At 44.0% G+C, this 72,089-nt stretch overlaps 3 protein-coding genes across 3 annotated transcripts in view; 1 reads left to right on the top strand and 2 right to left on the bottom strand.

The window, feature by feature from the left end:
* Positions 1–3,298, bottom strand: part of LOC149984285 (dolichyl-diphosphooligosaccharide--protein glycosyltransferase subunit STT3B-like) — a 109,208-nt gene extending 105,910 nt beyond the window's left edge. Inside the window, exon 1 of the mRNA XM_090219754.1 lies at positions 2,406–3,298. Coding sequence (XP_090075880.1) covers positions 2,406–2,674 — 269 coding nt within the window. The 5' untranslated portion in view covers positions 2,675–3,298. The remainder of the gene's footprint in view (positions 1–2,405) is intronic.
* A 13,356-nt stretch (positions 3,299–16,654) lies between these two features.
* On the top strand, positions 16,655–46,236 carry LOC149984284 (acidic amino acid decarboxylase GADL1-like). Its single transcript, XM_090219765.1, has 14 exons — positions 16,655–17,030; positions 20,221–20,405; positions 22,828–22,954; positions 24,644–24,734; positions 24,975–25,084; positions 25,230–25,345; positions 26,040–26,119; positions 28,491–28,545; positions 35,428–35,544; positions 35,993–36,057; positions 38,294–38,375; positions 39,247–39,446; positions 42,419–42,560; positions 43,126–46,236. The coding sequence occupies exons 1-14, from the start codon at positions 17,000–17,002 to the stop codon at positions 43,297–43,299; spliced, it is 1,575 nt and encodes a 524-aa protein (XP_090075891.1). The 5' UTR covers positions 16,655–16,999; the 3' UTR covers positions 43,300–46,236.
* A 25,259-nt stretch (positions 46,237–71,495) lies between these two features.
* LOC110518401 (TGF-beta receptor type-2) overlaps positions 71,496–72,089 on the bottom strand; it is a 60,905-nt gene continuing 60,311 nt past the window's right edge. Inside the window, exon 10 of the mRNA XM_090219761.1 lies at positions 71,496–72,089. This exon is cut by the window's right edge and continues 1,252 nt beyond it. The gene's annotated coding sequence lies outside the window, so the exon portion shown is untranslated.

The following is a 72,089-nucleotide window of genomic DNA, read 5'->3' as shown; positions in this document are numbered from 1 at the left end:
CCAACTCCAACCTAACTAAAAGATAACCTCACATGCATATTGTACTCTGTGTAGTGTAGGTTGGTTCCCATAGTAATGCAGGTATAATACAGGTGTAATACAGGTGTAATGCAGGTGAAATATAGGTATAATACAGGTGTAATGCAGGTGTAATACAGGTATAATACAGGTGTAATACAGGTGTGATACAGGTGTAATACAGGTGTGATAGTTGTAATACAGGTGTAATGCAGGTGTAATGCAGGTGTGATAGGTGTAATACAGGTGTAATGCAGGTGTAATACAGGTATAATACAGGTGTAATACAGGTGTAATACAGGTGTGATAGGTGTAATACAGGTATAATACAGGTGTAATACAGGTGTAATACAGGTGTAATACAGGTGTAATACAGGTGTAATACAGGTATAATACAGGTGTAATACAGGTGTAATACAGGTGTAATACAGGTGTGATAGGTGTAATACAGGTGTAATGCAGGTGTGATAGGTGTAATACAGGTGTAATGCAGGTGTAATACAGGTATAATACAGGTGTAATACAGGTGTAATACAGGTGTAATACAGGTGTGATAGGTGTAATACAGGTATAATACAGGTGTGATACAGGTATAATACAGGTGTAATACAGGTATAATAGAGGTGTGATACAGGTATAATACAGGTGTAATACAGGTGTTATACAGGTGTAATACAGGTGTGATATGAATTCCATAGTGTCATTATACAATAACACCAACACTGTCAACAGATGATGCAATACTGGCTTTAGCTGGGCAGTAGCCACTCAGACTGTCTCCTGTCAGACTGTCTCCTGTCAGACTGTCTCCTCTCAGACTGTCTCCTTTCACACTGTCTCCTCGGATACTGTCTCCTCTCAGACTTTCTCCTCTCAGACAGTCTCCTCTCAGACGGTCTCCTCTCAGACTGTCTCCTGTCATACTGTCTCCTCTGACTGTCTCCTCTCAGACTGTCTCCTGTCATACTGTCTCCTCTCAGACTGTCTCCTGTCATACTGTCTCCTCTCAGAGTGTCTCTTGTCAGACTGTCTCCTGTCATACTGTCTCCTCTCAGACTGTCTCCTCAGATACTGTCTCCTCTCAGACTGTCTCCTCGGATACTGTCTCCTCTCAGACTGTCTCCTTTAACACTGTCTCCTCGGATACTGTCTCCTCTCAGACTGTCTCCTCTCAGACTGTCTCCTCTCACACTGTCTCCTTTCACACTGTCTCCTCAGATACTGTCTCCTCTCAGACTGTCTCCTTTCTCACTGTCTCCTCGGATACTGTCTCCTCTCAGACTGTCTCCTCTCACACTGTCTCCTCTCACACTGTCTCCTTTCACACTGTCTCCTCAGATACTGTCTCCTCTCAGACTGTCTCCTTTCTCACTGTCTCCTCGGATACTGTCTCCTCTCAGACTGTCTCCTCTCACACTGTCTCCTCTCACACTGTCTCCTTTCACACTGCCTCCTCAGATACTGTCTCCTCTCAGACTGCCTCCTTTCTCACTGTCTCCTCGGATACTGTCTCCTCTCAGACTTTCTCCTTTCTCACTGTCTCCTTGGATACTGTCTCCTCTCACACTGTCTCCTCTCACACTGTCTCCTCTCAGAGGAGAAGGAGGCATTGGCCTGACTGACGATTTCCTAGTTCTCCACGACAGGTTCTACAGTTAGACAATCCATTCAGTCTCATCAAATAGGCACAATTCCTATCGTAATGCCAATAGTCATAGACTAAATTCCTTATTCTCCTCTCACTAACAGGCTGTTTCCCCACTCGTCTTGAAGCAAAAGTCAGAGCTGTCAAACTCCGTGTAACACAGAGTCCTACAGACTTCAGTGACTCCCAAATGGCACCCTAATTCTCCATGTAGTCCACTACGGTAGGTGTCAGTTATTTGATTTATAGCCTATAGACATCGTCATGTTATACAAGTCAAAAATGCATATTTCTGCCTATGGCCGAATAGTCTTATTATTAGTCTCTCCTGGAAGAAACCGCTAACTGTAAACGTCTAGTTGTTATGTAAGATCCGGCCAAACAGTTGGATAATAAATGAGGAAATGCATATAGATAGGCTAGGTAGGCTATAGGCTACTCTTCAGTCTGCTGCTTCTCGTTTCCGGGTTCAATCCGCTGTGTCACTCACACCGCACCATTGTCCTCTTTATGAAGACGCGCGCTCTGCTCCGGATCCGACATGCACACAATTATTGTTACAATGTATCGTCACTCTGGAACTGCTACAAAGGATACGTGGCTGAGTTTATACCAATGTTGCGCTGCTCTGTCTGCTGTGTTGCCAAACATGAAATCAGAGCTAGATCAGTTAGAGCAGTATATTTCCAGTAGCGCGGTAGTTATCTAATGATGTTGAATGATCGTGTTACTGTTTACTCACCAAGGGTCAAACTCGTGGATGATGCTCTCAAATCGGATGACAGCGAAGAGCCTGGCACTGAAACCAGCAAGCCAGGCCAGAAACAGGATGGTAAACGAAAGTAAGGACTGCCACCCTGCCGGCTGAGCTATCCCGGTGGAGAGAGCCCCCGTAGGACTACTACCGACGGTCCCCGCTGGACTGCTCCGTCCATTCCCAGAGAGAGAAGCTCCGATATTCACAGCAGAAGCTTTATGCCTGCTATCGGAAACAGAGTGATGTTCCGCCATATTCTACGCCAGACCCCGGTTGTAGGCAGATCTGATCGGAACGAGAGAAATCCCCCTCCTGCTGCCACGCTCCACTGTCGAAGACCCTCGCACCCTATCTGCACCTCTCGTTTCACTTCCAATCACCAGAACCCTATCCTGGGTATAACCGGACCGCTAATTCAAACCAAGTTCCCCCGATGGAGTCACATAGCAGCCGGGGTTGCAGTACCGCAGTAGCGCACGCGAACCGACGAGCTGCTCCTCCTTGGAAGTTGATGTCAGGGCGGGCGCACCGTGGACAGCAGGACCAGGAAGAGAGCTCAGCCTCTCACAACCAGACGGGTCCGACTGGGCAGGTCCACGGCGCTGTCATAACACCAATCACAAGAGAGCGTGTACAGACTGACAGGGACAGTAACCAATGGGATGGGATTCACACCGGATTGTCGTAGCGTCGTTGTGGAGGATAGCGCACTAGCAAGTCCACCAATCATATGTCTAGGATATAATATCAGACTGAAAAGATAGCCAATCCGCTATCAACAGCGCGGGGTCGGTTTCACGGAAGAAGCCAATAAAATAAATGAAATCCGCGAGACATGCCTGCCACGAGAGCGTATACCACAGCAGCGTCAACCGTGTGAATAAGTACAGTAGGATCAGTAGGATACAGTAGGACCTGGCTACAAACAGCTGCCTCCCAGGGCGCACATACCAGCGGTATAATGCTCAGGCTGTCCAATGTCCTCCTTCCATTCAAAACCATCCTCCTGCTGAGAATGACACAAACAGGAAGTCACCACAGCATGTCGGGAATAGATTTATCACAATAATAACAGACACACAGGGTGAATTAGACCTGTTATTGTCACGTGGCTTTATTCTGTTGTATTATTTGATGTTGCGTTTTCATCTATTCTCACGGTGACGTCAGTCAGCAGCCATGGGACTAGTTTATCAGGACTAGGTTATTACCCATACAGGACTAGTTTATCAGGACTAGGTTATTACCCATACAGGACTAGTTTATCAGGATTAGACTATTACCCATACAGGACTAGTTTATCAGGATTAGGTTATTACCCATACAGGACTAGTTTATCAGGACTAGGTTATTACCTATACAGGACTAGTTTATCAGGACTAGGTTATTACCTATACAGGACTAGTTTATCTGGACTAGGTTATTACCCATACAGGACTAGTTTATCAGGACTAGGTTATTACCTATACAGGACTAGTTTATCAGAACTAGATTATCAGGATCAGGTTATTACCCATACAGGACTAGTTTATCAGGACTAGGTTATTACCTATACAGGACTAGTTTATCTGGACTAGGTTATTACCCATACAGGACTAGTTTATCAGGTTTAGGTTATTACCCATACAGGACTAGTTTATCAGGACTAGGTTATTACCCATACAGGACTAGGTTATTACCTATACAGGACTAGTTTATCAGGATTAGGTTATTACCCATACAGGACTAGTTTATCAGGTTTAGGTTATTACCCATACAGGACTAGTTTATCGGGACTAGGTTATTACCCATACAGGACTAGGTTATTACCTATACAGGACTAGTTTATCAGGATTAGACTATTACCCATACAGGACTAGTTTATCAGGATTAGGTTATTACCCATACTGGACTAGTTTATCAGGATTAGACTATTACCCATACAGGACTAGTTTATCAGGATTAGACTATTACCCATACAGGACTAGTTTATTACCCATATAGGACTAGTTTATCTGGACTAGTGTATCAGACTAGTTTATCAGGATTAGACTATTACCCATATAGGACTAGTTTATCTGGACTAGTGTATCAGACTAGTTTATCAGGATTAGACTATTACTCATACAGGACTAATTTAAGGTTGAGGATGAACCGGAGGTTCTACTGCGGTTTAGGCATAACACCAAACCTGTTTCAGCTCCTCTAAAAACATGATATTGTCTAAGCTCAGTAGTAAAAACTGCTGCCGTTGATTCAAGTGGGTGAGCAGCATTCCTACAGAGGAGAGCTGCATACACAAGAGAGAGAGAGGGGAGGGAGGAGAGAGAGGGGAGGGAGGAGAGAGAGAGTGGGGAGGGAGGAGGGAGAGGGGAGGGAGGAGAGAGAGAGGGGAGGGGGGAGAGAGATGAGGAGAGGAGAAAGAGAGAGGGGAGGGAGGAGAGAGAGGGGAGGGGGGAGAGAGAGATGAGGAGAGGAGGGAGGAGAGAGAGATGATGAGAGGAGAGGAGAGAGAGAGAGGGGAGGGAGGAGAGAGAGATGGGAGGGAGGAGAGAGAGAGAGAGAGGGGCGGGAGGAAAGAGAGAGGGGAGGGAGGAGAGAGAGGGGAGGGAGGAGAGAGAGAGAGGGGAGGGAGGAGAGAGAGGGGAGGGAGGAGAGAGAGAGAGGGGAGGGAGGAGAGAGAGATGATGAGAGGAGAGGAGAGAGAGAGAGGGGAGGGAGGAGAGAGAGGGGAGGGAGGAGAGAGAGAGAGGGGAGGGAGGAGAGAGAGATGAGGAGAGGAGAGAGAGAGGGGAGTGGAGGAGAGAGAGAGAGGGGAGGAGAGAGAGAGGGGAGGGAGGAGAGAGAAGGGAGGGAGAGAGAGAGAGAGGGATGAGAGAGAGGGGAGGGAGGAGAGAGAGATGAGGAGAGGAGAGAGAGAGGGGAGGGAGGAGAGAGGGAGGGAGGAGAGAGAGATGAGGAGAGGAGAGAGAGAGGGGAGGGAGGAGAGAGAGAGAGGGGAGGGAGGAGAGAGAGGGGAGGGGAGGAGAGAGAGATGAGGAGAGGAGAGAGAGAGGGGAGGGAGGAGAGAGAGATGGGAGGGAGGAGAGAGAGAGAGAGAGAGGGGAGGGAGGAAAGAGAGAGGGGAGGGAGGAGAGAGAGGGGAGGGAGGAGGAGAGAGAGGGGAGGGAGGAGTGAGAGATGAGAGGAGAGGAGAGAGAGAGAGGAGGGAGGAGAGAGAAGGGAGGGAGGAGAGAGAGAGAAGGGAGGGAGGAGAGAGAGAGGAGTGAAGGAGAGAGAGAGATGAGGAGAGGAGAGAGAGAGGAGGGAGGGAGGAGAGAGAGATGAGAGAGAGAGAGAGATGAGGAGAGAGAGGAGAGAGATGAGGAGAGGAGAGCTGCACAAGAGAGAGAGAGGGGAGGGAGAGAGAGAGAGGAGGGAGGAGAGAGAAGGGAGGGAGGAGAGAGAGAGAGGAGGGGAGGAGAGAGAGGGGAGGGAGGAGAGAGAGAGAGAGGGAGGAGAGAGAAGGGAGGGAGGAGAGAGAGAGAAGGAGGGAGGAGAGAGAGAGGAGTGAGGAGAGAGAGAGATGAGGAGAGGAGAGAGAGAGGGGAGGGAGGAGAGAGAGAGATGAGAGAGAGAGAGAGATGAGGAGAGGAGAGGAGAGGAGAGAGATGAGGAGAGAGAGCTGCAAACACAAGAGAGAGAGAGGGGAGGGAGGAGAGAGAGATGAGGAGAGAGAAAGGGAGGGAGGAGAGAGAGATGAGGAGAGGAGAGAGAGAGGGGGGGAGGAGAGAGAGATGAGGAGAGGAGAGAGAGGGGGGGGAGGGAGGAGAGAGAGATGAGGAGAGGAGAGAGAGAGGGAGGGAGGAGAGAGGGAGGGGTGAGAGAGAAGAAGAGAGAGAGAGGATGGGAGGGAGAGAGAGAGAGAGGGGAGAGAGGAGAGAGAGAGAAGGGAGGGAGAGAGAGAGAGGGAGAGAGAGAGAGAAGGGAGAAGAGAGAGAGGGGAGAGAGGAGAGAGAGAGAGATGGAAGGGAGGAGAGAGAGAGATGAGAGAGAGATGAGGAGAGGAGAGCAGAGCACATCCACTCTCACACGGTCTGCTTTCTATTCAAACACAAATACTGCTCACTACCTGGAACATTAATACAGGTCACACTGACACAATACCAATGTGTGGCTTTTCTGCAACGATACCTCTCTCTCTCATTGTCTCTGTCTCTCTCTCTCTCGCTCTCCCTCTCTCTGTCTCTCCATCATTATCTCTCTCTCTTTGTCTGTCTCTCTCACTCTCCCTCTCTCTGTCTCTCCATCATTATCTCTCTCTCTCTCTCTCTCCATTGTTATCTCTCTCTCTCTCTCTCCATTGTTATCTCTCTCCATCTCTCTCTCCATCGTTATCTCTCTCTCCATCTCATCTCACTCCCTCCATCATTCTCTCTCATCTCTCTCTTTCTCCATCAATATATATCTCTCTTCTCTCTCTCTCTCTCTCTCTCTCCATTGTTCTCTCTCCCCCTCTCTCTCTCTATCGCTCTCTCTCTCCTTCTCTCTCGCCATCATTTTTTTCTCTCTCTCTCTGACCAGGAAAACCTCTCCCTATACACTGATTTGAAAAGAAAAGCAAGAGGGAGAGATTGAGGGGAGTCTACAGAGTATACATGAAAAAAAGAGAAGCATTTTTCTTCCCGGGGACTCTATTGTATAATTACAATCAGTCGTGTTCAGTAACTGTCTCCATTGTATAATTATAGTCAGTAGTGTTCAGAAACTGTCAAACAAACCCTCACTTAGATTACCTTCCTTCCATACACTGCTCTAGAACAAAAAAAGGGGTAGAGGGCGTTTTTGAGGCAAGCTGCAAAATTGTTATTTTTGTCCAAAAACGTTCCCAAAAGATGAGAGTTTGAGTTGTGTGTACATGTGTGTGCTATAGATTGTCAGAGCTTACCGAGGCAGGGGCGTAATCATTTCAAGTCAAATTGATAAAGGAAATCCTATTACTCTCCGCACCCAGTCTAGAATGGCTCCAAGCAGGAAAAGAACATAGGGAATGCGTCCCAAATTGCACCCTATTTCCCGATAATAAAGTGCCCTACTTTCAACCAGGGCCCATTAAAAGTAGTGCACTAATAAAGGGAATAAGCTGCCCTTTGTGACACATTCATAGATCTCCTCCTGAAAAGACTACTGGATAGAATCTTGTTTAAAAACACAGTGAAACCCACACAGTGAAACCCACACAGTGAAACCCACACAGTGAAACCCACACGGTGAAACCCACACAGTGAAACCCACACAGTGAAACCCACACAGTGAAATCCACACAGTGAAACCCACACAGTGAAACCCACACAGTGAAATCCACACAGTGAAACCCACACAGTGAAATCCACACGGTGAAACCCACACAGTGAAACCCACACAGTGAAACCCACACAGTGAAACCCACACAGTGAAATCCACACAGTGAAACCCACTATGTGAAACCCACACAGTGAAACCCACACAGTGAAATCCACACGGTGAAACCCACTATGTGAAACCCACACAGTGAAACCCACACAGTGAAACCCACACAGTGAAGCCCACACAGTGAAATCCACACAGTGAAACCCACACAGTGAAACCCACACAGTGAAATCCACACAGTGAAACCCACACAGTGAAACCCACACAGTGAAACCCATAAAACCCATACTGTCCATTATAACATAATAACATAGCAGGGTCTATGTTCCTCAGGCCTCCCCTAACACTAACCTTAACCCTAACCCTAACCCTAACCCCCCCCCCCCCCCCCCCAGCAGTACTGTCCATAATAACATAGCAGGGTCTATGTTCCTCAGGCACCCCCCTAACCCTAACCCCCCCCCCCCCCCAGCAGTGCTGTCCATAACAACATAGCAGGGTCTATGTTCCTCAATCAACAACTATTCAGCATTGAGTCAAGGCCAAGGCCACACATCTCACCACTTTACACAGACAGAACTCAATAGCAGCTCTTTTAAAAAATCTTCAGTTGAGATGATGAAATACATTGAGTCCAGTGGTTTTCAAACTGCTCCTAGGGGGAACTCCCCCCGCCCCCCTTCATCATTCTGTTTTATATTGTAATTATTTATTACATTTTTTATTTAACCAGGAAGGGCTCATTGAGATTGACATGCATCTATAAATATATACAGGTCTCTCTTGTAAAATAGATGTTTTTTTAATCTCAGTGTGACTCCCTGTTTAAATAAAGGTTAAATATATATATATATATAATACGACACTGTTTTTGACCAGAGCCCTAAACAGCCCTATACAGTGGACCCGTCTGAATCCCAGAGCTGATGGGGTTTTAATCTGACAGCAGGAAGCTGGACTCAGAATCACCAACATACAGTAGAGTTTAGCTGGACTCAGAATCACCAACATGCAGTAGAGTTTAGCTGGACTCAGAATCACCAACATGCAGTAGAGTTTAGCTGGACTCAGAATCACCAATGCAGTACAGTTTATTAACAGCAGGTGGCAGTATAATAATGTGGTCTAATGATCAGAGTTGAACCTCAGTTGAGTTGGTGTGTTTGTCGGTGGCAGCCAGAGTGTGAATTATACCGTGACATTCAGGGGGAGCCTCTATTGGATGCAGGTACTTGCCTCAATACATTTTAATTTATGGGCCTATTAGTAAAGACAAGTCATTTAACAGTAAAAATATATGGACATTTTTAATGTGGCATGAACACTTCAAAATCTAGGCTACCTGCGACCGCTCATTCATCCCCTCCCAAAAATTAATTCCAGCATCCAAACAGTGCATTGTGTATAAGGCAGCGGCTGTCACACTCTTATTTTGGACCAGACAGCATCAGATACAATGGCTACAAATATTTAGACCGAGAGGAGCTGTTTCGCTCGCTCGGATCCTCTCTCTGGTGAGATTGATGCAGTCTCTGTCAAATTATTTAGACACCTCTCCCGAAGTTTGACTTTTGTTGCGAGTTGTACATGAGTCTCAATAGGCTCCTAATATGATTATAAATGATAAGTACAGGATGTTATCTACAGCTCTCTATTGGAGATGAAGAGTAGGAAGGAGGGGAGATGAGGAGAGAAGGGTTTACCTGTGAGGCTGTACCTGGGTAAACGTGAAAGGCTGTACATTTCTATTCGGTAAAGAATGTTGTATATATTTGTCTGTACGTACCTGTGTGTATATATATATATATATATATATATATATATAGTAAGAGCAAATGGGTAGTTGTACTATCTCATTTCAACAGCAACGTTTTTGTTTATTAAACAGTGTTGGTTGTTAAATATAGTCTAATACGTAATCCGACCAAATTCACACAGAAATGTGAGTTATAGATCCGTGATTCTCATTGAAAACAGGTGTAAGCAGCAGTGGATCTGTTCTATGTGCGCTATTTCTATGCTTCACAGTGTTTAAGTTTTTTTTTTTTTTTTTTTTGCTTCTTTTACTTCCTGTTTTGTACACCAGCTTCAAACAGCTGAACATGTAATATTTGGGGTTTATGGAGAAGATATATTTAACATCGGTTTAGACGGCACGATGATTCTCTACGCAATGACTGCTTGTTTTGTCACATGAACTGACATTAGGCGAACTGTTCGAATTTTAACAACCAAGGAAATGGTCGGAGTTATTTCTGCATATTGCATGTTTAACTTGAAAGAAGAAGCCTATTGGATGGTAGCGGGGTGAACAGGCAGTGGCTCTGCTGGTTGATGTCCTTGATTGATCTTTCTGGCCTTCCTGTGACATCGGGTACATACAGTATTATCTGTTCTCCTGGTCTCACTCCTGGGACCTGCAACAAACACGTCATAAACCATGAAAATGATTTGGGAAAAAATGGATACAGGAAATTAGCTATAAAAACAGCAACATTTTATTTCAAGCCTCATGGCAAGATGTGTAAAATAGCGCGAGTTTAGCTATAAAACTGCAAAAAAAATTCTCTCTGCCCCATAACTTGTTGTTGTTATGTTATCTGGGTTAGGACTGGCTAACTCTACCACACATTCAGGGACGTTACCCTGGACATAGTGTTATGTTATCTGGGTTAGGACTGGCTAACTCTACCACACATTCAGGACATAGTGTTATGTTATCTGGGTTAGGACTGGCTAACTCTACCACACATTCAGGACATAGTGTTATGTTATCTGGGTTAGGACTGGCTAACTCTACCACACATTCAGGACATAGTGTTATGTTATCTGGGTTAGGACTGGCTAACTCTACCACACATTCAGGGACGTTACCCTGCACATAGTGTTATGTTATCTGGGTTAGGACTGGCTAACTCTACCACACATTCAGGGACGTTACCCTGCACATAGTGTTATGTTATCTGGGTTAGGACTGGCTAACTCTACTACACATTCAGGTACGTTACCCTGTACATAGTGTTATGTTATCTGGGTTAGGACTGGCTAACTCTACTACACATTCAGGTACGTTACCCTGCACATATTGTTATGTTATCTGGGTTAGGACTGGCTAACTCTACCACACATTCAGGACATAGTGTTATGTTATCTGGGTTAGGACTGGCTAACTCTACTACACATTCAGGACATAGTGTTATGTTATCTGGGTTAGGACTGGCTAACTCTACCACACATTCAGGGACGTTACCCTGCACATAGTGTTATGTTATCTGGGTTAGGACTGGCTAACTCTACCACACATTCAGGGACGTTACCCTGCACATAGTGTTATGTTATCTGGGTTAGGACTGGCTAACTCTACCACACATTCAGGGACGTTACCCTGCACATAGTGTTATGTTATCTGGGTTAGGACTGGTTAACTCTACCACACATTCAGGGACGTTACCCTGCACATAGTGTTATGTTATCTGGGTTAGGACTGGCTAACTCTACCACACATTCAGGGACGTTACCCTGCACATAGTGTTATGTTATCTGGGTTAGGACTGGCTAACTCTACCACACATTCAGGGACGTTACCCTGCACATAGTGTTATGTTATCTGGGTTAGGACTGGCTAACTCTACCACACATTCAGGGACGTTACCCTGCACATAGTGTTATGTTATCTGGGTTAGGACTGGCTAACTCTACCACACATTCAGGACATAGTGTTATGTTATCTGGGTTAGGACTGGCTAACTCTACCACACATTCAGGGACGTTACCCTGCACATAGTGTTATGTTATCTGGGTTAGGACTGGCTAACTCTATCACACATTCAGGGACGTTACCCTGCACATAGTGTTATGTTATCTGGGTTAGGACTGGCTAACTCTACCACACATTCAGGGACGTTACCCTGCACATAGTGTTATGTTATCTGGGTTAGGACTGGTTAACTCTACCACACATTCAGGGACGTTACCCTGCACATAGTGTTATGTTATCTGGGTTAGGACTGGCTAACTCTACCACACATTCAGGGACGTTACCCTGCACATAGTGTTATGTTATCTGGGTTAGGACTGGTTAACTCTACCACACATTCAGGGACGTTACCCTGCACATATTGTGTAGACCTGAGCTGGATTTATGGCATTTTCAGAGCTTTTTGAATCAATAACGAATGATTTTGAACCCCCATGCTCTGATAAAAACCTCTCTCCGGGATGACAACTGATCAGTCAGGTGGTATATTATATTACATTACATTACATTACATTATATTTTAATATATTATATCCATGAAGCCTACGACATTGTCAGTCAACATGGACCTTTTCTGGGGGCCTTTTTCACAGAAGGCGAGGTCCGTAACAGGTGCATCAAAGCTGGGACCGAGAGACTGAAAAACAGCTTCTATTTCAAGACCATCAGACTGTTAAACAGCCATCACTAGCACATTAGAGGCTGCTGCCAACACAGAGACTCAAATCACTGGCCATTTTAATACATGGATCACTAGTCACTTTAATAATGTTTACATATCTTGCATTACTCGTCCTCATATGTGTACACTGTAGTCTATACTATTCTACTGTATCTTGGTCGCTCTGACATATATTTATATATTCTTAATTCTAATCCTTAGATGTGTGTGTACTGGGTGTATGTTGTGTAATTTGTTCAATATTTTACTTGTTAGATGTTACTGTCGGAGCTAGAAGCACAAACATTACACTACATCCGGAATAGAATCTGCCGAACACGTGTCTGTGACCAATAACATTACATTAGATTTGATGTTTCCTGTAAAACAGGAGAAATGATGAGGCAAGAGGAAGTTTGGTTGGTTTCAGGAAATGTTTTCTCAATAGAATTTAATAAACATGTTTTTTTTTTCTTTCTCTACAAAACAAAGTGTCAAGGGTCAATTATCTGGTTCATTAGAATTTCTTTGGTAGAAAAAAATATATAAATTCACAGTTGTCATTATCATTAAAAAACACATCTACAGTCAAAAATATCCTATGTTCAGTCTCTTTAACAGTACATATAATTATTGCTATTCAATGAATTGGTATCTGTACCAAAAATAAAGGCTATTCACTTACACATAGTGCAGAAGGTATCTAACATGTTAAAAGCATCTAATTGTACAGTGGGGCAAAAAAAGTATTTAGTCAGCCACCAATTGTGCAAGTTCTCCCACTTAAAAAGATGAGAGAGGCCTGTAATTTTCATCGTAGGTACACTTCAACTGTGACAGACAAAATGAGGAGAAAAAAAACATCTAATTGTATGTATGTTCGTCCAACACATGTCCACAGATTATCCGCTTTAGTAGTGAAAGAATAAATGTTACCCAATGTTTTATTTTTTATTGAACCTTTATTTAACTAGGCAAGTCAGTTAAGAACAAATTCTTATTTTCAATGACGGCCTAGGAACAGTGGGTTAACTGCCTGTTCAGGGGCAGAACGACAGATTTGTACCTTGTCAGCTCGGGGGTTTGAACTTGCAACCTTCCCGTTACTAGTCCAACACCAAAAGGCAAAAGGCCTCCTGCGGGGACGGGGGCCTGGGATTTAAATAAATAAAATAAATACAATATAAATATAGGACAAAACACACATCACAACAAGAGAGACAACACAACACTACATAAAGAGAGACGACACAACACTACATAAAGAGAGACAACACAACACTATATAAAGAGAGACAACACAACACTACATAAAGAGACCTAAGACAACACAACACTACATAAAGAGAGACAACACAACACTACATAAAGAGAGACAACACAACACTACATAAAGAGAGACCTAAGACAACAACACAGTATGGCAGCAACACAATAAGACAACACCATGGTAGCAACACAACATAACAACAACAACATGGTAGCAACACAACATGGTAGCAGCACAACATAACAACAACATGGTAGCAACACAACATGGTAGCAGCACAACATAACAACAACATGGTAGCAACACAACATGGTAGCAGCACAACATAACAACAACATGGTAGCAGCACAACATGGTAGCAGTACAAAACAGGGTACAAACATTATTGGGCACAGACAACAGCACAAAGGGCAAGAAGGTAGAGACAACAATACATCACACAAAGCAGCCACAACTGTCAGTAAGAGTCTTTGAATGAGATAAAGTTTGATAAGTTTGAGTTAAAACTGTCCAGTATGAGTGTTTGTTGCAGCTCATCCAAGTTGCTAGCTGCAGCGAACTGAAAAGAGGAGCAACCCAGGAATGTGTGTGCTTTGGGGACCTTTAACAGAATGTGACTGGCAGAACAGGTGTTGTATGTGGAGGATGAGGGCTGCAGTAGATATCTCAGATAGGGGGGAGTGAACAGGTGTTGTATATGGAGGATGAGGGCTGCAGTAGATATCTCAGATAGGGGGGAGTGAACAGGTGTTGTATGTGGAGGATGAGGGCTGCAGTAGATATCTCAGATAGGGGGGAGTGAACGGGTGTTGTATGTGGAGGATGAGGGCTGCAGTATATATCTCAGATAGGGGGGAGTGAACAGGTGTTGTATATGGAGGATGAGGGCTGCAGTAGATATCTCAGATAGGGGGGAGTGAACAGGTGTTGTATATGGAGGATGAGGGCTGCAGTAGATATCTCAGATAGGGGGGAGTGAACAGGTGTTGTATGTGGAGGATGAGGGCTGCAGTAGATATCTCAGATAGGGGGGAGTGAACGGGTGTTGTATGTGGAGGATGAGGGCTGCAGTAGATATCTCAGATAGGGGGGAGTGAACAGGTGTTGTATATGGAGGATGAGGGCTGCAGTAGATATCTCAGATAGGGGGGAGTGAACAGGTGTTGTATGTGGAGGATGAGGGCTGCAGTAGGTATCTCAGATAGGGGGGAGTGAACAGGTGTTGTATGTGGAGGATGAGGGCTGCAGTAGATATCTCAGATAGGGGGGAGTGAACAGGTGTTGTATGTGGAGGATGAGGGCTGCAGTAGATATCTCAGATAGGGGGGAGTGAACAGGTGTTGTATGTGGAGGATGAAGGCTGCAGTAGATATCTCAGATAGGGGGGAGTGAACAGGTGTTGTATATGGAGGATGAGGGCTGCAGTAGATATCTCAGATAGGGGGAGTGAGGCCTAAGAGGGTTTTATAAATAAGCATCAACCAGTGGGTCGTGCAACGGGTATACAGAGATGACCAGTTTACAGAGGAGTATAGAGTGCAGTGATGTGTCCTATAAGGAGCATTGGTGGCAAATCTGATGGCCGAATGGTAAAGAACATCTAGCCGCTCGAGAGCACCCTTACCTGCCGATCTATAAATTACGTCTCCGTAATCTAGCATGGGTAGGATGGTCATCTGAATCAGGGTTAGTTGGGCAGCTGGAGTGAAAGATGAGCGATTACGACAGAGGAAACCAAGATTTAACTTTAGCCTGCAGCTTTGATATGTGCTGAGAGAAGGACAGTGTACTGTCTAGCCAAGTACTTGTATGAGGTGACTACCTCAAGCTCTAAACCCTCAGAGATAGTAATCACACCTGTGGGGAGAGGGGCATTCTTCTTACCAAACCACATGACCTTTGTTTTGGAGGTGTTCAGAACAAGGTTAAGGGCAGAGAAAGCTTATTGGACACTAAGAAAGCTTTGTCGTAGAGCATTTAACACAACATCCCCGGGGAAGGGCCAGCAGAGTATAAGACTGTATCATCTGCATATAAATGGATGAGAGAGCTTCCTAGTGCCTGAGCTGTGTTGTTGATGTACGTTGAGATTTATGGTTTAATTGATTGGTCTCAAACAGCTCTATTCTTCCAGCTAAAAAAAAAATCTACAATGTTTGGAGATAAACTAGATCGTCTCCTTTATAGACCAAGAATGTCTTCAACATGGTGACGTCGCTCCCCGTGGGCAAGGTTAGGCCATCCTTGTTCCTGGCGGGTTGCCTGGGCGTCATGGAAGAACACTGGCTGATTACAGTAAAGAGTCTAGAAGAATCAAGTTGCCCAATTATTTGTTATTATTGTCTCTCTGCACTGTTGCCGCGAGGCCACGGTTTCACTGCGTCAGAGCGTTTTTGTTTGTGTCGTTTTGAAATGCTTACACCAATCGCTGCTCAAAATGTTGTCTGGCTAATACTGGGGGCCCTGGAAGAAACACAATGGGCCAGGGTTTTAGAAATGCCAAGGTGGATTTCTGATCCCAGACTGCCCCTGGTTACAATCATAAAGGTAAACAGGAAGCCATTTTCAATGAGTCTGTAGTCCCTTTTTTTTTTATCAGCCACTAGAGGTCCCCCTAGATCTGATTCTTAGCATGACACTGTACTACTAGTTGCACTTATGAACAGATCTAGTATCAGCTTACTTAGCTCGGGGGTTAAATGCCACTGACCTTTATTGATGTCTACAAGATGCGCAATGAGCGTGGGAAATGCGCTCTACAAATTAAATATAATAATACCTATTATTATTATTGCATCATAGCTAACTGTATCCGGTCACGGATTTTTTTTTATTACAACAACAAAAAAACAGCAAACGGATATTACTAATGGCAGGCCTACCTACAAAATACGCGATGATACCTAGAAAGTTGATGTCAAACATCTTACTCATGGAGAAATACAAGCCACCAACAAATGCCAACACTTGCTATATGCAAGATGATGAGTCACTTCTCTACGTTTATGTCTTTGGGGAAAAATACAGAATTCTCAAATTCTAAATTGGAAATATTCCACATAGGAAATATATTGCCCTAATAAAATAGCATAAATGTTTCAACTCTTCTAAAGTGTAACATATATGTATGAATGTCAAGAAGAGAACACGTATCCTCCCTCCCTCCCTCCCCAGTCATCAGAGCTCTCCACTTGCTCCGCTCTCCATTTCAAAACGACACAAACAAAAACGCTCTGACGCAGTGAAACCGTGGCCCCGCGGCAACAGTGCAGAGAGAAAATAATTGGTCAACTTGATTCTTCTAGACTCTTTACTGTAATCAGCCAGTGTTCTTCCATGACGCCCAGGCAACCCGCCAGTAACAAGGATGGCCTAACCTTGCCCACGGGGCGCGACGTCACCATGTTAAAGACATTCTTGGTCTATAAAGGAGACATTCTAGTTTATCTCCAAACATTATTTTTAAAAATTTAGCTGGAAGAACAGAGCTGTTTGAGACCAATCAATTCAACCATAAATGAACAATGGCGCCGACGAATGAAAGACATATGAACGGTATGTTGGACTGCTATTTCTCTTATTCCTTCGTTATTACATGTTTGTTAGGCAAATGCAGGAGCATTTCACGTTATTTGCAAATATATATATATATATATATATATATATATATATATATTGATTATCATTAGCTATATCCTGAATTGAAATGTTTACTGTTCTCTCAAAATAAAAAATAAAAATACGGGCACATTTTAGTGCGTTTTGCCTGGAGAATAGAAGTTGTCACAATGCCTTTAGAATGGACTTACGTCAGTGTTCTATAATGTCACCCAGCGCCCTCTATCTGATCGGGTCAGGCGTTACCTGTTCACTCGCTGCTCCGCGCACAGTTCTCCCGAAGATGGGCAGTGGGGAAAGTCGCCCTGGCAAGGTGTCTCTCTGCGGAGGTATTGAATAGAGTACACCTTTGCGTAATAAGTAGATACAATTAACACTTAATTGTTTAAAAAAAAAAAACGTTATTTTTTTTGATCAGTAGCCTAACTTGTTATGTCGGGGAAAGAAAGAAAGAAAGAAAGAGCCGGTCTGTGACAGAACGCACAGTAAGACTTGTCTGTCCTTCTGCGGTAGCGTGAACCAACTGTGGCCAGGCGCTGCGAGGATGCGCCAGGCGCTGCGAGGTGGCCAGGCGCTGCGAGGTGGCCAGGCGCTGCGAGGACGCGCCAGGCGCTGCGAGGGTGCGCCAGCAGTGCAGTAGCAGCGCGTTTCACGCATGCAGCGTTCCGTGTTGCGGGTTATGGGACGGCGTATGCTAGGCTATAGGCTACAAAGAGTATAACGCGGATGACAGTTATATCACGTCTGTCATTATCGTCCGTGTGTGGCCTGATTGGCACCGTATTCACCATATAGTGCACTACTTTAGACCAGGGGTCATTTGAGTTGCAGCACCAGTCAGTGTGGTCGGTCAGGAATGAGCGGTGCACATTCTTGTAACACCCTTAGCCAACCGGAGACGTCAATAAATAAGGGTGAGCTTACAGAATGCATCACAGCTGAAATAAGGCTCGAGTGACAGGCTTTGCGTCCTAAATGGCCTCCATATTCACTACGTAGTGTACTTATGACCAGGGCCCGTGCTCATAAGTAGTGCACGAGAATAGGATGCCTTTTGGGATATATCTACAGTAGCAGTGTTAAAGCTGTACTAGAGGGCCATCTACAGTAGCAGTGTTTCTCTGACTCAGAGACCCCATAGTCAGCTGTATTAGAGGGCCATCTACAGTAGCAGTGTTTCTCTGACCCAGAGACCCCTAGTCAGCTGTATTAGAGGGCCATCTACAGTAGCAGTGTTTCTCTGACCCAGAGACCCCTAGTCAGCTGTACTAGAGGGCCATCTACAGTAGCAGTGTTTCTCTGACCCAGAGACCCCTAGTCAGCTGTATTAGAGGGCCATCTACAGTAGCAGTGTTTATCTGACCCAGCGACCCCTAGTCAGCTGTATTAGAGGGCCATCTACAGTAGCAGTGTTTATCTGACCCAGAGACCCCTAGTCAGCTGTATTAGAGGGCCATCTACAGTAGCAGTGTTTCTCTGACCCAGAGACCCCTAGTCAGCTGTATTAGAGGGCCATCTACAGTAGCAGTGTTTATCTGACCCAGAGACCCCTAGTCAGCTGTATTAGAGGGTCATCTACAGTAGCAGTGTTTCTCTGACCCAGAGACCCCTAGTCAGCTGTATTAGAGGGCCATCTACAGTAGCAGTGTTTATCTGACCCAGAGACCCATAGTCAGCTGTAGTCTGGCTGTGATTGGACTGGATGTACCTGTTCAAGTGTGTCGTCCAAGAAGTGCTGTTGTGCTGACAAAGTATTGACACCACTCTCTGTTAAATAAAGGTTAAATAAAATAAATAAATAAATAAATATGAACTGTTGAACCACTAGAGACCCCTAGTAAGACCCCAGCAGGAGACCCCTAGTAAGACCCCAGCAGGAGAGACCCCTAGTAAGACCCCAGCAGGAGAGACCCCCAGAGAACCCTAGTAAGACCCCAGCAGGAGAGACCCCCAGAGACCCCTAGTAAGACCCAAGCAGGAGAGACCACCAGAGACCCCTAGTAAGACCCCAGCAGGAGAGACCTCCAGAGAACCCTAGTAAGACCCCAACAGGAGAGACCCCCAGAGAACCCTAGTAAGACCCCAGCAAGAGACCCCCAGAGAACCCTAGTAAGACCCCAGCAAGAGAGACACCCAGAGACCCCTAGTAAGACCCCAGCAGGAGAGACCCCTAGTAAGACCCCAGCAAGAGAGACCCCCAGAGACCCCTAGTAAGACCCCAGCAAGAGAGACCCCCAGAGACCCCTAGTAAGACCCCAGCAGGAGAGACCCCTAGTAAGACCCCAGCAAGAGAGCCCACCAGAGACCCCTAGTAAGACCCCAGCAAGAGAGACCACCAGAGACCCCTAGTAAGACCCCAGCAAGAGAGCCCACCAGAGACCCCTAGTAAGACCCCAGCAGGAGAGCCCACCAGAGACCCCTAGTAAGACCCCAGCAAGAGAGACCCCCAGAGAACCCTAGTAAGACCCCAGCAAGAGAGACCACCAGAGAACCCTAGTAAGACCCCAGCAAGAGAGACCCCCAGAGACCCCTAGTAAGACCCCAGCAAGAGAGACCCCCAGAGAACCCTAGTAAGACCCCAGCAGGAGAGACCCCCAGAGAACCCTAGTAAGACCCCAGCAAGAGAGACCACCAGAACCGTGAACTGACCTGTTATCTCCATCTGACCCTCTTATCAATACCTCTAGTACTGACATTACTGTCTGTTATCTCCTACCCCCAGATACCTCTAGTATTGACATTACTGTCTGTTATCTCCTACCCCCAGATACCTCTAGTACTGACATTACTGTCTGTTGTCTCCTACCCCCAGATACCTCTAGTACTGACATTACTGTCTGTTATCTCCTACCCCCAGATACCTCTAGTACTGACATTACTGTCTGTTATCTCCTACCCCCAGATACCTCTAGTACTGACATTACTGTCTGTTATCTCCTACCCCCAGATACCTCTAGTACTGACATTACTGTCTGTTATCTCCTACCCCCAGATACCTCTAGTATTGACATTACTGTCTGTTATCTCCTACCCCCAGATACCTCTAGTACTGACATTACTGTCTGTTATCTCCTACCCCCAGAGACCTCTAGTACTGACATTACTGTCTGTTATCTCCTACCCCCAGATACCTCTAGTAAGGCCTCAGCGAGCCCCGCGGAGCCCAAGGGGAAGCGGCCCCCAGTGCTTGTGGACGGGGTGACTCTGAACGGCCCCACGCTGGACATCAGGGAAGCAGAGAGCTTCCTCAGAGACGCCATGCCCATCATCATGGAGGAGGCCGTCTGGAAGGCTACTGACGTCAAGGAGAAGGTAAACATCTCTTTTTACAATTTTTTCTCTCACACACTTTGCACTTTCCAGTCCCAGGATGCATAAAGGATCATGAGATCTGTTGTGAAGTATACCAGAATGCTGCAGTTTATTTTTCAAACAATAGGACATGGACCTGTATGAGAATGTATCAGGTAAATGGCTCCCCGGACTATTTCCATTGACCCCCCCTTTATTATTTTTTTTTACATTGACTGCTACTCGCTGTTTATTATCGATCCATAATCACTTTAACCCCTACCTACATGTACATATGATCTCATTTACCTCAACTAACCTGTATCCCCGCACATTGGCTCAGTACCATCTGTAAATAGCCTCGCTATTCTTATTTTATTGTGTTATTTTATTTTTTTTATTTTTTTTAACTTTAGTTTACTTCGTAAATATTTTCTTAACTCTTATTTTTCTTAAAGCTGCATTGTTGGTTAAAGGATCTGACCCTTTTTTTTTTCAATTTTCTCCTAAAATCCCTAAATCTAACTGCCTGTAGCTCAGGCCTTGAAGCAAGGATATGTATATTCTTGGTACCATTTGAAAGGAAACACTTTGAGGTTTGTGGAAATGTGAAATTAATGTAGGATAATATAACACATTAGATTTGGTAAAAGATAATAGAAATAATTTTTTTAAATATATATTTTTCCCCCCCATCATCTTTGAATTGCAAGAGAAAGGCCATTATCTGACTTAGGACTCAATTTATATTTTGTTCACTAGATGACAGCAGTGTATGTGCAAAGTTTTAGACTGATCCATTGAACCATTGCATTTCTGTTCAAAATGTTGTATCAAGTCTTCCCAAATGTGCCTAATTGGTCAATATATACATTTTCAAGTTCCTAACTGTGCAATCTCCTCAAACAATAGCATGGTATGTTTTCACTGTAATAGTTACTGTAAAATTTGATTTGATTTGATTGATATACAGTACATGTTCTTTATGAATGGTGAATAGGCCCCCAGGTAGTTTGTCTGACGTCAAGGATGAGGTAAACAAACATCTAGTGGAGGGAACAGTCTGAAATGGCACCATTTTCACTATGTAGCTCGAGGGGGGTTTATCAATATGCATACTACCTACCGCGCTCCATACGCTCACGCCCTGAGTGCATTTTCCGACCACGTTCTCTTGAGTACGTTCTTGTGAGGATGAGAGTGTGGAGAACACATTGAGTATTACATTTGAGATGCACTCCCCCCCTACTGTATTACCTCACGCTGCTCCTCCCCTACTGTATTACCTCACGCTGCACCTCCCCCTACTGTATTACCTCACGCTGCACCTCCCCTACTATATTACCTCACACTGCACCTCCCCTACTGTATTACCTCACGCTGCACCTCCCCTACTATATTACCTCACGCTGCACCTCCCCTACTATATTACCTAACGCTGCTCCTCCCCCTACTGTATTACCTAACGCTGCTCCTCCCCCTACTGTATTACCTCACGCTGCTCCTCCCCCTACTGTATTACCTCACGCTGCTCCTCCCCCTACTGTAATACCTCACACTGCTCCTCCCCCTACTGTATTACCTCACGCTGCACCTCCCCTACTGTATTACCTCACACTGCTCCTCCCCCTACTGTATTACCTCACACTGCACCTCCCCCTACTGTAATACCTCACGCTGCTCCTCCCCCTACTGTATTACCTCACACTGCTCCTCCCCCTACTGTATTACCTCACACTGCTCCTCCCCCTACTGTATTACCTCACGCTGCACCTCCCCTACTGTATTACCTCACGCTGCACCTCCCCATTCACAGACCCTTCTTCCAACCAGGACAATGGCAACAATAGAGACCAAACAGGATATACACAAAGCAAAACGTTTCAGATGTCAAGTCTTTGTGGGTGGCTAGCTAGCTAACAATTCTCTGTGGCTAGCTAACAGTAGTAGCAAGACAGTTAGCCCTATTGATTTACTATGGGCTTGCGATTTACACACACTACAGTGGGTATTGTAGCCAGGTAAACACAGCAAAAAATGAACACAGCATGCATTCATTAACGTATCTAGATAAAATAAAAATAAATATTGTAGTCAGCCGACATATGAGATGTGAAGAGGCAACATTTCATTCCGAAGTCGGAGTGTACTTTCTCTGACTTCAGCTCAGTTAATAATGTCCGCCCTTGATTTCAAGAAATGTTGCATCATTTTTAACCCGGTTGCGTCATATTTCTGTGCCTACTTTCCGTTGCGGCGTCGATCTACGCTTCAGAAATATGTACAAACTGGAGTACGGATTCGAGAAGTGCCCTCCGTTTTTGCCAACTTTGATATGGACTCATACTCCCAGCATCCCGTGCTCTAATTTCCGCGCTCGGAGCACGGTAGTATTCATTTTGAGCAACCGCCAAAGTCTATTTCCTTCTCTCCCATGTAACAGGTGTGCGAGTGGCGCTCTCCGGAGCAGCTGAAGGACCTATTAGACCTAGAGTTGCGGGAAGGAGGCGAGGCACATCCCCAGATACTGCAGCGCTGTCGGGATGCCATCCGATACAGTGTCAAGACCGGTAAGGACCCAGCTCAACCCTGATTTAAAATCTAACCCCCCAGACCTCAGCCAAACCCTGACCCAACCCCCCCCCCCCCTCCCCCGCCCGCATCCAAACCCAGACTTTCAAAACCCGGACTCTTTAAAAGACACCAATGAACTTCATCCCAAACCGGTCCTAAACCCTAACCTTCTAACTCTCCAGCCCAGAGTATCTCCTTCGCCATACGATAGTGTCAAGACTGATAGGAAACAGCTCAATCCTAAACCCTTCCCCCAACGCTATCCTATCCAACCCAGGCTGTTAATCATCAAGATAGCGACAGTAGCCCATCCTTAATACCCCTCCAAGCCTCTTAACCGTCCTAGGCCCTTAACTCTCCCGGCCCCTTAAACCTCCCAGCCCCTGACATCTGAGATCCCTTGACCCCCACCTAGCCCGGTCCAGCCAGACCCCAAATGTAAAACCCCTGTCAACCAGGTCTATCAACCAGCTGACCTTCAAACTCTAAAGTTAGCTAACATTAAGGAAGGGTTAAAGTTAGCTAACATTAGGGAAGGGTTAAAGTTAGCTAACATTAGGGAAAGGTTAAAGTTAGCTAACATTAGGGAAGGGTTAAAGTTAGCTAACATTAGGGAAGGGTTAAAGTTAGCTCTTAGGGAAGGGTTAAAGTTAGCTAACATTAGGGAAGGGTCAAAGTTAGCTACCATTAGGTTAGGGTTAAAGTTAGCTAACATTAGGTTAGGGTTAAAGTCAGCTACCATTAGGGAAGGGTTAAAGTTAGCTAACATTAGGGAAGGGTTAAAGTTAGCTAACATTAGGGAAGGGTTAAAGTTAGCTAACATTAGGGAAGGGTTAAAGTTAGCTAACATTAGGGAAGGGTTAAAGTCAGCTACCATTAGGGAAGGGTTAAAGTTAGCTAACATTAGGGAAGGGTTAAAGTTAGCTAACATTAGGGAAGGGTTGAAGTTAGCTAACATTAGGGAAGGGTTAAAGTTAGCTAACATTAGGGAAGGGTTAAAGTTAGCTAACATTAGGGAAGGGTTAAAGTTAGCTCTTAGGGAAGGGTTAAAGTTAGCTACCATTAGGTTAGGGTTAAAGTTAGCTAACATTAGGTTAGGGTTGAAGTCAGCTACCAGTAGGGAAGGGTTAAAGTTAGCTAACATTAGGGAAGGGTTAAAGTTAGCTAACATTAGGGAAGGGTTAAAGTTAGCTAACATTAGGGAAGGGTTAAAGTTAGCTAACATTAGGGTAGGGTTAAAGTTAGCTAACATTAGGGAAGGGTTAAAGTTAGCTAACATTAGGGAAGGGTTAAAGTTAGCTAACATTAGGGAAGGGTTAAAGTTAGCTAACATTAGGGAAGGGTTAAAGTTAGCTAACATTAGGGTAAGGTTAAAGTTAGCTAACATTAGGGTAGGGTTAAAGTTAGCTAACATTAGGGTAAGGTTAAAGTTAGCTAACATTAGGGGAGGGTTAAAGTTAGCTAACATTAGGGAAGGGTTAAAGTTAGCTAACATTAGGGAAGGGTTAAAGTTAGCTAACATTAGGGAAGGGTTAAAGTTAGCTAACATTAGGGAATGGTTAAAGTTAGTATCTGGATTTTCTTGCTTATTCTATCCTGATCCCGGGATTTTTCCGACCAGGATTTCTGGAAAGCCTGGAAACTTAGTTGTGATTGAATCAAACCTTGTCTGTTTGTATGTGCAGGACATCCTCTCTTCTTCAACCAGCTCTATGCAGGCATGGACCCTTATTCACTAGTGGGCCGATTCATCACAGAAGCTATCAACCCCAGTCTGTGAGTATTACATCTTACCATCTCATATGATCCGAGTGTCTGTCAACATGTACCCATACTCACTGTAATAACTGTGCCTGACAAGGGATGTTTACGATCACTGAAATGATATCAATGACAACTATTCTGCTATTCATCTCAGAAGTGTCTGTAGCTCGTTCTTGATGATTGATTGGATAGTATTGTAGCTCAGGTGAGAGCAGGTGAGTCATTGACTGGACATGTTGTTTGTCTTGGCAGGTACACGTACGAGGTGGCTCCAGTGTTCCTGCTGACAGAGGAGGCGGTTCTGCAGAAGATGATTGAGATCATTGGATGGCAGGAGGGAGGGGACGGCATCTTCAGCCCAGGTATGGAAACCACACAGACTGACATCTTCATCTTCATTGTCTTCATCATCTTCTTCTTCATCTTCTTCTTCATCATCTTCTTCTTTATCCTTCTTTATCCTTCATCTTCTTCCTGTGATTGAGAGATTGTCTCTGTGTTCTCCAGGTGGCTCTGTGTCCAACATGTATGCTGTGAACGTGGCCAGGTACCACCACTGTCCTGATGTGAAGGTGCTGGGCCTGTCTGCCTTGCCTAGACTGGTCATGTTTACATCTCAGGAGGTAAACACACGCGCACACACACACACACACACACACACACACACACAAACAAACACACCCAGGGTAGGCCAACACCTGTTATTGTTTTAACACCACACACACACACACAAACACACAACTATCAGGGAGTTTCTCAGTTCCAGCTGTTGCCCTGAAAGATATTGACTAAGTGGTTTTATAATCCCTGTCTGTATAGCACCTTATTTTGGATCCTGTCTAGACTGGTCATTAATATAACACCTTATTGTGGATCCTGTCTAGACTGGTCATTAATATAGCACCTATTGTGGATCCTGCCCAGACTATTCATTAATATAGCACCTTATTGTGGATCCTGTCCAGACTGGTCATTAATATAGCACCTTATTGTGGATCCTGTCTAGACTGGTCATTAATATAGCACCTTATTATGGATCCTGTCTAGACTATTCATTAATATAGCACCTTATTATGGATCCTGTCTAGACTGGTCATTGATATAGCACCTTATTGTGGATCCTGTCTAGACTGGTCATTAATATAGCACCTGATTGTGGATCCTGTCTAGACTGGTCATTAATATAGCACCTTATTGTGGATCCTGCCCAGACTGGTCATTAATATAGCACCGTATTGTGGATCCTGCCCAGACTAGTCATTTGTTTGATTAACCAGTTCTCCCTCAGTGACATGTTTCTCTCATTGTTCTTTTCAGTGTCATTACTCGGTTGCCAAAGCAGCGGCTTTCCTGGGAATTGGCACCAACAATGTTTATGTGATCCCATCAGATAAGAGGTATGCTGCCTACTGCTGGTTACTGCTGGTTACTGCTGGTTACTGCTGGTTACTGCTGCCTACTGCTGCTTACTGCTGGTTCATGCTGGTTACTGCTGGTTACTGCTGCATACTGCTGGTTACTGCTGCTTACTGCTGGTTACTGCTGCTTACTGCTGGTTACTGCTGGTTACTGCTGCATACTGCTGGTTACTGCTGCTTACTGCTGGTTACTGCTGGTTACTGCTGCATACTGCTGGTTACTGCTGCTTACTGCTGGTTACTGCTGGTTACTGCTGGTTACTGCTGCTTACTGCTGCTTACTGCTGGTTACTGCTGGTTACTGCTGCTTACTGCTGCTTACTGCTGGTTACTGCTGGTTACTGCTGCTTACTGCTGGTTACTGCTGGTTACTGCTGCTTACTGCTGGTTACTGCTGCTTACTGCTACAGTTACATGGTTACTGCTGGTTACTGCTGGTTACTGCTGCTTACTGCTGGTTACTGCTGGTTACTGCTGGTCACTGCTGGTTACTGCTGGTTACTGCTGCTTACTGCTGGTTACTGCTGGTTACTGCTACAGTTACATGGTTACTGCTGGTTACTGCTGGTTACTGCTGGTTATTGCTGCTTACTGCTGGTTACTGCTGCTTACTGCTGGTTACTGCTGCTTACTGCTGGTTACTACTGCTTACTGCTGGTTACTGCTGCTTACTGCTGCTTAATGCTGGTTACTGCTGGTTACTGCTGGTTACTGCTGCTTACTGCTGGTTACTGCTGGTTACTGCTGCTTACTGCTGGTTACTGCTGGTTACTGCTGGTTACTGCTGGTTACTGCTACAGTTACACGGTTACTGCTGGTTACTGCTGGTTACTGCTGCAGTTACACGGTTACTGCTGGTTACTGCTACAGTTACACGGTTACTGCTGGTTACTACTGGTTACTGCTACAGTTACATGGTTCCTGCTGGTTACTACTGGTTACTGCTGGTTACTGCTACAGTTACATGGTTACTGCTGGTTACTACTGGTTACTGCTGGTTACTGCTACAGTTACATGGTTACTGCTGGTTCCTGCTGGTTCCTGCTACAGTTACACGGTTACTGCTGGTTACTGCTGGTTACTGCTGGTTACTGCTGGTTACTGCTACAGTTACACGGTTACTGCTGGTTACTGCTAGTTACTGCTGGTTACTGCTAGTTACTGCTGCAGTTACTGCTGGTTACTGCTGGTTACTGCTAGTTACTGCTACAATTACTGCTGGTTACTGCTAGTTACTGCTACAGTTACTGTTGGTTCCTTCTGGTTACTGCTAGTTACTGCTGGTTACTGCTACAGTTACTGCTGGTTACTGCTACATTTCCTGCTGGTTACTGCTGGTTACTGCTAGTTACTGCAACAGTTACTGCTGGTTCCTGCTGGTTACTGCTGGTTACTGCTGGTTACTGCTACAGTTACTGCTGGTTCCTGCTGGTTACTGCTAGTTACTGCTACAGTTACTGCTGATTACTGCTAGTTACTGCTGGTTACTGCTGGTTACTGCTACAGTTACACGGATATTTCCACTGACCACACCACACGCTTCTGTTGTCACTGTCCACAATGTCTGACCTGCGTCACTATGACACCTGGGTTACTAATCCGTGTTAATCTATGACTGAGCTGCGTCACTATGACACCTGGGTTACTAATCCGTGTTAATCTATGACTGACCTGCGTCACTATGACACCTGGGTTACTAATCAGTGTTAATCTATGACTGACCTGCGTCACTATGACACCTGGGTTACTAATCCGTGTTAATCTATGACTGACCTGCGTCACTATGAAACCTGGGTTACTAATCCGTGTTAATCTATGACTGACCTGCGTCACTATGACACCTGGGTTACTAATCCGCGTTAATCTATGACTGACCTGCGTCACTATGACACCTGGGTTACTAATCCGTGTTAATCTATGACTGAGCTGCGTCACTATGACACCTGGGTTACTAATCCGTGTTAATCTATGACTGAGCTGCGTCACTATGACACCTGGGTTACTAATCCGTGTTAATCTATGACTGAGCTGCGTCACTATGACACCTGGGTTACTAATCCGTGTTAATCTATGACTGACCTGCGTCACTATGAAACCTGGGTTACTAATCCGTGTTAATCTATGACTGAGCTGCGTCACTATGACACCTGGGTTACTAATCCGTGTTAATCTATGACTGACCTGCGTCACTATGACACCTGGGCTACTAATCCGTGTTAATCTATGACTGACCTGCGTCACTATGACACCTGGGTTACTAATCCGTGTTAATCTATGACTGACCTGCGTCACTATGACACCTGGGTTACTAATCCTTGTTAATGTTTCTTTCTGTGTCTTTGTTTCTCAGAGGGAAGATGATTCCTGCGGAGTTTGAGAAGCAAGTACAGAGAGCCAAAGATGAGGTGAGAAGGAGAACTATGAATGGAGTCAGCAAGGTTGTTTGGTGTCAGATATGTTATGTAACACATTCGGGACTGGGAACTGCTGTTGATTATACCCATGGTGAGGGTTAGGAAACTGCTGTTGATTATACCCATGGTGAGGGTTAGGAAACTGCTGTTGATTATACCCATGGTGAGGGTTAGGGAACTGCTGTTGATTATACCTATGGTGAGGGTTAGGGAACTGCTGTTGATTATACCCATGGTGAGGGTTAGGAAACTGCTGTTGATTATACCCATGGTGAGGGTTAGGGAACTGCTGTTGATTATACCCATGGTGAGGGTTAGGAAACTGCTGTTGATTATACCCATGGTGAGGGTTAGGGAACTGCTGTTGATTATACCCATGGTGAGGGTTAGGAAACTGCTGTTGATTATACCCATGGTGAGGGTTAGGGAACTGCTGTTGATTATACCTATGGTGAGGGTTAGGGAACTACTGTTGATTATACCCATGGTGAGGGTTAGGGAACTGCTGTTGATTATACCCATGGTGAGGGTTAGGGAACTGCTGTTGATTATACCCATGGTGAGGGTTAGGGAACTGCTGTTGATTATACCCATGGTGAGGGTTAGGGAACTGCTGTTGATTATACCCATGGTGAGGGTTAGGGAACTGCTGTTGATTATACCCATGGTGAGGGTTAGGGAACTGCTGTTGATTATACCCATGGTGAGGGTTAGGGAACTGCTGTTGATTATACCCATGGTGAGGGTTAGGGAACTGCTGTTGATTATACCCATGGTGAGGGTTAGGGAACTGCTGTTGATTATACCCATGGTGAGGGTTAGGGAACTGCTGTTGATTATACCCATGGTGAGGGTTAGGGAACTACTGTTGATTATACCCATGGTGAGGGTTAGGGAACTGCTGTTGATTATACCCATGGTGAGGGTTAGGGAACTGCTGTTGATTATACCCATGGTGAGGGTTAGGGAACTGCTGTTGATTATACCCATGGTGAGGGTTAGGGAACTGCTGTTGATTATACCCATGGTGAGGGTTAGGGAACTGCTGTTGATTATACCCATGGTGAGGGTTAGGGAACTGCTGTTGATTATACTGTAATCTACTACTGTACTGTTATCCTGTAATGACCAGGATGTTGGAGTAACATTATATTGTTGTCTGTTGGTATATAGTATTAATGACCAGGATGTTGGAGTAACATTATATTGTTGTCTGTTGGTATATAGTATTAATGACCAGGATGATGGAGTAACATTATATTGTCCTCTGATGGTTATTAATGACCAGGATGATGGAGTAACATTATATTGTTGTCCTCTGATTGTATATAGTATTAATGACCAGGATGATGGAGTAACATTATATTGTTGTCTGTTGGTATATAGTATTAATGACCAGGATGATGGAGTAACATTATATTGTTGTCTGTTGGTATATAGTATTAATGACCAGGATGATGGAGTAACATTATATTGTTGTCCTCTGATGGTATATAGTATTAATGACCAGGAGGATGGAGTAACATTATATTGTTGTCCTCTGATTGTATGCAGTATTAATGACCAGGATGATGGAGTAACATTATATTGTTGTCCTCTGATGGTATATAGTATTAATGACCAGGATGATGGAATAACATTATATTGTTGTCTGTTGGTATATAGTATTAATGACCAGGATGATGGAGTAACATTATATTGTTGTCTGTTGGTATATAGTATTAATGACCAGGATGTTGGAGTAACATTATATTGTTGTCTGTTGGTATATAGTATTAATGACCAGGAGGATGGAGTAACATTATATTGTTGTCCTCTGATGGTATATAGTTTTAATGACCAGGATGATGGAGTAACATTATATTGTTGTCCTCTGATGGTATATAGTATTAATGACCAGGATGATGGAGTAACATTATATTGTTGTCTGTTGGTATATAGTATTAATGACCAGGATGTTGGAGTAACATTATATTGTTGTCTGTTGGTATATAGTATTAATGACCAGGAGGATGGAGTAACATTATATTGTTGTCCTCTGATGGTATATAGTATTAATGACCAGGATGATGGAGTAACATTATATTGCTGTCCTCTGATGGTTATTAATGACCAGGATGATGGAGTAACATTATATTGTTGTCTGTTGGTATATAGTATTAATGACCAGGATGATGGAGTAACATTATATTGTTGTCTGTTGGTATATAGTATTAATGACCAGGATGATGGAGTAACATTATATTGTCCTCTGATGGTATATAGTATTAATGACCAGGAGGATGGAGTAACATTATATTGTTGTCTGATGGTATATAGTATTAATGACCAGGATGATGGAGTAACATTATATTGTTGTCCTCTAAGGGTATGTAGTATTAATGACCAGGATGATGGAGTAACATTATATTGTTGTCCTCTGATGGTATATAGTATTAATGACCAGGATGATGGAGTAACATTATATTGTTGTCCTCTGATTGTATATAGTATTAATGACCAGGATGATGGAGTAACATTATATTGTTGTCTGATGGTATATAGTATTAATGACCAGGATGTTGGAGTAACATTATATTGTTGTCCTCTGATGGTATATAGTATTAATGACCAGGATGATGGAGTAACATTATATTGTTGTCCTCTGATGGTATATAGTATTAATGACCAGGATGATGGAGTAACATTATATTGTTGTCCTCTGATGGTATATAGTATTAATGACCAGGATGATGGAGTAACATTATATTGTCCTCTGATGGTATATAGTATTAATGACCAGGATGATGGAGTAACATTATATTGTCCTCTGATTGTATATAGTATTAATGACCAGGATGATGGAGTAACATTATATTGTTGTCCTCTAAGGGTATGTAGTATTAATGACCAGGAGGATGGAGTAACATTATATTGTTGTCCTCTGATGGTATATAGTATTAATGACCAGGATGATGGAGTAACATTATATTGTTGTCCTCTGATGGTATATAGTATTAATGACCAGGATGATGGAGTAACATTATATTGTTGTCCTCTGATGGTATATAGTATTAATGACCAGGAGGATGGAGTAACATTATATTGTTGTCTGTTGGTATATAGTATTAATGACCAGGATGTTGGAGTAACATTATATTGTTGTCCTCTGATGGTATGTAGTATTAATGACCAGGATGATGGAGTAACATTATATTGTTGTCCTCTGATGGTTATTAATGACCAGGATGATGGAGTAACATTATATTGTTGTCCTCTGATGGTATGTAGTATTAATGACCAGGATGTTGGAGTAACATTATATTGTTGTCTGATGGTATATAGTTTTAATGACCAGGATGATGGAGTAACATTATATTGTTGTCCTCTGATGGTTATTAATGACCAGGATGATGGAGTAACATTATATTGTTGTCCTCTGATGGTATGTAGTATTAATGACCAGGATGTTGGAGTAACATTATATTGTTGTCTGATGGTATATAGTTTTAATGACCAGGATGATGGAGTAACATTATATTGTTGTCCTCTGATGGTATATAGTATTAATGACCAGGATGATGGAGTAACATTATATTGTCCTCTGATGGTATGTAGTATTAATGACCAGGATGTTGGAGTAACATTATATTGTTGTCTGATGGTATATAGTTTTAATGACCAGGATGATGGAGTAACATTATATTGTTGTCCTCTGATGGTATATAGTATTAATGACCAGGATGATGGAATAACATTATATTGTTGTCCTCTGATTGTATGTAGTATTAATGACCAGGATGATGGAGTAACATTATATTGTTGTCCTCTGATGGGTATTAATGACCAGGATGATGGAGTAACATTATATTGTTGTCCTCTGATGGTATATAGTATTAATGACCAGGATGATGGAGTAACTTTATATTGTTGTCCTCTGATGGTATGTAGTATTAATGACCAGGATGATGGAGTAACATTATATTGTCCTCTGATGGTATGTAGTATTAATGACCAGGATGATGGAGTAACATTATATTGTTCTCCTCTGATGGTTATTAATGACCAGGAGGATGGAGTAACATTATATTGTTGTCCTCTGATGGTATATAGTATTAATGACCAGGATGATGGAGTAACATTATATTGTTGTCCTCTAAGGGTATGTAGTATTAATGACCAGGAGGATGGAGTAACATTATATTGTTGTCCTCTGATGGTATATAGTATTAATGACCAGGAGGATGGAGTAACATTATATTGTTGTCCTCTGATGGTATATAGTATTAATGACCAGGAGGATGGAGTAACATTATATTGTTGTCCTCTGATGGTATATAGTATTAATGACCAGGATGATGGAGTAACATTATATTGTTGTCCTCTGATGGTATGTAGTATTAATGACCAGGATGATGGAGTAACATTATATTGTTGTCCTCTGATGGTATATAGTATTAATGACCAGGATGATGGAGTAACATTATATTGTTGTCCTCTGATGGTATGTAGTATTAATGACCAGGAGGATGGAGTAACATTATATTGTTGTCCTCTGATGGTATATAGTATTAATGACCAGGATGATGGAGTAACATTATATTGTCCTCTGATGGTTATTAATGACCAGGATGTTGGAGTAACATTATATTGTTGTCCTCTGATGGTATGTAGTATTAATGACCAGGAGGATGGAGTAACATTATATTGTTGTCCTCTGATGGTATATAGTATTAATGACCAGGATGATGGAGTAACATTATATTGTCCTCTGATGGTTATTAATGACCAGGATGATGGAGTAACATTATATTGTTGTCCTCTGATGGTTATTAATGACCAGGAGGATGGAGTAACATTATATTGTTGTCCTCTGATGGTATATAGTATTAATGACCAGGAGGATGGAGTAACATTATATTGTTGTCCTCTGATTGTATATAGTATTAATGACCAGGATGATGGAGTAACTTTATATTGTTGTCCTCTGATTGTATATAGTATTAATGACCAGGATGATGGAGTAACATTATATTGTTGTCCTCTGATTGTATATAGTATTAATGACCAGGATGATGGAGTAACTTTATATTGTTGTCCTCTGATTGTATATAGTATTAATGACCAGGATGATGGAGTAACATTATATTGTTGTCCTCTGATGGTATGTAGTATTAATGACCAGGATGATGGAGTAACATTATATTGTTGTCCTCTGATGGTTATTAATGACCAGGATGAATGGGTAACATTATATTGTTGTCCTCTGATTGTATGTAGTATTAATGACCAGGATGATGGAGTAACTTTATATTGTTGTCCTCTGATTGTATATAGTATTAATGACCAGGATGATGGAGTAACATTATATTGTTGTCCTCTAAGGGTATGTAGTATTAATGACCAGGAGGATGGAGTAACATTATATTGTTGTCCTCTGATGGTATATAGTATTAATGACCAGGATGATGGAGTAACATTATATTGTTGTCCTCTGATGGTTATTAATGACCAGGATGATGGAGTAACATTATATTGTTGTCCTCTGATGGTATATAGTATTAATGACCAGGATGATGGAGTAACATTATATTGTCCTCTGATGGTATATAGTATTAATGACCAGGATGATGGAGTAACATTATATTGTTGTCTGTTGGTATATAGTATTAATGACCAGGATGATGGAGTAACATTATATTGTTGTCTGATGGTATATAGTATTAATGACCAGGATGTTGGAGTAACATTATATTGTTGTCTGTTGGTATATAGTATTAATGACCAGGATGTTGGAGTAACATTATATTGTTGTCCTCTGATGGTATGTAGTATTAATGACCAGGATGATGGAGTAACATTATATTGTTGTCTGATGGTATATAGTATTAATGACCAGGATGATGGAGTAACATTATATTGTTGTCTGATGGTATATAGTATTAATGACCAGGATGATGGAGTAACATTATATTGTTGTCCTCTGATGGTATGTAGTATTAATGACCAGGATGATGGAGTAACATTATATTGTTGTCCTCTGATGGTATGTAGTATTAATGACCAGGATGATGGAGTAACATTATATTGTTGTCCTCTGATGGTATATAGTATTAATGACCAGGATGATGGAGTAACATTATATTGTTGTCCTCTAAGGGTATGTAGTATTAATGACCAGGATGATGGAGTAACTTTATATTGTTGTCCTCTGATTGTATATAGTATTAATGACCAGGATGATGGAGTAACATTATATTGTCCTCTGATGGTATGTAGTATTAATGACCAGGATGATGGAGTAACTTTATATTGTTGTCCTCTGATTGTATATAGTATTAATGACCAGGATGTTGGAGTAACATTATATTGTCCTCTGATGGTATGTAGTATTAATGACCAGGATGTTGGAGTAACATTATATTGTTGTCCTCTGATTGTATATAGTATTAATGACCTGGATGATGGAGTAACATTATATTGTTGTCCTCTGATGGTATGTAGTATTAATGACCAGGATGATGGAGTAACTTTATATTGTTGTCCTCTGATTGTATGTAGTATTAATGACCAGGAGGATGGAGTAACATTATATTGTTGTCCTCTGATGGTATGTAGTATTAATGACCAGGATGATGGAGTAACATTATATTGCTGTCCTCTGATGGTTATTAATGACCAGGATGTTGGAGTAACATTATATTGCTGTCTGTTGGTATATAGTATTAATGACCAGGATGTTGGAGTAACGTTCCCATTGGGCACAGACATAATTTCCCCATCTGTTCCACATTGGTTTAATGTAATTTCATTGAGATGACTTGGAAACAACGTTGATTCAACCAGTGTGTGTTCCCAGTGGGATGATATTGCTGTTGTTGTTGTTGTTGACAGGGAGCGTTGCCCTTCATGGTGAACGCCACAGCAGGGACCACCGTTCTAGGGGCCTTCGACCCGCTGGAGGAGATAGCTGACATCTGTGAACGACACAATCTATGGATGCATGTAGATGTAAGTGGATCTTAATTAAAGATCATTCTTTCATTCATTTATCGATTTATCGATCCCATCAATCCGTTTGGGTATTGTTCAGTAGTTTGTTTGTTCCGTTAATCATTCACTCAATCACCCTCTTCTCTGTCTGTTCTCTGTCTGTTCTCTGTCTGTTCTCTCTCTTCTCTGTCTGTTCTCCATCTGTTCTCTGTCTGTTCTGTCTGTTCTGTCTCTTCTCTCTCTCTTTGTCTGTTCTCCGTCTGTTCTCTCTCTTCTCTGTCTGTTCTCTGTCTGTTCTCTCTCTTCTCTGTCTGTTCTCTGTCTGTTTTCTCTCTTCTCTGTCTGTTCTCTCTCTTCTCTGTCTGTTCTCTCTCTTCTCTGTCTGTTCTCTCTCTTCTCTGTCTGTTCTCTCTCTTCTCTGTCTGTTCTCTGTCTCTTCTTTGTCTCTTGTCTGTCCTTCCTGTAGGCATGTTGGGGAGGAGGAGCCCTGATGTCTAAGAAACACAGATACCTGCTGCAGGGCATTCACAGGTAAGACAACAGGTTTATCTGGAGGTGGTAGTAAGACAACAGGTTTATCTGGAGGAGGAAGTAAGACAACAGGTTTATCTGGAGGCGGTAGTAAGACAACAGGTATATCTGGAGGAGGAAGTAAGACAACAGGTTTATCTGGAGGAGGAAGTAAGACAACAGGTTTATCTGGAGGTGGTAGTAAGACAACAGGTATATCTGGAGGTGGTAGTAAGACAACAGGTATATCTGGAGGAGGAAGTAAGACAACAGGTATATCTGGAGGTGGTAGTAAGACAACAGGTTTATCTGGAGGTGGTAGTAAGACAACAGGTTTATCTGGAGGAGGAAGTAAGACAACAGGTTTATCTGGAGGAGGTAGTAAGACAACAGGTATATCTGGAGGAGGAAGTAAGACAACAGGTATATCTGGAGGTGGTAGTAAGACAACAGGTTTATCTGGAGGTGGTAGTAAGACAACAGGTTTATCTGGAGGAGGAAGTAAGACAACAGGTTTATCTGGAGGTGGTAGTAAGACAACAGGTTTATCTGGAGGTGGTAGTAAGACAACAGGTATATCTGGAGGCGGTAGTAAGACAACAGGTTTATCTGGAGGTGGTAGTAAGACAACAGGTATATCTGGAGGAGGTAGTAAGACAACAGGTTTATCTGGAGGTGGTAGTAAGACAACAGGTATATCTGGAGGAGGAAGTAAGACAACAGGTTTATCTGGAGGCGGTAGTAAGACAACAGGTATATCTGGAGGAGGAAGTAAGACAACAGGTATATCTGGAGGTGGTAGTAAGACAACAGGTTTATCTGGAGGCGGTAGTAAGACAACAGGTTTATCTGGAGGAGGAAGTAAGACAACAGGTTTATCTGGAGGTGGTAGTAAGACAACAGGTATATCTGGAGGCGGTAGTAAGACAACAGGTTTATCTGGAGGTGGTAGTAAGACAACAGGTATATCTGGAGGAGGAAGTAAGACAACAGGTATATCTGGAGGTGGAAGTAAGACAACAGGTTTATCTGGAGGTGGTAGTAAGACAACAGGTTTATCTGGAGGCGGTAGTAAGACAACAGGTTTATCTGGAGGCGGTAGTAAGACAACAGGTTTATCTGGAGGTGGTAGTAAGACAACAGGTTTATCTGGAGGCGGTAGTAAGACAACAGGTATATCTGGAGGAGAAAGTAAGACAACAGGTATATCTGGAAGTGGTAGTAAGACAACAGGTTTATCTGGAGGCGGTAGTAAGACAACAGGTTTATTTGGAGGCGGTAGTAAGACAACAGGTTTATCTGGAGGCGGTAGTAAGACAACAGGTTTATCTGGAGGTGGTAGTAAGACAACAGGTATATCTGGAGGAGGAAGTAAGACAACAGGTTTATCTGGAGGAGGAAGTAAGACAACAGGTTTATCTGGAGGAGGAAGTAAGACAACAGGTTTATCTGGAGGAGGAAGTAAGACAACAGGTTTATCTGGAGGCGGTAGTAAGACAACAGGTTTATCTGGAGGTGGTAGTAAGACAACAGGTTTATCTGGAGGAGGAAGTAAGACAACAGGTTTATCTGGAGGAGGAAGTAAGACAACAGGTTTATCTGGAGGAGGAAGTAAGACAACAGGTTTATCTGGAGGCGGTAGTAAGACAACAGGTTTATCTGGAGGTGGTAGTAAGACAACAGGTTTATCTGGAGGAGGAAGTAAGACAACAGGTATATCTGGAGGTGGTAGTAAGACAACAGGTATATCTGGAGGTGGTAGTAAGACAACAGGTTTATCTGAAGGCGGTAGTAAGACAACAGGTATATCTGGAGGTGGTAGTAAGACAACAGGTTTATCTGGAGGCGGTAGTAAGACAACAGGTTTATCTGGAGGAGGTAGTAAGACAACAGGTATATCTGGAGGTGGTAGTAAGACAACAGGTATATCTGGAGGAGGAAGTAAGACAACAGGTTTATCTGGAGGTGGTAGTAAGACAACAGGTTTATCTGGAGGCGGTAGTAAGACAACAGGTTTATCTGGAGGTGGTAGTAAGACAACAGGTTTATCTGGAGGCGGTAGTAAGACAACAGGTATATCTGGAGGTGGTAGTAAGACAACAGGTTTATCTGGAGGAGGTAGTAAGACAACAGGTTTATCTGGAGGTGGTAGTAAGACAACAGGTATATCTGGAGGAGGAAGTAAGACAACAGAGATAAACTGTTCATAATAACAGGTGGTTTTAAAACCCTTTCTGTTGCTTTGTTTCCCTCTTAGAGCCAACTCAGTAGCATGGAATCCTCACAAGATGCTGATGGCTGGTCTACAGTGCTGTGCATTCATGGTTCGGGACAAAACGGTACGATAAACACTGCTTCCTCTTCCTCATCATCTTCCTCTTCCCCCCTTCTTCCCCATCTTCCTCTTCCCCCCCTTCCCTTACACATGGTTAGCAGATGTTATTGCGAGTGTAGCGAAATCTTGTTCTCATTATTTTCCTCCTCTTCTTCCTCCTCAACTCAAATCGAATTTTATTGGTCACATACACATGGTTAGCAGATGTTGTTGCGAGTGTAGCGAAATCTTGTTCTCATTATTTTCCTCCTCTTCTTCCTCCTCAACTCAAATCGAATTTTATTGGTCACATACACATGGTTAGCAGATGATGTTGCGAGTGTTGCAAAATCTCTTTCTCCTCTTCCTCCTCATTATCTTCCTCTTCATTGTCTTCCTCCACTTCCTCCTCATTATCTTCCTCCTCCTCTTCCTCCTCTTCATTCTCTTCCTCCTCTTCCTCCATTTCATCCTTCTCTTCCTCATTATCTTCATCCTCTTCCTCATTCTTTTCCTCACTCTCCTCCTCCTCCTCCTCTGACCTAGATGTGTGTATGTATTGGTATTGATATGTAGGCTACGTGTGCCTTTTACAATTTGTCTTATTGTAGTTCTGTCCTTGAGCTGTTCTTGTCTATTAATTTTCTGTATTAATTAATGTTCTCCAGAGACTCAAATGTTCTCTCTGTGTTCCGTTGTTCTAGAATCTTCTCCAGAGACTCATTCGTTCTCTCTGCGTTCCGTTGTTCTAGAATCTTCTCCAGAGACTCATATGTTCTCTCTGTGTTCCGTTGTTCTAGAATCTTCTCCAGAGACTCATTCGTTCTCTCTGTGTTCCGTTGTTCTAGAATCTTCTCCAGAGACTCATTCGTTCTCTCTGTGTTCCGTTGTTCTAGAATCTTCTCCAGCGGTGTCACTCGGCCCAGGCCTCCTACCTCTTCCAGCAGGATAAGTTCTATGACGTCAGCTACGACACGGGAGACAAGTCCATTCAGTGCAGCCGCAAGCCCGACGCCTTCAAGTTCTGGCTGATGTGGAAAGCCATCGGCACCAAGGGTCTGGAAGAGAGAGTGGACAGAGCCCTCGCTATGGCCAGGTCAGTTTTGAAAACGTCTTACGACAAAACAAAACAAAACAAAAAATATATTTCTCTTTTGTTTTTCCTCCAAAGACTTGATAGCAGACTCATCTCTGTAGCCTGGTCCCAGATCTGTTTGTGCTCTGGTCCAGTGAAATGCTTACTGTGCTGGTCTAATGTATGAGCTTTAGTGTACATTGTAGTGGCAGGCCGTCTGCACCGTAGCAACAGTACAGCTCCCAGCCCTCTACTGACCCCCCTTTTTAAAAATGTCATTTAAACTTTATTTAACTTGGCAAGTCAGTTAAGAACAAATTCTTATTTACAATGACGGCCTACCGGGGAACAGTGGGGTTTAACTGCCTTGTTCAGGGGCAGAACGACAGATTTTTACCTTGTCAGCTCGGGGGATTCGATTTATCAACCTTTCGGTTACTGGCCCAGCGCTTTGACCACTAGGCTACCTGCCGTCCCAACACTGTAACCACTAGGCTACCTGCCGTCCCTACACTCTAACCACTAGGCTACCTGCCACCTCTACACTCTAACCACTAGGCTACCTGCCGTCCCTACACTCTAACCACTAGGCTACCTGCCGTCCCTACACTCTAACCACTAGGCTACCTGCCGTCCCTACACTCTAACCACTAGGCTACCTGCCGTCCCTACACTCTAACCACTAGGCTACCTGCCGTCCCTACACTCTAACCACTAGTCTACCTGCCGCCCTTGAACATGATCCTGGAGCATCCATGACTCAGACTGTCTGATCAGCTAATAGCCCAGTCCATTACCTTACACCATCCATGACTGACCCCTTCAGACTGTCTGATCCTGTCTGATCAGCTAATAGCCCAGTCCACCAGCTTACACCATCCATGACTGACCCCTTCAGACTGTCTGGTCCTGTCTGGTCCTGTCTGTTCAGCTAATAGCCCAGTCCATCACCTTACACCATCCATGACTGACCCCCTCAGACTGACTGATCCTGTCTGTTCAGCTAATAGCCCAGTCCATCAGCTTACACCATCCATGACTGACCCCTTCAGACTGTCTGGTCCTGTCTGGTCCTGTCTGTTCAGCTAATAGCCCAGTCCACCAGCTTACACCATCCATGACTGACCCCTTCAGACTGTCTGGTCCTGTCTGGTCCTGTCTGTTCAGCTAATAGCCCAGTCCATCACCTTACACCATCCATGACTGACCCCCTCAGACTGACTGATCCTGTCTGTTCAGCTAATAGCCCAGTCCATCAGCTTACACCTAGAAGCTAGACTACTTTAACGTTATAGCAAAATGATTGAAGGGATTGATGACAAATATTATATTTTAATGTCTTTAGATTCAAATGGTTTCATTGTGTATTTAAGTTGCTTGTTGCTTGGTTTTTGTGTGTGTGTGGGGGGGGGTGGGGGGGGGGGGGGGACAATACAGAGTGATGGGAAGGGCTCTGCATCGAATGTAATTAGGATCTGTCCAATGCTTCCTGCTCTCAGTGTCTCTGCCCAAAATACCAAAGCAGTAGCTAGCTACAAATAGACTGTTCAGCAAAAGGTGGCCGACCCTGAAGACCTACTAAGGTATGCAGACTTCTGCCGAATCATCTACGTCATATCTGTTATAGAGCAGGGCTTGAGCAAAAGCCTGCACAGCCACCCGGCAAGTCTCCAGGAGGACAGGAGGCCATCATCTACACTGTGGTCACCTCTGGTCTAGACACAGTCACATGGCTCATCCAAAACAGTATGTTTTCCATACACTTTAGAGTAGTAGCAGTTTAACAACGGAGTAAAACCCTACACCTGAGATACCGCTCTCTAATAGATATAACCCAGGCTGAGGATGGATAGATCTTCTACACGAGCAACCACAGCATCTCCACAGCTTTCTAACAAGGTGTACAGTGGAGAATACAGAGGTAGACTGGGCTTGGCAGACTGGGCTCGGCAGACTGGGTTCGGCAGACTGGGCTTGGCAGACTGGGCTCGGCAGACTGGGCTCGGCAGACTGGGCTCGGCAGACTGGGCTTGGCAGACTGGGCTCGGCAGACTGGGCTCGGCAGACTGGGCTTGGCAGACTGGGCTCGGCAGACTGCATGTAATTCAAGCAGCCCTAGAAAATCGAGCTGTATATTTGGGAGGTCAGCCGGTTCTATTTCTGGGTTGTTGGCAGTAAAATTACAGTCGGGTCAGGGGGTTCCTTAACTATTCTGTGTGGCATTTAGTTGTCCTCCCATCTATTCCGATCCAGATGACCTGTGGTCACCTTTACAGTTCAGGACCTACTGACTGTGGGACCAAGAGAGGGGGGGGGGGGGGTCATACGACACGAGGCCAGACAACGGCCAGGCTATTTCCAGACTGTTACTGATAGCCCTGCTCACTCCACTCCATTCATGTGTCTAATGCTGTATAGGATTCAGTGGGTCGGTCGGTGCCATTTAACATGAAGGAGGACCGTTCCTTATTATTTCCCCATGAACACGCCCTTATTTCTAATACATCCTATTGGACGACTGGCGTTCATATTCATATTCACGCAGTTCAGTGACAGGTTTAGGCTTCTGTCATTCATATTCACCCAGTTCAATGTAACAGTGATAGATTTAGGTTACTGTCATTCATATTCACCCAGTTCAATGCAACAGTGATAGATTTAGGTTACTGTCATTCATATTCACCCAGCTCAATGACAGGGCCCTCTAGTGGCGGTCTAGAGGATAGCAGGAGGACCACTGGAGCAGGATTGCTGTGTTGGACAGACTAAAAGACACATTTCAGTGTCTGGCTGGAGGACAGGGCCCTCTAGTGGTGGTCTAGAGGATAGCAGGAGGACCACTGGAGCAGGATTGCTGTGTTGGACAGACTAGAAGACACATTTCAGTGTCTTCAAAAAGGCTCAGTAAAACTCTTGTAGCCTGAAAAAAGGGGTTTCGTACGGTTGTGTCATGTAATTATTTGTGACACTCTCGACTTCCTTCTCTTTGGTAGATATCTGGCAGAGGAGATCAAGAAGAGAGATGGATTCCGTCTTGTGATGGAGCCGGAGTACACCAACGTCTGTTTCTGGTACATTCCTCCCAGTCTGAGGGACATGGCTGACGGACCTGAGTTCTGGAGAAATGTCCATGCGGTAAGTCAGAGGAGGACATCCCCCTCGTTATACAGAACACGATCCTCTCCTTTCCTGTGGTGTTCTCCAACATTAACAGAAGCCCTGTCATCAATAACACAACAACAAAAAATACAATTGAATTCAGGAATTAATTAATGTTGAAAAACAAACAACAACAAAAAACATTCATTTCACAGGATATGAATGAGACAAATGTTAGCTAACCGTGAGGATTTAGGCTCCAGTCTCTTTTCGGAGGCGTGGGTTCAGATCCCACCACTGGTACCAGATGTCAAGCGGGACCATAAATCCTCCAATCCAATCCATACGGAAATGGACCTTAGATCTGTGTGTGGAGACTCTAAATACAACTTGACTTTGGTTATGTCCCAATAATCTCTCCTTTCTGCCGTGAATTCATGGATTTGAAAGGTAATGACTGGTTCATGGAAACACCAATTCAGTGTTCTCACACGTGAATGAGAGCTTACTTCACAAGGAAGGAGAGATTATTGGAAATACTGACGCCTTAACCTCCCAGTTCCACCATCTCACAAGCGTATTTACTACTCCCTACCCCCAGGTGGCGCCAGTGGTTAAGGAGCGCATGATGAAGAAGGGCTCTATGATGGTAGGCTACCAGCCCCATGGAGACAAGGCTAACTTCTTCAGACAGATCATCATTAGCCCTCAGGTCAGCAGAGAAGACATGGACTTTCTGCTGGACCAAATACACAGCCTGGGGATGGACTTATGATCCCACGGGGGAATACCTACAAAATGGCACCCTAATTCCCTCAATGAGTCCTGGTCAAAAGTAGTGCAATATATACAGGGAATTTGGGTATCATTTTGAACAAAACCCAAATGGCCATGTTCAGTAGGCAAGAAACAGGAGATCCTGTTTTGAAACTGAGTGAAACGGAAGAGGTGGTACCCCAAACATCCTATAAGACGTTTCCAAAACATCCTATAAGAAGTTTCCAAATGTCCTATAAGAAGTTTCCAAACGTCCTATAAGAAGTTTCCAAACGTCCTATAAGAAGTTTCCAAAACATCCTATAAGAAGTTTCCAAAACATCCTATAAGAAGTTTCCAAAACATCCTATAAGAAGTTTCCAAAACATCCTATAAGAAGTTTCCAAAACATCCTATAAGAAGTTTCCAAAACATCCTATAAGAAGTTTCCAAACGTCCTATAAGAAGTTTCCAAACGTCCTATAAGAAGTTTCCAAACGTCCTATAAGACATTTCCAAAACATCCTATAAGAAGTTTCCAAAACATCCTATAAGAAGTTTCCAAAACATCCTATAAGAAGTTTCCAAACATCCTATAAGAAGTTTCCAAACATCCTATAAGAAGTTTCCAAAACATCCTATAAGAAGTTTCCAAAACATCCTATAAGAAGTTTCCAAACATCCTATAAGAAGTTTCCAAACGTCCTATAAGAAGTGTGTTAACTTGTTCTCTTATTTGGTGCCCCAGGGCTGTGCAGAAGCCTCAGCATGTCATCCTTCCATTGCCCATCTGCATAAAGTGATCTAACGATTACCTGTTTCTGTTATTCACTATCGATTCCATTTGTAATTCTGAGGACAGGCAGTGTGTCCGTCCATGAGACTGTAGACACAGTAGCTTGTTGACGTCCATGAGACTGTAGACACAGTAGCTTGTTGACGGTTTTGAGGGCTCAACCTCTTTATAGGAACCAATTTCAGATAAATAAAAAACTCAAAAGTCATTATCCTTTATGTCGATGTGATTTCAGGGTAATATAATAAAATACTGTTGTAATATAACTGCTGTTAGAAAACGAGGCGTGCAACTTTTAGTAAAAGCTGAAATGTTTTGAAGAGATTTTAGGAGATGCGATTTTAAGCGATACCGATTGATTGTAAGAGATTTATATAAATATGAATATGTGTTTATTACTTGATGAGATGAATATATAAAATCTTTAGAGAATACTGATGTGTAATGTGATGCAAGAGATTTAAAATGTATTTTAGTTCTTTGATTTTCATTTTGCATTTTCTCTTTTGAATGAATTTTCTTCCACACGCATTAACTTTTACGATTTTAAAATCATATTAAAAAAACAATTTAAAAAACGTAGCACACCTAGTGCCTGAATACTGTGAGTCCACCTACATAAATCAGACAGATCTTAAAATGGCTACCGTTGTTGTTTAATAAACAGTTGTTTTTTTTTGCAATACTTTACTTAAAGCCAACAGATGAAATGCTTTCTTTCTTGTTTTAAACGGATTCAAAATGTTATTTAGTCATTACTACGAGACACCTCCTCCGTTCCAACAGTCTGATGATAGTTAGAGATCAGGAGACACCTCCTCCGTTCCAACAGTCTGATGATAGTTAGAGATCAGGAGACACCTCCTCCGTTCCAACAGTCTGATGATAGTTAGAGATCAGGAGACGCCTCCTCTGTTCCAACAGTCTGATGATAGTTAGAGATCAGGAGACACCTCCTCCGTTCCAACAGTCTGATGATAGTTAGAGATCAGGAGACACCTCCTCCGTTCCAACAGTCTGATGATAGAGACCAGGAGACACCTCCTCTGTTCCAACAGTCTGATGATAGTTAGAGATCAGGAGACACCTCCTCCGTTCCAACAGTCTGATGATAGTTAGAGATCAGGAGACACCTCCTCTGTTCCAACAGTCTGATGATAGTTAGAGATCAGGAGACACCTCCTCCGTTCCAACAGTCTGATGATAGTTAGAGATCAGGAGACACCTCCTCCGTTCCAACAGTCTGATGATAGTTAGAGATCAGGAGACACCTCCTCTGTTCCAACAGTCTGATGATAGTTAGAGATCAGGAGACACCTCCTCTGTTCCAACAGTCTGATGATAGTTAGAGATCAGGAGACACCTCCTCTGTTCCAACAGTCTGATGATAGTTAGAGATCAGGAGACACCTCCTCTGTTCCAACAGTCTGATGATAGTTAGAGATCAGGAGACACCTCCTCTGTTCCAACAGTCTGATGATAGTTAGAGATCAGGAGACACCTCCTCTGTTCCAACAGTCTGATGATAGTTAGAGATCAGGAGACACCTCCTCTGTTCCAACAGTCTGATGATAGTTAGAGATCAGGAGACACCTCCTCTGTTCCAACAGTCTGATGATAGTTAGAGATCAGGAGACACCTCCTCCGTTCCAACAGTCTGATGATAGTTAGAGATCAGGAGACACCTCCTCTGTTCCAACAGTCTGATGATAGTTAGAGACGTGGAGACACCTTTCTTGTTTTAAACGGACTCAAAATGCCTGTTATTTAGTCAGTACTACGAGACGATAATGAGACGATAGAAGTGGTCACACCTTAATGCATTACAGCTGCTTTATAATACATTATTACCCGTTGGCTTTAAAAGGAAGGTGTTTTGTTTTTGTAGCTTGCCGTCAAAGAGAATGGTGTTTACTTTAAACTTGTACGAAGTTCTGTGTACGATACTAGGATACGTGCATTCTGTAGTATACCTCATATCGTATTCTGGCAAGACATTCTGTTTTCTCTTGTTGTTTTTGTTTTGTTCCAATAGCATTTAGTTCGCGATTTGTTGTCTGAAAAAAGGCCTGTATGTGTTGTTTTTGTTTGTAGATGGAGGTTTCACTGAGAATTATTTATTTTATTTTTCAGTGAAAATAAAAGCATTTGTTTACTGAATCAGGTTGTTGTCGAGTATCTTTTGACTTCCTCTTCATAGCCTGGTATAGATCTCTGTGTGTTGTAGCCCACTCCTCTGATTACAGACTTCCTCTTCACAGCCTGGTATAGATCTCTATGGGCTTTTTTAGCCCACTCCTCTGAATACAGACTTCCTCTTCATAGCCTGGTATAGATCCTTGTGTGTTTTAGCCCACTCCTCTGAATACAGACTTCCTCTTCATAGCCTGGTATAGATCCTTGTGTGTTTTAGCCCACTCCTCTGATTACAGACTTCCTCTTCATAGCCTGGTATAGATCTCTGTGCGTTTTAGCCCACTCCTCTGATTATTACCGTGCCAGACAGTACATGTTTATGCTTTAGTCATCTTCTCTGAAGCAGGTCCAGGTCTGGACCAGGGTAATCATTAGTCAGAGAAGATGGACCAGGGTAATCATTAGTCAGAGAAGATGGACCAGGGTAATCATTAGTCAGAGAAGATGGACCAGGGTAATCATTAGTCAGAGAAGATGGACCAGGGTAATCATTAGTCAGAGAAGATGGACCAGGGTAATCATTAGTCAGAGAAGATGGACCAGGGTAATCATTAGCCAGAGAAGATGGACCAGGGTAATCATTAGTCAGAGAAGATGTCTGAACTGAAGCAGGTCCAGGTCTGGACCAGGGTAATCATTAGTTAGAGAAGATGGACCAGGGTAATCATTAGTCAGAGAAGATGGACCAGGGTAATCATTAGTCAGAGAAGATGGACCAGGGTAATCATTAGTCAGAGAAGATGGACCAGGGTAATCATTAGTCAGAGAAGATGGACCAGGGTAATCATTAGCCAGAGAAGATGGACCAGGGTAATCATTAGTCAGAGAAGATGTCTGAACTGAAGCAGGTCCAGGTCTGGACCAGGGTAATCATTAGTCAGAGAAGATGGACCAGGGTAATCATTAGTCAGAGAAGACGGACTAGGGTAATCATTAGTCAGAGAAGATGGACCAGGGTAATCATTAGTCAGAGAAGATGGACCAGGGTAATCATTAGCCAGAGAAGATGGACCAGGGTAAATCATTAGTCAGAGAAGATGGACCAGGGTAATCATTAGTCAGAGAAGATGGACCAGGGTAATCATTAGTCAGAGAAGATGGACCAGGGTAATCATTAGTCAGAGAAGATGGACCAGGGTAATCATTAGTCAGAGAAGATGGACCAGGGTAATCATTAGCCAGAGAAGATGGACCAGGGTAATCATTAGTCAGAGAAGATGGACCAGGGTAATCATTAGTCAGAGAAGATGGACCAGGGTAATCATTAGTCAGAGAAGATGGACCAGGGTAATCATTAGTCAGAGAAGATGTCTGAACTGAAGCAAGTCCAGGTCTGGACCAAGGTAATCATTAGTCAGAGAAGATGGACCAGGGTAATCATTAGTCAGAGAAGATGGACCAGGGTAATCATTAGCCAGAGAAGATGGACCGGGGTAATCATTAGTTAGAGAAGATGGACCAGGGTAATCATTAGTCATAGAAGATGGACCAGGGCAATCATTAGTTAGAGAAGATGGACCAGGGTAATCATTAGTCAGAGAAGATGGACCAGGGTAATCATTAGTCAGAGAAGATGGACCAGGGTAATCATTAGAGAAGATGGACCAGGGTAATCATTAGTCAGAGAAGATGGACCAGGGTAATCATTAGCCAGAGAAGATGGACCAGGGTAATCATTAGTCAGAGAAGATGGACCAGGGTAATCATTAGTCAGAGAAGATGGACCAGGGTAATCATTAGCCAGAGAAGATGGACCAGGGTAATCATTAGTCAGAGAAGATGGACCAGGGTAATCATTAGTCAGAGAAGATGGACCAGGGTAATCATTAGTCAGAGAAGATGGACCAGGGTAATCATTAGCCAGAGAAGATGGACCAGGGTAATCATTAGCCAGAGAAGATGGACCAGGGTAATCATTAGCCAGAGAAGATGGACCAGGGTAATCATTAGTCAGAGAAGATGGACCAGGGTAATCATTAGCCAGAGAAGATGGACCAGGGTAATCATTAGCCAGAGAAGATGGACCAGGGTAATCATTAGCCAGAGAAGATGGACCAGGGTAATCATTAGTCAGAGAAGATGGACCAGGGTAATCATTAGCCAGAGAAGATGGACCAGGGTAATCATTAGTCAGAGAAGATGGACCAGGGTAATCATTAGCCAGAGAAGATGGACCAGGGTAATCATTAGCCAGAGAAGATGGACCAGGGTAATCATTAGCCAGAGAAGATGTCTGAACTGAAGCAGGTCCAGGTCTGGACCAGGGTAATCATTAGTCAGAGAAGATGGACCAGGGTAATCATTAGCCAGAGAAGATGGACCAGGGTAATCATTAGTCAGAGAAGATGGACCAGGGTAATCATTAGTCAGAGAAGATGGACCAGGGTAATCATTAGTCAGAGAAGATGGACCAGGGTATTCATTAGTCAGAGAAGATGGACCAGGGTAATCATTAGTCAGAGAAGATGGACCAGGGTAATCATTAGTCAGAGAAGATGGACCAGGGTAATCATTAGCCAGAGAAGATGGACCAGGGTAATCATTAGCCAGAGAAGATGGACCAGGGTAATCATTAGTCAGAGAAGATGGACCAGGGTAATCATTAGCCAGAGAAGATGGACCAGGGTAATCATTAGTCAGAGAAGATGGACCAGGGTAATCATTAGTCAGAGAAGATGGACCAGGGTAATCATTAGTCAGAGAAGATGGACCAGGGTAATCATTAGTCAGAGAAGATGGACCAGGGTAATCATTAGTCAGAGAAGATGGACCAGGGTAATCATTAGCCAGAGAAGATGGACCAGGGTAATCATTAGCCAGAGAAGATGGACCAGGGTAATCATTAGTCAGAGAAGATGTCTGAACTGAAGCAGGTCCAGGTCTGGACCAGGGTAATCATTAGTCAGAGAAGACGGACCAGGGTAATCATTAGTCAGAGAAGACGGACTAGGGTAATCATTAGTCAGAGAAGATGGACCAGGGTAATCATTAGTCAGAGAAGATGGACCAGGGTAATCATTAGCCAGAGAAGATGGACCAGGGTAAATCATTAGTCAGAGAAGATGGACCAGGGTAATCATTAGTCAGAGAAGATGGACCAGGGTAATCATTAGTCAGAGAAGATGGACCAGGGTAATCATTAGTCAGAGAAGATGGACCAGGGTAATCATTAGTCAGAGAAGATGGACCAGGGTAATCATTAGCCAGAGAAGATGGACCAGGGTAATCATTAGTCAGAGAAGATGGACCAGGGTAATCATTAGTCAGAGAAGATGGACCAGGGTAATCATTAGTCAGAGAAGATGGACCAGGGTAATCATTAGTCAGAGAAGATGGACCAGGGTAATCATTAGTCAGAGAAGATGGACCAGGGTAATCATTAGTCAGAGAAGATGTCTGAACTGAAGCAAGTCCAGGTCTGGACCAAGGTAATCATTAGTCAGAGAAGATGGACCAGGGTAATCATTAGTCAGAGAAGATGGACCAGGGTAATCATTAGCCAGAGAAGATGGACCGGGGTAATCATTAGTTAGAGAAGATGGACCAGGGTAATCATTAGTCATAGAAGATGGACCAGGGCAATCATTAGTTAGAGAAGATGGACCAGGGTAATCATTAGTCAGAGAAGATGGACCAGGGTAATCATTAGTCAGAGAAGATGGACTAGGGTAATCATTAGAGAAGATGGACCAGGGTAATCATTAGTCAGAGAAGATGGACCAGGGTAATCATTAGCCAGAGAAGATGGACCAGGGTAATCATTAGTCAGAGAAGATGGACCAGGGTAATCATTAGTCAGAGAAGATGGACCAGGGTAATCATTAGCCAGAGAAGATGGACCAGGGTAATCATTAGTCAGAGAAGATGGACCAGGGTAATCATTAGTCAGAGAAGATGGACCAGGGTAATCATTAGCCAGAGAAGATGGACCAGGGTAATCATTAGCCAGAGAAGATGGACCAGGGTAATCATTAGCCAGAGAAGATGGACCAGGGTAATCATTAGCCAGAGAAGATGGACCAGGGTAATCATTAGCCAGAGAAGATGGACCAGGGTAATCATTAGCCAGAGAAGATGGACCAGGGTAATCATTAGTCAGAGAAGATGGACCAGGGTAATCATTAGCCAGAGAAGATGGACCAGGGTAATCATTCGTCAGAGAAGATGGACCAGGGTAATCATTAGCCAGAGAAGATGGACCAGGGTAATCATTAGCCAGAGAAGATGGACCAGGGTAATCATTAGCCAGAGAAGATGTCTGAACTGAAGCAGGTCCAGGTCTGGACCAGGGTAATCATTAGTCAGAGAAGATGGACAAGGGGAATCATTAGTCAGAGAAGATGGACTAGGGTAATCATTAGTCAGAGAAGATGGACCAGGGTAATCATTAGCCAGAGAAGATGGACCAGGGTAATCATTAGTCAGAGAAGATTGACCAGGGTAATCATTAGTCAGAGAAGATGGACCAGGGTAATCATTAGTCAGAGAAGATGGACCAGGGTAATCATTAGCCAGAGAAGATGGACCAGGGTAATCATTAGTCAGAGAAGATGGACCAGGGTAATCATTAGTCAGAGAAGATGGACCAGGGTAATCATTAGCCAGAGAAGATGGACCAGGGTAATCATTAGTCAGAGAAGATGGACCAGGGTAATCATTAGTCAGAGAAGATGGACCAGGGTAATCATTAGTCAGAGAAGATGGATCAGGGTAATCATTAGCCAGAGAAGATGGACCAGGGTAATCATTAGCCAGAGAAGATGGACCAGGGTAATCATTAGCCAGAGAAGATGGACCAGGGTAATCATTAGTCAGAGAAGATGGACCAGGGTAATCATTAGCCAGAGAAGATGGACCAGGGTAATCATTAGCCAGAGAAGATGGACCAGGGTAATCATTAGTCAGAGAAGATGGACCAGGGTAATCATTAGCCAGAGAAGATGGACCAGGGTAATCATTCGTCAGAGAAGATGGACCAGGGTAATCATTAGCCAGAGAAGATGGACCAGGGTAATCATTAGCCAGAGAAGATGGACCAGGGTAATCATTAGCCAGAGAAGATGTCTGAACTGAAGCAGGTCCAGGTCTGGACCAGGGTAATCATTAGTCAGAGAAGATGGACCAGGGTAATCATTAGCCAGAGAAGATGGACCAGGGTAATCATTAGTCAGAGAAGATGGACCAGGGTAATCATTAGTCAGAGAAGATGGACCAGGGTAATCATTAGTCAGAGAAGATGGACCAGGGTAATCATTAGTCAGAGAAGATGGACCAGGGTAATCATTAGTCAGAGAAGATGGACCAGGGTAATCATTAGTCAGAGAAGATGGACCAGGGTAATCATTAGTCAGAGAAGATTGACCAGGGTAATCATTAGTCAGAGAAGATGGACCAGGGTAATCATTAGTCAGAGAAGATGGACCAGGGTAATCATTAGCCAGAGAAGATGGACCAGGGTAATCATTAGTCAGAGAAGATGGACCAGGGTAATCAGTCAGAGAAGATGGACCAGGGTAATCATTAGTCAGAGAAGATGGACCAGGGTAATCATTAGTCAGAGAAGATGGACCAGGGTAAATCATTAGTCAGAGAAGATGGACCAGGGTAATCATTAGTCAGAGAAGATGGACCAGGGTAATCATTAGTCAGAGAAGATGGACCAGGGTAATCATTAGTCAGAGAAGATGGACCAGGGTAATCATTAGTCAGAGAAGATGGACCAGGGTAATCATTAGTCAGAGAAGATGGACCAGGGTAATCATTAGTCAGAGAAGATGGACCAGGGTAATCATTAGCCAGAGAAGATGGACCAGGGTAATCATTAGCCAGAGAAGATGGACCAGGGTAATCATTAGCCAGAGAAGACGGACCAGGGTAATCATTAGCCAGAGAAGATGGACCAGGGTAAATCATTAGTCAGAGAAGATGGACCAGGGTAATCATTAGCCAGAGAAGATGGACCAGGGTAATCATTAGTCAGAGAAGATGGACCAGGGTAATCATTAGCCAGAGAAGATGGACCAGGGTAATCATTAGCCAGAGAAGATGGACCAGGGTAATCATTAGCCAGAGAAGACGGACCAGGGTAATCATTAGTCAGAGAAAATGTCTGAACTGAAGCAGGTCTAGGTCTGGACCAGGGTAATCATTAGTCAGAGAAGATGGACCAGGGTAATCATTAGTCAGAGAAGATGGACCAGGGTAATCATTAGCCAGAGAAGATGGACCAGGGTAATCATTAGCCAGAGAAGATGGACCAGGGTAATCATTAGTCAGAGAAGATGGACCAGGGTAATCATTAGCCAGAGAAGATGGACCAGGGTAATCATTAGCCAGAGAAGATGGACCAGGGTAATCATTAGTCAGAGAAGATGTCTGAACTGAATCAGGTCCAGGTCTGGACCAGGGTAATCATTAGCCAGAGAAGATGGACCAGGGTAATCATTAGCCAGAGAAGATGTCTGAACTGAAGCAGGTCCAGGTCTGGACCAGGGTAATCATTAGTCAGAGAAGATGAACCAGGGTAATCGTTAGTCAGAGAAGATGGACCAGGGTAAATCATTAGTCAGAGAAGATGGACCAGGGTAATCATTAGCCAGAGAAGATGGACCAGGGTAATCATTAGTCAGAGAAGATGGACCAGGGTAATCGTTAGCCAGAGAAGATGGACCAGGGTAATCATTAGCCAGAGAAGATGGACCAGGGTAATCATTAGTCAGAGAAGATGTCTGAACTGAAGTAGGTCCAGGTCCGAACCAGGGTAATCATTAGGCAGAGAAGATGTCTGAACTGAAGCAGGTCTAGGTCTGGACCAGGTTAATCATTAGTCAGAGAAGATGGACCAGGGTAATCATTAGTCAGAGAAGATGGACCAGGGTAATCATTAGTCAGAGAAGATGGACCAGGGTAATCATTAGTCAGAGAAGATGGACCAGGGTAATCATTAGCCAGAGAAGATGTCTGAACTGAAGCAGGTCTAGGTCTGGACCAGGGTATTCATTAGTCAGAGAAGATGGACCAGGGTAATCATTAGTCAGAGAAGATGTCTGAACTGAAGCAGGTCCAGGTCTGGACCAGGGTAATCATTAGTCAGAGAAGATGGACCAGGGTAATCATTAGTCAGAGAAGATGGACCAGGGTAATCATTAGTCAGAGAAGATGGACCAGGGTAATCATTAGTCAGAGAAGATGGATCAGGGTAATCATTAGTCAGAGAAGATGGACCAGGGTAATCATTAGTCAGAGAATATGGACCAGGGTAATCATTAGCCAGAGAAGATGGACCAGGGTAATCATTAGTCAGAGAAGATGGACCAGGGTAATCATTAGTCAGAGAAGATGTCTGAACTGAAGCAGGTCCAGGTCTGGACCAGGGTAATCATTAGCCAGAGAAGATGTCTGAACTGAAGCAGGTCCAGTTCTGGACCAGGGTAATCATTAGTCAGAGAAGATGGACCAGGGTAATCATTAGTCAGAGAAGATGGACCAGGGTAATCATTAGTCAGAGAAGATGGACCAGGGTAATCATTAGCCAGAGAAGATGGACCAGGGTAATCATTAGTCAGAGAAGATGTCTGAACTGAAGCAGGTCCAGGTCTGGACCAGGGTAATCATTAGTCAGAGAAGATGGACCAGGGTAATCATTAGTCAGAGAAGATGTCTGGGGGCTATATACACGGGGGCACCAGTACTGAGTCAGTGTGGAGGCTATATACAGGGGGCACCGGTACCGAGTCAGTGTGGAGGCTATATACAGGGGGGCACCAGTACCGAGTCAGTGTGGAGGGTATATACAGGGGGCACCGGTACCGAGTCAGTGTGGAGGGTATATACAGGGGGCACCGAGTCAGTGTGGAGGGTATATACAGGGGGCACCAGTACCGAGTCAGTGTGGGGGGTATATACAGGGGGCACCGGTACCGAGTCAATGTGGAGGCTATATACAGGGGGCACCGGTACCGAGTCAATGTGGAGGCTATATACAGGGGGCACCGGTACCGAGTCAGTGTGGGGGCTATATACAGGGGGTACTGGTACCGAGTCAGTGTGGGGGGTATATACAGGGGGCACCAGTACCGAGTCAGTGTGGGGGGTATATACAGGGGGTACTGGTACCGAGTCAGTGTGGAGGGTATATACAGGGGGTACCGGTACCGAGTCAGTGTGGGGGGTATATACAGGGGGTACTGGTACCGAGTCAGTGTGGGGGGTATATACAGGGGGCACCAGTACCGAGTCAGTGTGGGGGGTATATACAGGGGGCACCAGTACCGAGTCAGTGTGGGGGGTATATAGAGGGGGCACCAGTACCGAGTCAGTGTGGGGGGTATATACAGGGGGCACCAGTACCGAGTCAGTGTGGGGGGTATATACAGGGGGCACCAGTACCGAGTCAGTGTGGGGGGTATATACAGAGGGTACCGGTACCAAGTCAGTGTGGGGGGTATATACAGGGGGTACCGGTACCGAGTCAGTGTGGGGGGTATATACAGGGGGTACCGGTACCAAGTCAGTGTGGGGGGTATATACAGGGGGTACCGGTACCAAGTCAGTGTGGGGGGTACGCGTTAGTGGAGGCAATCTGTACATGTACAGTGCTTTGCAAAAGTATTTATCACCCTTGGCGTTTTTCCTTTGTTTGTATTACAATCTGTAATTTAAATGGATTTCATGTAATGGACAGACACAAAATAGTCCAAATTGGTGAAGTGAAATAATCATTTTTAAAATAGTTTCCTGAAATAAAATAAAAAATTGAAAAGTGGTGTGTGGATTCACCCCTTTTGCTATGAAGCCCCTAAACAAGATCTGGTGCAACCAATTACCTTCAGAAGTCACATCATTAGTTAAATAAGGTCCACCTGGGTGCAATGAAAGTGGCATATGACAGTAAACATACATCCTGTTCTGAAAGAACCCAGAGTCTGTAACACCACCAAGCAAGGGGTACGACCAAGCAAGGGGCACCACCAAGCAAGGGGCAGCACCATGCAAGGGGCACCACCAAGCAAGGGGCAGCACCATGCAAGGGGCACCACCATGCAAGGGGCACCACCAAGCAAGAGAACCATGAAGACCAAGGAGCACCACCAAGCAAGGGGCACCACCAAGCAAGGGGCACCACCAAGCAAGGGGCACCACCAAGCAAGGGGCACCACCATGCAAGGGGCACCACCAAGCAAGAGAACCATGAAGACCAAGGAGCACCACCAAGCAAGGGGCACCACCAAGCAAGGGGCACCACCAAGCAAGGGGCACCACCAAGCAAGAGAACCATGAACACCAAGGAGCACCACCAAGCAAGGGGCACCACCAAACAAGAGGACCATGAAGACCAAGGAGCACCACCAAGCAAGGGGCACCACCAAACAAGAGAACCATGAAGACCAAGGGGCACCACCAAGCAAGAGAACCATGAAGACCAAGGAGCTCTCCAAATAGGTCAGGGACAAAGTTGTGGAGAAGTACAGATCAGGGTTGGGTTATAAAAAAATATCAGAAACTTTGAACATCCCACAGAGCACCATTAAATCCATTATTAAAAAATGGAAAGAATATGGCACCACAACAAACCTGCCAAGAGATGGCCGCCCACCAAAACTCACAGACCAGGCAAAGAGGGCATTAATCAGAGAGGCAACAAAGAGACCAAAGATAACCCTGAAGGAGCTGCAAAGCTCCACAGTGGAGATTGGAGTATCTGTCCATAGGACCACTTTAAGCCGTACACTCCACAGAGCTGGGCTTTACGGAAGAGTGGCCAGAAATAAATAAGCAAACATGTTTGGTGTTCGCCAAAAAGCATGTGGGAGACTCCCCAAACATTTTATTAAATTTTTATTTCACCTTTATTTAACCAGGTAGACTAGTTGAGATCAAGTTATCATTTACAATTGCGACCTGGCCAAGATAAAGCAAAGCAGTGCAACACAAACAACACAGAGTTACACTTGGAATAAACAAACATACAGTCAATAATACAATAGAAAAAGTATTTATACAGTGTGTGCAAATAAGGTAGGATAACGGAGGTAAGGCAATAAATAGGCCATAGTGGCAAAATAATTACAATGTAGCAATTAAACACTGGAGTCATAGATGTGCAGAAGATGAGTGTACAAGTAGAGATACTGGGGTTGCAACAATTTCGGCTGATCATTTTAGAAAGAGAGGGTCCAGATTGTCTAGCCCGGCTGATTTGTAGGGGCCCAGATTTTGCAGCTCTTTCAGAACATCGGCAATCTGAATTTGGGTGAAGGAGAAATGGGGGAGGCTTGGGCAAGTTGCTGTGGGGGATGCAGGGCTGTTGTCCGGGGTAGGGGTAGCCAGGTGGAAAGCATGACCAGCTGTAGAAAAATGCTTATTGAAATTCTCAAATATCGCGGCTTTATCGGTGGTGACAGTGTTTCCTATCCTCAGGGCAGTGGGCAGCTGGGGGGAGGTGCTCTTATTCTCCATGGACTTTAGTGTCCCTGGGCTTTACGGAAGAGTGGCCAGAAAAAAAGCCGTTGCTTAAGGAAGAAAAAAACAAGTTTACATGTTTGGCTTTTGCCAAAAGGCATGTGGGAGACTCCGCAAACATACAGAAGAAGGTACTCTGGTCAGATGAGACTAAAATTCAGCTTTTTGGCAGCATCATGTTGTGGGGATGTTTTTCCATCAGCAGGGTCTGGGAAACACCATCCACACAGTGAAGCATGGTGGTGGCAGCATCATGCTGTGGGGATGTTTTTCCATCGGCAGGGTCTGGGAAACACCATCCACACAGTGAAGCATGGTGGTGGCAGCATCATGCTGTGGGGATGTTTTTCCATCGGCAGGGTCTGGGAAACACCATCCACACAGTGAAGCATGGTGGTGGCAGCATCATGTTGTGGGGATGTTTTTCCATCGGCAGGGTCTGGGAAACACCATCCACACAGTGAAGCATGGTGGTGGCAGCATCATGTTGTGGGGATGTTTTTCCATTGGCAGGGTCTGGGAAACACCATCCACACAGTGAAGCATGGTGGTGGCAGCATCATGTTGTGGGGATGTTTTTCCATCGGCAGGGTCTGGGAAACTGGTCAGAATTGAAGGGATGATGGATGGCGCTAAATACAGGGAAATTCTTGAGGGAAACCCGTTTCAGTCTTCCAGAGATTTGAGACTAGGACGGAGGTTCACCTTCCAGCAGGACAATGACCCTAAGCAAACTATTAAAGCAACACTCGAGTGGTTTAAGGGGAAACATTTAAATGTCTTGGAATGGCCTAGTCAAAACCCAGACCTCAATCCAATTGAGAATCTGTGGTATGACTTAAAGATTGCTGTACACCAGCGGAACCCATCCAACTTGAAGGAGCTGGAGCAGTTTTGCCTTGAAGAATGGGCAATAATACCAGTGGCTAGATATGCCAATCTTATAGAGATATACTCCAAGATGCTTGCAGCTGTATTGACTTTGATGGGGTGAATAGTTCTGCACGGTCAAGTTTTCTGTTTTTTTTCGTCTTATTTCTGGTTTGTTTCACAATCTTGGTGTGTTTGGACCATGATAGTTTGTTGGTGATGTGGACACCAAGGAACTTGAAACTCTCGACCCGCTCCACTACAGCCCCATCAATGTTAATGGGGTCCTGTTCGGCCCTCCTTTTCCCGTATTCCACAATCAGCTCCTTTGTCTTGCTCACATTGAGGGAGAGGTTGTTGTCCTGGCACCACACTGCCAGTTCTCTGACCTCCTCCCTATAGGCCGTCTCATCGTTGAGGGAGAGGTTGTTGTCCTGGCACCACACTGCCAGGTCTCTGACCTCCTCCCTATAGGCCGTCTCATCGTTGAGGGAGAGGTTGTTGTCCTGGCACCACACTGCCAGGTCTCTGACCTCCTCCCTACAGGCCGTCTCATCGTTGTCGGTGATCAGGCCTACCACTGTCGTGTCGTCAGCAAACTTAATGATGGTGTTGGAGTCGTGTTTGGCCACGCAGTCGTGGGTGAACAGGGAATACAGGAGGGGACTAAGAACACATCCCTGAGGGGCCCCCGTGTTAAGGATCAGCGTGGCTGACGTGTTGTTGCCTACTCTCACCACCTGGGGGCGGCCCGTCAGGCAGTCCAGGATCCAGTTGCAGAGGGAGGTGTTTAGTCCCAGGGTCCTTAGCTTAGTGATGAGCTTTAAAGGCACTATGGTGTTGAACGCTGAGTTGTAGTCAATGAAAAGCATTCTCACATAGGTCTTCCTTTTTTGTCCTAGGTGGGAAAGGGCAGTGTGGAGTGCGATCGAGGTAACGTCATCTGTGGATCTGTTGGGGCGGTATGCGAATTGTAGCGGGTCTAGGGTGTCTGGGATGATGCTGTTGATGTGAGCCATGACCAGCCTTTCAAAGCACTTCATGACTACAGACCTGAGTGCCACGGGGCGGTAATCATTTAGCCAGGTTACCTTCGCTTCCTTGGGCACAGGGACTATAGGACCTATTCCAAATGGCACCCTGTCCCCTATATAGTTCACTACTTTTGACCAGGGCCCATAGTAGTGGACTATATAAGGAATATAGTGTGATTTGAGACATGCCCATGGTCCCAATATAGCCTCAACCAGGGCCCATAGTAGTGGACTATGTAGGGTATACAGTGTGATTTGAGACATGCCCATGGTCCCAATATAGCCTCAACCAGGGCCCATAGTAGTGGACTATGTAGGGTATACGGTGTGATTTGAGACATGCCCATAGTCCCAATATAGCCCAGGGCAGTGTGTGTGTGTGTGTGTGTGTGAGTGAGTAAGTGAGCATTTGTGTGTGGAGGGAGTGGTCAGTGGTACCCGCCTATTCCTCGAGCGACAAACATGCACGCACACACACACGCACGCACACGCACGCACGCGCACGCACACGCACACGCACACGCACACACACACGCACACACACACACACACACACCTCAGACAAACACAGTCAGGCTGTGGTCATGGTAGTCCTGTGGTTAAGGTCAAGGTCCAAACTGTCCACTGGAATGTCTGGATGGCACATAGCCTCAACCAACAGATACCCAATATAACCTCAATGTAGCCTCAACATAGCCTCAACCAACAGATCCCCAATATAACCTCAATGTAGCCTCAACATAGCCTCAACCAATAGATCCCAACATAACCTCAACATAGCCTCAACCAACAGATCCCCAATATAACCTCAATGTAGCCTCAACATAGCCTCAACCAACAGATCCCCAATATAACCCCAATGTAGTCTCAACATAGCCTCAACCAACAGACCCCAATGTAACCTCAATGTAGTGTCAACATAGCCTCAACCAACAGACCCCAATATAACCTCAATGTAGTGTCAACATAGCCTCAACCAACAGACCCCAATGTAACCTCAATGTAGTGTCAACATGGCCTCAACCAACAGACCTCAATATAACCTCAATGTAGTCTCAACATAGCCTCAACCAACAGATCCCCAATATAACCCCAATGTAGTCTCAACATAGCCTCAACCAACAGATCCCCAATATAACCTCAATGAAGTCTCAACATAGCCTCAACCAACAGACCCCAATATAACCTCAATGTAGTCTCAACATAGCCTCAACCAACAGACCCCAATATAATCTCAATGTAGTGTCAACATGGCCTCAACCAACAGACCCCAATATAACCTCAATGTAGTGTCAACATAGCCTCAACCAACAGACCCCAATATAACCCCAATGTAGTGTCAACATGGCCTCAACCAACAGACCCCAATATAATCTCAATGTAGTGTCAACATGGCCTCAACCAACAGACCCCAATATAACCTCAATGTAGTGTCAACATGGCCTCAACCAACAGACCCCAATATAATCTCAATGTAGTGTCAACATGGCCTCAACCAACAGACCCCAATATAACCTCAATGTAGTGTCAACATGGCCTCAACCAACAGACCCCAATATAACCTCAATGTAGTGTCAACATAGCCTCAACCAACAGACCCCAATATAACCTCAATGTAGTCTCAACCAATAGATCCCAATATAATCTCAATATAGCCTCAACCAGGGCCCATAGTAGTGGACTATGTAGGGAATACGGTGTGATTTGAGACATGCCCATTGTCCCAATATAGCCTCAACCAGGGCCCATAGTAGTGGACTATGTAGGGAATACGGTGTGATTTGAGACATACCCATAGTCCCAATATAGCCTCAACCAGGGCCCATAGTAGTGGACTATGTAGGGAATACGGTGTGATTTGAGACATGCCCATAGTCCCAATATAGCCTCAACCAGGGCCCATAGTAGTGGACTATGTAGGGAATACGGTGTGATTTGAGACATGCCCATAGTCCCAATATAGCCTCAACCAGGGCCCATAGTAGTGGACTATGTAGGGTATACGGTGTGATTTGAGACATGCCCATAGTCCCAATATAGCCTCAACCAGGGCCCATAGTAGTGGACTATGTAGGGAATACGGTGTGATTTGAGACATGCCCATAGTCCCAATATAGCCTCAACCAGGGCCCATAGTAGTGGACTATGTAGGGAATACGGTGTGATTTGAGACATGGCCATGGTCCCAATATAGCCTCAACCAGGGCCCATAGTAGTGGACTATGTAGGGAATACGGTGTGATTTGAGACATGGCCATGGTCCCAATATAGCCTCAACCAGGGCCCATAGTAGTGGACTATGTAGGGAATACGGTGTGATTTGAGACATGGCCATAGTCCCAATATAGCCTCAACCAGGGCCCATAGTAGTGGACTATGTAGGGAATACGGTGTGATTTGAGACATGGCCATAGTCCCAATATAGCCCAGGGCAGCGCTGAGGTTCGCTGCACTTTCCACTATAAACAGGCCCACGCAACAGGACACAGGTTCAACGGAGCGATCATGCTGCTCAATTGACTGTCCATGTAGTAGAACTAACCCTGTCTGTCTGTCTGTCTCCACCTCTCTGTCTGTCTATTTCCGCCTTTCTGTCTCTCCCTCTCTCCATGTCTGTCTGTCTGTCTGTCTGTTTGTTTGTCTCCCTCTGTCTGTCTCTCTCTCTCTCTGTCTGTCTGTCTCCCTCTCTCCATGTCTGTCTGTCTCTCTCTCCCTCTGTCTGTCTGTCTGTCTCCCTCTCTCTCACTCTCTGTCTGTCTCCCTCTCTCCATGTCTGTCTGTCTGTCTCCCTCTCTCCGCCTCTCTCTCTGTCTCCCTCTCTCCATGTCTGTCTGTCTGTATGTCTGTCTCCCTCTCTCCGCCTCTCTCTCTCTCTGTCTCCCTCTCTCCGTGTCTGTCTGTCTGTCTGTCTGTCTCCCTCTCTCCGCCTCTCTCTCTGTCTCCCTCTCTCCATGTCTGTCTGTCTGTCTGTCTCTCTCTCCCTCTGTCTGTCTGTCTGTCTCTCTCTCCCTCTGTCTGTCTGTCTGTCTCTCTCTCCCTCTGTCTGTCTGTCTGTCTCTCTCTCCCTCTGTCTATATTGTACTACAGGACCTAGTACAGACCAGACATATTGTACTACAGGACCTAATACAGACCAGACCAGACATATTGTACTACAGGACCTAATACAGACCAGACATATTGTACTGCAGGACCTAATACAGACCAGACCAGATATATTGTACTACAGGACCTAATACAGACCAGACATATTGTACTACAGGACCTAATACAGACCAGACATATTGTACTACAGGACCTAATACAGACCAGACCAGACATATTGTACTGCAGGACCTAATACAGACCAGACCAGACATATTGTACTGCAGGACCTAATACAGACCAGACATATTGTACTACAGGACCTAATACAGACCTGACATATTGTACTGCAGGACCTAGTACAGACCAGACAAGACATATTGTACTACAGGACCTAATACAGACCAGACCAGACATATTGTACTACAGGACCTAATACAGACCAGATATATTGTACTACAGGACCTAGTACAGACCAGACCAGACATATTGTACTACAGGACCAAATACAGACCAGACCAGACATACTGTACTGCAGGACCTAATACAGACCAGACCAGACATATTGTACTGCAGGGCCTAATACAGACCAGACCAGACATATTGTACTGCGGGGCCTAATACAGACCAGACATATTGTACTACAGGACCTAATACAGACCAGACATATTGTACTACAGGACCTAATACAGACCAGACCAGACATATTGTACTACAGGACCCAATACAGACCAGACATATTGTACTACAGGACCTAATACAGACCAGACATATTGTACTGCAGGACCTAATACAGACCAGACATATTGTACTGCAGGACCTAATACAGACCAGACCAGACATATTGTACTACAGGACCTAATACAGACCAGACATATTGTACTGCAGGGCCTAATACAGACCAGACCAGACATATTGTACTGCAGGACCTAATACAGACCAGACATATTGTACTACAGGACCTAATACAGACCTGACATATTGTACTGCAGGACCTAGTACAGACCAGACAAGACATATTGTACTACAGGACCTAATACAGACCAGACCAGACATATTGTACTACAGGACCTAATACAGACCAGATATATTGTACTACAGGACCTAGTACAGACCAGACCAGACATATTGTACTACAGGACCAAATACAGACCAGACCAGACATACTGTACTGCAGGACCTAATACAGACCAGACCAGACATATTGTACTGCAGGGCCTAATACAGACCAGAACAGACATATTGTACTGCGGGGCCTAATACAGACCAGACATATTGTACTACAGGACCTAATACAGACCAGACATATTGTACTACAGGACCTAATACAGACCAGACCAGACATATTGTACTACAGGACCCAATACAGACCAGACATATTGTACTACAGGACCTAATACAGACCAGACATATTGTACTGCAGGACCTAATACAGACCAGACATATTGTACTGCAGGACCTAATACAGACCAGACCAGACATATTGTACTACAGGACCTAATACAGACCAGACATATTGTACTGCAGGGCCTAATACAGACCAGACCAGACATATTGTACTGCAGGACCTAATACAGACCAGACATATTGTACTACAGGACCTAATACAGACCTGACATATTGTACTGCAGGACCTAGTACAGACCAGACAAGACATATTGTACTACAGGACCTAATACAGACCAGACCAGACATATTGTACTACAGGACCTAATACAGACCAGATATATTGTACTACAGGACCTAGTACAGACCAGACCAGACATATTGTACTGCAGGACCAAATACAGAACAGATCCGACATACTGTACTGCAGGACCTAATACAGACCAGACCAGACATATTGTACTGCAGGGCCTAATACAGACCAGACCAGACATATTGTACTGCGGGGCCTAATACAGACCAGACATATTGTACTACAGGACCTAATACAGACCAGACATATTGTACTACAGGACCTAATACAGACCAGACCAGACATATTGTACTACAGGACCCAATACAGACCAGACATATTGTACTACAGGACCTAATACAGACCAGACATATTGTACTGCAGGACCTAATACAGACCAGACATATTGTACTGCAGGACCTAATACAGACCAGACCAGACATATTGTACTACAGGACCTAATACAGACCAGACATATTGTACTGCAGGGCCTAATACAGACCAGACCAGACATATTGTACTACAGGACCTAATACAGACCAGACATATTGTACTGCAGGGCCTAATACAGACCAGACCAGACATATTGTACTACAGGACCTAGTACAGACCAGACCAGACATATTGTACTGCAGGGCCTAATACAGACCAGACCAGACATATTGTACTACAGGACCTAATACAGACCAGACATATTGTACTACCGGACCTAATACAGACCAGACATATAGTACTACAGGACCTAATACAGACCAGACATATTGTATTGCAGGACCTAATACAGACCAGACATATTGTACTACAGGACCTAATACAGACCTGACATATTGTACTGCAGGACATAGTACAGACCAGACAAGACATATTGTACTACAGGACCTAATACAGACCAGACCAGACATATTGTACTACAGGACCTAATACAGACCAGATATATTGTACTACAGGACCTAGTACAGACCAGACCAGACATATTGTACTGCAGGACCAAATACAGACCAGACCAGACATACTGTACTGCAGGACCTAATACAGACCAGACCAGACATATTGTACTGCAGGGCCTAATACAGACCAGACCAGACATATTGTACTGCGGGGCCTAATACAGACGAGACATATTGTACTACAGGACCTAATACAGACCAGACATATTGTACTACAGGACCTAATACAGACCAGACCAGACATATTGTACTACAGGACCCAATACAGACCAGACATATTGTACTACAGGACCTAATACAGACCAGACATATTGTACTGCAGGACCTAATACAGACCAGACATATTGTACTGCAGGACCTAATACAGACCAGACCAGACATATTGTACTACAGGACCTAATACAGACCAGACATATTGTACTACAGGACCTAATACAGACCAGACATATTGTACTGCAGGGCCTAATACAGACCAGACCAGACATATTGTACTACAGGACCTAGTACAGACCAGACCAGACATATTGTACTGCAGGGCCTAATACAGACCAGACCAGACATATTGTACTACAGGACCTAATACAGACCAGACATATTGTACTACAGGACCTAATACTGACCAGACCAGACATACTGGACTGCAGGACCTAGTACAGACCAGTCCAGACATATTGTTCTACAGGACCTAATACAGACCAGACCAGACATATTGTACTGCAGGACCTAATACAGACCAGACATATTGTACTGCAGGGCCTAATACAGACCAGACCAGACATATTGTACTACAGGACCTAATACAGACCAGACCAGACATATTGTACTGCAAGACCTAATACAGACCAGATATATTGTACTATAGGACCTAATACAGACCAGACATATTGTACTACAGGACCTAATACAGACCAGACCAGACATATTGTACTATAGGACCTAATACAGACCAGATATATTGTACTACAGGACGTAATACAGACCAGACATATTGTACTGCAGGACCTAATACAGACCAGACATATTGTACTGCAGGACCTAATACAGACCAGACCAGACATATTGTACTGCAGGACCTAATACAGACCAGACATATTGTACTGCAGGACCTAATACAGACCAGACCAGACATATTGTACTGCAGGACCTAGTACAGACCAGACATATTGTACTACAGGACCTAATACAGACCAGACCTGACATATATTGTACTACAGGACCTAATACAGACCAGACATATTGTACTACAGGACCTAATACAGACCAGACATATAGTACTACAGGACCTAATACAGACCAGACCAGATATATTGTACTACAGGACCTAATACAGACCAGACCAGACATATTGTACAGCAGGACCTAATACAGACCAGACCTGACATATTGTACTACAGGACCTAATACAGACCAGACCAGACATATTGTACTGCAGGACCTAATACAGACCAGACCTGACATATTGTACTACAGGACCTAATACAGACCAGACCAGACATATTGTACTACAGGACCTAATACAGACCAGACATATAGTACTACAGGACCTAATACAGACCAGACCAGATATATTGTACTACAGGACCTAATACAGACCAGACCAGATATATTGTACTACAGGACCTAATACAGACCAGACCATACATATTGTACTGCAGGGCCTAGTACAGACCAGACTAGACATATTGTACTACAGGACCTAATACAGACCAGACCAGATATATTGTACTACAGGACCTAATACAGACCAGACCAGATATATTGTACTACAGGACCTAATACAGACCAGACCAGATATATTGTACTACAGGACCTAATACAGACCAGACCAGATATATTGTACTACAGGACCTAATACAGACCAGACCAGATATATTGTACTACAGGACCTAATACAGACCAGACCAGATATATTGTACTGCAGGGCCTAGTACAGACCAGACTAGACATATTGTACTACAGGACCTAATACAGACCAGACCAGATATATTGTACTACAGGACCTAATACAGACCAGACCAGATATATTGTACTACAGGACCTAATACAGACCAGACCAGATATATTGTACTACAGGACCTAGTACAGACCAGACCAGACATATTGTACTGCAGGACCAAATACAGACCAGACCAGACATACTGTACTGCAGGACCTAATACAGACCAGACCAGACATATTGTACTGCAGGGCCTAATACAGACCAGACCAGACATATTGTACTGCGGGGCCTAATACAGACGAGACATATTGTACTACAGGACCTAATACAGACCAGACATATTGTACTACAGGACCTAATACAGACCAGACCAGACATATTGTACTACAGGACCCAATACAGACCAGACATATTGTACTACAGGACCTAATACAGACCAGACATATTGTACTGCAGGACCTAATACAGACCAGACATATTGTACTGCAGGACCTAATACAGACCAGACCAGACATATTGTACTACAGGACCTAATACAGACCAGACATATTGTACTACAGGACCTAATACAGACCAGACATATTGTACTGCAGGGCCTAATACAGACCAGACCAGACATATTGTACTACAGGACCTAGTACAGACCAGACCAGACATATTGTACTGCAGGGCCTAATACAGACCAGACCAGACATATTGTACTACAGGACCTAATACAGACCAGACATATTGTACTACAGGACCTAATACTGACCAGACCAGACATACTGGACTGCAGGACCTAGTACAGACCAGTCCAGACATATTGTTCTACAGGACCTAATACAGACCAGACCAGACATATTGTACTGCAGGACCTAATACAGACCAGACATATTGTACTGCAGGGCCTAATACAGACCAGACCAGACATATTGTACTACAGGACCTAATACAGACCAGACCAGACATATTGTACTGCAAGACCTAATACAGACCAGATATATTGTACTATAGGACCTAATACAGACCAGACATATTGTACTACAGGACCTAATACAGACCAGACCAGACATATTGTACTATAGGACCTAATACAGACCAGATATATTGTACTACAGGACGTAATACAGACCAGACATATTGTACTGCAGGACCTAATACAGACCAGACATATTGTACTGCAGGACCTAATACAGACCAGACCAGACATATTGTACTGCAGGACCTAATACAGACCAGACATATTGTACTGCAGGACCTAATACAGACCAGACCAGACATATTGTACTGCAGGACCTAGTACAGACCAGACATATTGTACTACAGGACCTAATACAGACCAGACCTGACATATATTGTACTACAGGACCTAATACAGACCAGACATATTGTACTACAGGACCTAATACAGACCAGACATATAGTACTACAGGACCTAATACAGACCAGACCAGATATATTGTACTACAGGACCTAATACAGACCAGACCAGACATATTGTACAGCAGGACCTAATACAGACCAGACCTGACATATTGTACTACAGGACCTAATACAGACCAGACCAGACATATTGTACTGCAGGACCTAATACAGACCAGACCTGACATATTGTACTACAGGACCTAATACAGACCAGACCAGACATATTGTACTACAGGACCTAATACAGACCAGACATATAGTACTACAGGACCTAATACAGACCAGACCAGATATATTGTACTACAGGACCTAATACAGACCAGACCAGATATATTGTACTACAGGACCTAATACAGACCAGACCATACATATTGTACTGCAGGGCCTAGTACAGACCAGACTAGACATATTGTACTACAGGACCTAATACAGACCAGACCAGATATATTGTACTACAGGACCTAATACAGACCAGACCAGATATATTGTACTACAGGACCTAATACAGACCAGACCAGATATATTGTACTACAGGACCTAATACAGACCAGACCAGATATATTGTACTACAGGACCTAATACAGACCAGACCAGATATATTGTACTACAGGACCTAATACAGACCAGACCAGATATATTGTACTGCAGGGCCTAGTACAGACCAGACTAGACATATTGTACTACAGGACCTAATACAGACCAGACCAGATATATTGTACTACAGGACCTAATACAGACCAGACCAGATATATTGTACTACAGGACCTAATACAGACCAGACCAGATATATTGTACTACAAGACCTAATACAGACCAGACCAGACATATTGTACTACAGGACCTAATACAGACCAGACCAGACATATTGTACTACAGGACCTAATACAGACCAGACATATTGTACTACAGGACCTAATACAGACCAGACATATTGTCCTACAGGACCTAATACTGACCAGACATATTGTACTGCAGGGCCTAGTACAGACCAGACCAGACATATTGTACTACAGGACCTAGTACAGACCAGACCAGACATATTGTACTACAGGACCTAATACAGACCAGACCAGATATATTGTACTACAGGACCTAATACAGACCAGACATATTGTACTGCAGGGCCTAATACAGACCAGACATATTGTACTACAGGACCTAATACAGACCAGACCAAACATATTGTACTACAGGACCTAATACAGACCAGACATATTGTACTACAGGACCTAATACAGACCAGACATATAGTACTGCAGGGCCTAATACAGACCAGACATATTGTACTGCAGGGCCTAATACAGACCAGACATATTGTACTACAGGACCTAATACAGACCAGACCAGATATATTGTACTACAGGACCTAATACAGACCAGACATATTGTACTGCAGGGCCTAATACAGACCAGACATATTGTACTACAGGACCTAATACAGACCAGACCAAACATATTGTACTACAGGACCTAATACAGACCAGACATATTGTACTGCAGGACCTAATACAGACCAGACATATTGTACTACAGGACCTAATACAGACCAGACATATAGTACTGCAGGGCCTAATACAGACCAGACATATTGTACTACAGGACCTAGTACAGACCAGACAAGACATATTGTACTACAGGACCTAATACAGACCAGACCAGACATATTGTACTACAGGACCTAATACAGACCAGACATATTGTACTACAGGACCTAATACAGACCAGACATATTGTACTGCAGGACCTAATACAGACCAGACATATTGTACTACAGGACCTAATACAGACCAGACATATTGTACTGCAGGGCCTAGTACAGACCAGACCTGATATATTGTACTACAGGACCAGACACACCTGAAACACCGTCACTTTGCTGAATGATCAGCTGTTCAACTGGAAAAATACATACCGGTATGTGCTTTTAACCGTGTATACTATATTATATACACATGACAACACCAACGGATAACACCACGTGCTCTTGGTGAAATGTCTAAATCAGTGATCAACAACCGGTCGATCACGATCGACTTGTCAATGTCCAAGGCATTTCTAGTCGATCGTGAAATATTTCTGTGAAAAAACCCAACGATGAAGCGTTGTGTTCCTATTTGTTGTTGTTGTCTCGGGCTGTTGAGGGTAGGCGCAGCCAATTCAGCTGCCCTGCGCGCCGGGTAGGCAAAATGTTGCCATTTCATGTGTCTGAAGGTACAAACTCTGCCTTCCCGGTGGGCCTGGAGAGGAAATCAAGTGCACCATGTTTCCGCTGGCCAATCAGATTGCTCAGATAACCGAATCTGCAGTAACGTAGCAGGCGTGAAAGAAAGCTACGGCAAAATTGATACTGTGAGATTTCAAAACGTGTTAAACCATGACTAGAAAGAGACTGTCAACGAATACAACAAAGAGCTGTTGTTTTTATGAGTAACTTCATGTTTAAGTTTTTATTCAGCACTGTCAACACTTTGTAATTCAACACTTTTATAAACCATAAAATGCGCGTTGTTCCTATTTCCAGTCAGCGCTACAACAAGCAGTGCGGCAGTAATGAATGAGGAGGAAAGTGGATCTATAGGCCTCGTTGTTGTTATTTGCGGCTTTGGTCTTTTTTTAACATCAAGGAATATTTCACTTTCTCTGTTCGTAGGAGAAACAACATGAATTTGTGCACGAGGCAGAAATAATGTGGTGCGACTCGGAGTTTCGTCATCAGCTGGAAGACGGTGTCCCTTTTTGGTCAGAGTCAGTGGAGGAAAGGGAGAGCGGAGGGAAGTTGAGAGACGGGCCCTCAGATACAGGCACCATCAGCCCAGTGAAATAAAAAAACAAAGTATTTAAATGTGTGCTTACTCAGCTGTGCCAAGTAACGCAACAATGGATCTATTACCTATTACCGGTGTGATGATATAGCCTGCCCTACCTCAAATTTTGAAATATAATTTTTTTAAATGTCCCGTAAATTCAAGCAAAGCCAATATGTGGTGATAATGTATTGGGCCTATAGCCTACTGTTCAACCCTCATAGCTACAGAACTGTTTTTAATTGGTTAATGTTGCATAGGCTTACCTTTATCAAGTCATGTTAATAAAAAGTCAGAGCGGTAGATCTCAGCATTTTGACTCAGGAAGTGATCTTGACTCAGGAAGTGATCTTGACTCAGGAAGTGATCTTGACTCAGGAAGTGATCTTGACTCAGGAAGTGATCTTGACTCAGGAAGTGATCTTGACTCAGGAAGTTATCTTGACTCAGGAAGTGATCTTGACTCAGGAAGTGATCTTGACTCAGGAAGTGATCTTGACTCAGGAAGTGATCTTGACTCAGGAAGTTATCTTGACTCAGGAAGTGATCTTGACTCAGGAAGTGATATTGACTCAGGAAGTGATCTTGACTCAGGAAGTGATCTTGACTCAGGAAGTGATCTTGACTCAGGAAGTGATCTTAACTCAGGAAGTGATATTGACTCAGGAACTGATCTTAACTCAGGAAGTGATCTTAACTCAGGAAGTGATCTTGACTCAGGAAGTGATCTTGACTCAGGAAGTGATTTTGACTCAAACGTATTTTAACTCAGGAAGTGAACTTGACTCAGAATCTGATCTTAACTCAGGAAGTGATCTTGACGCAGAAACTGATCTTGACTCAGAAACTGATCTGGACTCAGGAAGTGATCTTGACTCAGGAAGTGATCTTGACTCAGGAAGTGATCTTGACTCAGGATGTGATCTTGACTCAGAAAAGGTTGGTGACCACACTGGTCTAAACTACCAATGCCCCACTGAAATGTGCCATTCACAATGCTTATGAGTAAATACAGAAATACTTTATTCATAAAACAGATTTACAATATCTTACAAATACAAAGGATAAAATATCTTTGTCTAGATCCTGTTAAATGTGTTATTTAGACAGAGTGTGTGAAATGCTCCTCTGCTTCCACAACAACATCTAGAGTGGAGATTATTTTCTGTACAGCTACATTCCATATATATTTACAATATGCTTGTTTATTTGGCTAACAAGTATAAACTATTACTATGTAAAAAACACACACACACACACACACACACACACACACACACACACACACACACACACACAGACAGACACACTGTACATACAATCCTTGTGTGAATAGAGCTCCACGTCATTATCATTTCTGTTACAATATGGCTCGTTATTACATTATTACACAGACCTGTCAATTCATTACCCCACATGTTAGAATACAGGAACATTACCCCACTCCCCCAACATGTTAGAATACATTACCCCACTCCCCCAACATGTTAGAATACATTACCCCACACCCCCAACATGTTAGAATACAGGAACATTACCCAACTCCCTCAACATTCTAGAATACATTACCCCACTCCCCCCACATGTTAGAAT

Source organism: Oncorhynchus mykiss, chromosome 3, assembly GCF_057628025.1.
Source record: "Oncorhynchus mykiss isolate SJ-2025 chromosome 3, ASM5762802v1, whole genome shotgun sequence".
Classification (NCBI taxonomy): Eukaryota; Metazoa; Chordata; class Actinopteri; order Salmoniformes; family Salmonidae; genus Oncorhynchus; species Oncorhynchus mykiss.
The sequence above is the reverse complement of the archived record's forward strand: the minus strand, read 5'-3'. Positions and strand labels throughout refer to the sequence as shown.

Coding starts and splice junctions, on each gene's coding strand:
- LOC149984284 (XM_090219765.1), top strand. CDS start 17,000: ATGGCGCCGACGAATGAAAGACATATGAACG. Junction 22,955..24,643: donor CCGATACAGTGTCAAGACCG/GTAAGGACCCAG, acceptor TTGTATGTGCAG/GACATCCTCTCTTCTTCAAC. Junction 42,561..43,125: donor TCTGGAGAAATGTCCATGCG/GTAAGTCAGAGG, acceptor CCCTACCCCCAG/GTGGCGCCAGTGGTTAAGGA.